Source organism: Anolis carolinensis, chromosome 5 (genome assembly GCF_035594765.1).
Source record: "Anolis carolinensis isolate JA03-04 chromosome 5, rAnoCar3.1.pri, whole genome shotgun sequence".
Classification (NCBI taxonomy): domain Eukaryota; kingdom Metazoa; phylum Chordata; class Lepidosauria; order Squamata; family Dactyloidae; genus Anolis; species Anolis carolinensis.
In genome coordinates this window covers 155,995,639-156,067,727 of record NC_085845.1, presented here as the reverse complement: position 1 = coordinate 156,067,727, position 72,089 = coordinate 155,995,639, and the positions used below count along the sequence as shown (strand labels likewise).

The 72,089-nt window shown below is 39.0% G+C and overlaps 1 protein-coding gene across 3 annotated transcripts; it reads left to right on the top strand.

Annotated features, from left to right (window-relative positions):
• Nucleotides 1-20,352: 20,352 nt before the first annotated feature.
• e2f7 (E2F transcription factor 7) lies at nucleotides 20,353-54,107 on the top strand. 3 transcript variants are annotated; one of them, XM_062982651.1, is made up of 13 exons: nucleotides 20,353-20,556; nucleotides 23,157-23,249; nucleotides 30,163-30,441; nucleotides 32,553-32,721; nucleotides 37,741-38,028; nucleotides 38,595-38,753; nucleotides 39,456-39,593; nucleotides 41,722-41,916; nucleotides 43,230-43,296; nucleotides 45,301-45,409; nucleotides 45,899-46,169; nucleotides 47,797-48,227; nucleotides 50,417-54,107. In XM_062982651.1, the coding sequence occupies exons 1-13, from the start codon at nucleotides 20,500-20,502 to the stop codon at nucleotides 50,591-50,593; spliced, it is 2,433 nt and encodes an 810-aa protein (XP_062838721.1). In that variant the 5' UTR covers nucleotides 20,353-20,499; the 3' UTR covers nucleotides 50,594-54,107. The 3 variants fall into 3 exon arrangements, with proteins under 3 accessions (XP_062838721.1, XP_062838719.1, XP_062838720.1); XM_062982649.1 differs by having other exon boundaries at nucleotides 44,917-45,409; XM_062982650.1 differs by having other exon boundaries at nucleotides 20,354-20,556; nucleotides 44,917-45,409; nucleotides 47,797-48,212.
• Nucleotides 54,108-72,089: the final 17,982 nt, after the last annotated feature.

Here is a 72,089-nt window from a genome sequence, read left to right as displayed (position 1 = left end):
CCCCAAAATCTCCCCTTCCAGCACCCTAAACACTGTTCTGCACTGCCTCTCATTGCACTTCAAACTCAAAGTGCATTCAGATATACATCAATATGTAGATACTCATATATGCTCTGAGAAAACCTGCTGCACCTGCTAAACTGCATTTGAGTCAATCAAATGTACAGAAAATATTCTGAAAGCATCACTGCTACAATCCTGTTGTTCTTCAGTTTGCACTCATTTGACATATCGAGGCTCCGATTGGTGTATTTGCCATTGAGGTGAAAGTATAACTGTATTCATACTGAAACAGTTTGACATACAAAGAACCACAAGATATTATTGTGTTCAACATTTCTCATTTCTTATACATCTATGGTAGCATCACTATATTTTTCAGAAACAACAATAAGGGCTGTTTTCCCAGTGAAAATGACCTGAAGGGCACAAAGGACAGAATGGTCAATATAGTGTAGCTTTTTATAATGGCATTGTTTGAAAAACTCCACATTTCCTAGTTTCTATATCCAACTGCCAGTCTTATTAAATTCCAGTCAAATTCCAGGATCATGATGAAGTAGTGTACTGCATACATATAAGTTACAAAAATGTACTATCTTGAGAATTCTAGTTGGATATACCCTATGAATAAACTTCTCTCTGAGAAGAAAGATGGAATTAACATAGTGAATGAAACATCTAACTCATTATCCTGCCTCCCACAATGGCTCACCAGATGCTGTAGAGTAAGATTTTTTAAAAAAATACTGCAGTAGGCAGATCATCTTTGAATATTTCATCTACTTGCCATATGACACTCAGTACTTAGTGTGCATTTGAATTTCCAAAGCGCTATAGAATTCTTATAGCTGATCTGTCTATGTAAGTTTGAAACTTAGCAATCTCCTGCCTCGCAGACTGTTATCCCTCTGCTGATTAGAATTATCAAGATAGAAAGAAAGGAAAAGAAAGGAATGAGCAGTAGATTTGAGTGAATGTTCTGAAGAGGAACATTTTTTCTTCAAACAATTGAAACTATGAGATCTTTGGAATAATTGATTCCCTCAGTCCTGCCACGCTCAAGAGACATGTCTGATGGGACTAGAAAGAGATATTTTTGGTGATTGCTCCTAAATTCTGGTACTCTCCTCCAGGAGAGGATAGAATAGTCCTTTCCTGGCTCTTCTGAAAGACTTGTGAAAACAGGCTGATTTTTAAGTAATTATCCACCTAGAAGGGGAGAGAGTCTCTGGAAGTAATCAAGAGTTTCCAGTTCCTCTTGTCTGATTTTAACTGCGTGTTCCCAGATTTGCATCCAAATTTTATCCTGAAGTTTTTCAGCTTTCCCTCTCACTTCTTACTTCTTTGCGCTCTTTCTCTCCCAATGACAAGGTATCACAAGTAGACTTATTTAACATTCAGAAATTGACTTTCACCAATTTTCTTTGAGATTTTGTTATTTTTTATCCAGAAGTTCAAAGTGCTAAGGTGCTTCTGCAGGATTGCATTAGTTAAACATATTGGGCTGCGGGAATAGCACAATGGGTTAAACTGCCAGCTACAGAAGATCTTGCTAACTAGAAGGTAGCAGTTCAAGCCATAGGCAGGGTGAGCTCCTGCCATCAGCCTATCTTCTGCCTAGCTAATTAAAAGCAGCAGTGTGAGTCTATAAATAAGTACCGCTTTAGTAGGGAGGCATCCCTGAAAAACATGTCGGCGGTCTGATCAAGAAGGCATTCACTAATGACAAGCTCCTCGGCATGAAAGAATGGACCAACAGCACCTCCCCATGGCCAAGTCAAGCATAGCCTCCAGATGCCGGAGATGGGAAAAGCGGGAAACCCTCCTCTATGTATGTACTGTTCTGTCTTTGTCAAATGTATAATGGCATTGAATGTTTGCTATATATGTACCTGTAATCCGCTCTGTGTCCCCTCGGAGAGATACAGTAGAATATAAATAAAGTATATTATTGGAATCATTTTATTTTTGGTGAAAAGTTCCTCTTTTCTTCACTTGATATTTGTTGAATACTGGAAACAATAACTGTATTTACTGGTGGCAGCTATCTTAGCTAGTTCTGTATAATATGTTAATGTGGGATTTGTGTATTAGTGTTTAAATGAAATTTGTGTCTGGCATGTGTTGCATACAGGTTGCATCATCCAGAGTATGCTATAGTCTGTAAAGAGTTAATGACTGAGAAGCTGTGTTGACCTTGATGAGTGGTTGGAACCTTGGGAATATCCAGACTCAAGTGTGTTTGTACATTACTGATTGTGTCAGTTGAGATCTTGCTCTGTTCTAGTTTGTGTCTGCCTAGAGTGAAAGCCAAGCCTGTATTCATCTGCAATTCTGTTTGTCTTGTAAGTAAAACTTTGTATATATTTTTTAACATCGTTTCTGACGTCTCTTCGTTCTGCGCTCCATTGACAACATACAACTGCTGCTACGCTGCGAATTACTCTGACATAATACAAAGGGAAAGCCAAGTAGACATACAGTAGAGTCTCACTTATCCAACATTCACTTATCCAACATTCTGGATTATCCAACGCAGTCTGCCTTTTAGTAGTCAATGTTTTTGTAGTCAATGTTTTCAATACATTGAGATGTTTTGGTGCTAAATTCGTAAATACAGTAATTACTATATAACGTTACTGTGTATTTTACTGCTTTTTCTGTCCATTTGTTGTAAAATATGATCTTTTGGTGCTTAATTTCTAAAATCATTATGTAATTTGACATTTAATAGGCTTTTCCTTAACCCCTCCTTATTGTCCAACATTTTCGCTTATCCAACGTTCTGCTGGCCTGTTTATGTTGGATAATTAAGACTCTACTGTATATTTAATTTTAGAAAATATTGGATTCATTTATAATGAACTGAGACATAGGAATGAATGATCTATGATAACATGACATTTTCTATGGAGGTATTTCCTGGGAAGATCCCAGGATATACTTCAGGATGAAGAAAATGTCAAGTTGATCTTTAAAATAACATCAGTTTCTACAGGAACAAAACTGCTATTCCCACAGCCCAATATGGATTTTCATATACCCTTTTTTCAACTGCAGAAACTAGGGTTGGTAAATCTCTGAGCCCAGCCCCAAGGATACATTTACATTGTCAAATTACTGCAGTTTTACACCACTTTAACTGCTATAGCTTGATGCTATGTAAGGTACGAGCACTGTTGGTAGGGAAGTCTGAAGACCTGTATATGTATACATATATGCATATATACTATATATGTGTATGTATAAACACACACACGTGCGCACACACAGGAAAGACTAAAAACCTCATGTTTTTATACAAAAAATGAAAAAAGAAAGGTCATACAGAAAAATTTTACAAAATAAGAGAAAAATAGAAAATACACCTTGACTTCTGGCTCTCTTTAGCATAAAAGGTTAAAGATACCTTCTTTAGATAAGGTTATACTTCAGAACTTTTACTGATCAACATACTTGATTTATCAAATAAAGATCTCTTCTTTAGATAAGATTTCAATTTATGCTTCTAGTGCTCAAACTACTTAATTTATTTAACAAAGATCAAAACCTGCAGTCAACATATTGTACTATTTCTCAGTAAAATAATCATTAATGTTTCCCAATCCTTCAAAAAAGACACCAATATTTTTCTGCCAAATCCAAAAATTTCTATAACCATTTTTATACATTATAATCATATTCTTCCAATTCTGTACATCCAGTAATATTGTACCTTAGTAACTTTCCATATTTTTCTCCATTTTGTCTTCCAACAGTTCAAGTAAATGCAGATCAAATACAATTTGAAATTGCATTTCAGGGGGGTTTTTTTGTATCATACTATGTATTTGGCCTCAGAATATTTTGGCCACATAGGACAAAAAGATCTCACATATTGTTCACATTTCCAGCATATATTACATACATCTTTACATATTTTTGACAATTTTCTGGTATCAAGTACCAACAGTGTATCATTTTCTAAAAACATTTTTTCAGATCATAACACAGGTAAACTTCATTCCTTTAGCCAATAATTTCTCCTATTGTTCTGGGTGTTATATCCAAAGTTTTGTGCCCATTTTATCATGTAGTCATTTATTTGTTCTTCCTTCATATCTATTTTTATATAAAAGCCCATAAGTTTTAGCAACCAAAGTTTCATCATCTATACACAATGGTATCTCAAATTCTGATCTGTTCACTTCAAAATCATGTACATTTATTGCCATTTTATACCTTTCAAGTATTTATCTATATGAATACCACTGTCAAGTATTTGTCTATATGAATACCACTGAAACTGGTAGCCTTCTGCCAATACTTCCTCATTTGACTCAATTTGATATTGTTCTTCATATCAAATGTATCTTTCTTATGCATTTTAAATCATAATCTTTGTTTCTATCTATTCCATATTCTTAGTAAGACATGACTCAAGGCACTTCCAGACAGCGTCAAAATGAGGGTTAAATAAGTGGGTTAAATAAATGGGTCCAGACACAGACCTGTCTGTCCTGGGAAATGGTCCCCCACCGTCCTGACACCTTCCTTTGTAGTGGATTTCAGAAGTCCACAAGATGGATGGAGGACATCTGGTGGAAGTTTTTTAAAGATACTCTCCGAAATGCGCTGGACCTTATATGCGCACATGCAGATATCTAAATGTAAACACAAGCAGATTTCTTATTCTCTCTCCTCACCCAACTGTACATTCAAGCTCTGTTTATTATAAAGATTAGACCAAAGGAATGGTTGCAGAGAGTTCCAACTGCTTTCCAACTGTGCTTAGATTGAGCCACCTGTGTGTCCGTGGCTCCATTTTTTGACAGCCCAATCAGTGTTTTGGGCTTTTAAAATGTGTACGTGTGCTGGAGCATTTCACCCTAGGGTTTAGGAAGGAAGTTACATGTTCTCCATGACTGCAGGGATATACAGTCATGCAAATATACACATTTTTTGCCGGAATCGGGTTTTAAGCACACCTTTTAAAGACATGCTTTTCAGCTGTTAACCCACACACACACACACACTTTCCCAAAACCCCATTTAGCCACCCCACCCCTTTTATCCCAGTTAATTCCAGGTTAGTAGGCATGTGTAGAAGGGCCCTAAGAAATGACTAAAATCCATGTTTACTTTAATTTTATCATACCGTAAGTAACTATCCTATCCAAACCTCAGATCATGGCCTTCCAAATCAAACTATCACTTTTTCACGAACACTATCCACTCCTTCATCCAAATCACAGAGGAAGCAGCAAAATAAAAATTGGGGACTTGCAACCATTCCCTTTGTTTTGCATCCTATAATATTATATTTTATTCTCGATTTCTTCCCTTGCCATATACATTTTGGCAGATCTCTTTGCCATAGTTTAAAGAACACATCATAACACAAGAATTATCTGATACACAAACACATTTCTCAGCAAAACATTCTTCTTTTTTTTCAAAGATATTCTCCCCTCGGTGATGAATTAAGGTTCCATCATCTTTGAAAATCACTTTTCATGTCATTTCATGTCTTTACATAGCTGTTTTTCAACAACATGCAATTTACATCTTACAGAATAATACACAAATATTTCACTTTTTTCTAAATCATAAAATCTAATATCGCCATTAATTTTATCTTCTCGTGATCTCATTTTTTGGAAACGTCTTTGCATATTAATCTTAAACCCAACCAACTCTCTGAATTTATGTAATTCATCAAGCAAAGGGTGAATAGCCTTTTGTATTCCCTAGACCCCTTTGCTAGTCAGCTGAAAACTAAAGACAGAATATAGCAGCAAATAGTTTTATGACACTAGACATCAGCATCTCTGTAAATTAAACCTTAGCATTGTTCAAAATTATGTTTTACAATAGATTTATTTTTTCCAATTCAAGCTTACAAACCCCCTGAAATATTTCCATGGGCTCCTAGTTAATAACCTCTACTTTAATGGATTTCTAAATCAAAGATAATATTGGAATGATACGCTCTGTCCAGTCACCTCCACATAGTTTAGCAGGATTATTTTAGATCAACTGAAATATATAAATTTATGTAATTAATCAGGAACAGGCCAACACAGAATGCATTACTAAGCCATGAACCTATGCTTGGAAGCAGTATTACAAATCTATTTCGGTACTTTTGTTAAGGCCTTGGAGCAAAAATATGTCTCCATGCACCATCATAGCTCTCTACATTTGACACAGAAGTTAAAAACCATGCAAGATATGATGGACCCTTGCAGTCAATGGTCATGTGGGAGAAGACCAGCCGCTGTGGTGCTCCAGCCACAGAAGATACTGTACTATGATTTATTATGTCAAGTGCCCCATGAATCTAGAATGAACAGCTGCACTTTGGTATCTATCATTCCAGTGGAATGAAGAACATTTTTGTACCAGGCTAGAAATCAGACTGAAAGGGATACGGATAATTAATTTTTTTCAGGACAATACAAGCAAAACCAGATGAACCTCAATATCCACACAGATTGAGGTCACATGCCCCATTGGAACCCCGGCTGTCTGTTAGGCCTTTGAATTTGCTTCATGAGCCGTTTGTTCAAGCCTTGTCTTTAACAGATGGGACTGTTCCCCAGTCTGCAGAACTGATTACCTACCCTTTTGAAAAAGATAACAAAAAAATCCCACCTTATCTATTTTAAGCAGCATGTCATTCCAGCAAACTGCAAGCTGTGTGAGCAACCTCTGACAGCCCATATTCCAAGGATTTCACACAATTATCAGAGGTCACAGAGCTCTGATAATTATTTTCACTTTTCACCTGCTTTACCAAAGCAGCTGTAAGAGATTAATTTCAAGCTATGAGAGAATTCCCCAAGGTCCTGACGGCATTGGATTGCACACGCTGCAGCTCGCTCCATCAGACTAGAGGAATCACGGCTGCAGCATAATTATGCAGTTTATGTCTACAATGCCAATGGTAGTATTAGCACCCTGGAGGCTAAATCCCAGATCAGGATTCCAAACATGAACTCTCTTTTTTTTAACCTACCTGAAAAACAAAATAAAACACACAGCCATAAAACAATCTTACAATACTCGTGCTATTTATAGAATTTTTACAGCAGATATTGCAAGGTTTCATTAAAGAGTAACACTTTACAACTTTTAAAATGCATCTAGCTAGCTGTCCTTATGACAACTATTAGTTTCCAACAGGTTTAAATCTGTACAAGGTTAAGATATATATGCACAATTATAACCAAGCAACAGTTTTATTCTTGATTTCCTTGACATATTAGTTGTCCCTTACTAGTTGTCCCTCTTAATGTAAGTCTTCATATTCTAAGGCAATTTATCTCAAAAAAGAGTTCTGGTACAGGAGGCAATCAGACAGAAAATCCAGTCTCGTGAGAGTACAAAAGCAAAGTTTATTTTCACATAGCTATGAGAAGGCAAAACAGCCGTACACACCCCAAAAGGTTTGTACTTGCAAATGGCTGCTGCGAAGCATGGCGTAGTAAACAAAGAATATATATTTTGGTTTATCTAAACTTGACCAATTACTGAGGGTCTTCTTCACCTCCACACCTCTTTGGCACAAAGTGGTGTCTGTGATCTCACTTGTTTACTCGAATTAGCTTCTGTCCTTGGAACTTTCTAGAGAAAGCTACCAGCTCGAAGAGAAAGGGAGGGGCACAGATCCTTTGTTACTTTGGCTCATACAAAGAGCTTATTGTCTATATAAAAGCTAATATGGCATATACAGAGGCAAAACTATATATGCAAAAGTCTACTATTTTCTGGCTTATGGTCCCTTCAATATCACCATTATATTTATCTCATACAGGAAAACCACAAGTTCTCTGAAACATTCAACTAGTTGTATGCATTGTTGCATTTTCTTCTGCCTGATCCCGAAAACTTGGAGAAGGTTTAGATTTAGATTACATATCAGAAATGCTGTAAATGATCTAAATACCAAGATCTGACAAGGCTCTTGGTTTTGTTAATACGACCTGCTCTTATGACCAACATTTAATAGTCAGGTACAAGAATTCAAGTTAAGAGTCATGAATGGGGGATAAGTTACTAATTTTCAAAGAATGATAAGAAGAAAAGTGATATACAGTGTTCCCTCACTTATTGCGGGTGTTACGTTCCAGGACCACCCGCGATAAGTGAAAATCCATGAAGTAGGGACACTATATTTGTGTTGTTTACAATCTCGCTGGCAAGTAGCATCTCTGTCCCCTCCTCGCCTCTCAAGCACGTACATATGCACTCCCGCTGCTGTCGCTGGTGCCGCTGCCTTGTGAGGCGAAAACAAAGCTACTTCAGCCTCCTTTTCTCTCCCTTCGGCTTCTCCTTCCTTCCTTCCTTAGGCTTCTCCTTATGAAGGAAATAGAAAGAGGGAGGGAGGGAAGAAAGAGGCAGCGGAACATGGCACCGCCTCCTTCTCCTCCCACTGCCATTTGGGCTCCTTCTCTGCCCCACTGCCCGCACCCAACTGAGATCACCGCCACTGTAAATCATAATTTTTTATGATTTATAATATTATTTTAGTGTTTATTTAAAAAACTGCAAAACAGCAAGTCTGTAAAAAGCGAACGATGAAGTAGTGAGTGAACACTATAGTTTGGTACAGTAATAAACAACATCAATTTCTACAAAAAAAGTCACCAAGCCCCAAAGCTTTACTACCATTCCTACTCACTGCTATCTCACAACACATAAGATTACAAAAACAGGGAAGGTAGGCCTAGTAAATACAGATGAGCAAACAAAGAGGATTTGAAGGGGGGGAAGTGGGGGGGGGGACTAACTTTACTTTTTGTGTGCAGTGTCCTTAATATTTTTATATTTACAAGATGTGTGCCTTAGGTGTTTTGTTTTTTAACCAGAAGCCTGTATCATCCTCAAAAGGATTTACTTGCTTTTGAATAATGACTCACTATAATAAACAACTTCTGGGAGCCTTGGAACCATAAAACGAACTGCATTTTATAAGTAACTATCCAATTCTGAAAAGTATACATTTATACCATGAAGCTCTGCCTATATTTGGCTTATGCCTGATTCAACTACCTAGTGAATGTAGCTAGACTCGGGCTGGATCAACACTGCCATATAATGCCATTTGGAACTACAATATGTGGTCAATGTAGAGACACATGTAACTGCATTATATGGGTCTACACCACATTAACATTGACAACATAAGAATTAATTTTAACAAAGCAGTATATTAAATTAGCAGCCTTCACTGGTCATTTTGCAATCATTTCCAAGGGAATAATACAAACATTCAAAGTATGTGGTTTTGATACTGATGTATGATCTGCAAATGAACTTCTTCACAGCCGAAAGAAAAAAAGAAAGAAAGCCAAGGGAGTGTTGACAGGAGCTGTGAATCTGCACATCTCAAGTCCTCTTTGATGTCCCCATGTCTCCCTTATGAAAACTCCTCAATCATAATGGTAAATGCTCTTAAAATATGAATGGGGGGGGGGGGGGAGCATAACATAAAATAGTACACATCCGGTTTAGGATTGCTAGATCAGCTTCTCCCCCCCCCCCCCCCCCCCATTCTTGGAAATTTTTTGGCCCCTTCTACACTGCCATATAATCCAGATGCTTTGAACTGGATTATATGAGTCTACACTACCATATAATCCAGTTCAAAGCAGATAATCTGGATTTTATATGGCAGTATAGAAGAGGCCTAGGATAAACCTGAGATATTGTGGTGGAGATGGGATCTTGCTGTGTCACAAAGGTAAGCCTTAATGTAACTGTTGCAGAGATCTGTCTATGTGTGTGTGAGAGAGAGCGAGAGTACTAATCTGTAGCTCCTAATTTGTAGTGTGCCTTCAATTTGATTTTTGGTGACTGTAAGGCAAACCTATAATGGTGCTTTCTTAACAATATTTGTCCAAAGGCATTTTGTCATTCCCTTTATTTGAGGCTGAGAAAGTGTGACTTCCCAAAGGTCAATCAGGGTTTTCCATAGCTGTGGAGATTCAAACCCTAGTTTCTCAAACCACTACTACACCATGCTGGTCCCAATCTGCTTGTAATCAAAGGACAATTCTATAAATATTTCCAAATATTATAATGCATATTATATTGAGATGCATTTTGAACCAAGGATGAGACCCGTCAATATTTATGCAAAACACTATTGGATTTGTTTCAGCTGCCCACTGAATGGGTGAGACAGTATCCAAATAAAATTTGTGGTCTCTAACTGAGGCTGTTACGTGTTTAGACCTCTGCTGTTCCAACCCAGAGTTGTTTGTCCTCCCCCTTAATCATTCAAGCGATCTACGGACTATTTGATTAGAACTACAGTCAATCTGTTAAAACACACAAACACAAGTATGTCAAATCAGTGTCACATTGCAGTTATTTAATGACTGATGGATGAAAGCTGTAGTTTAATATGTCGTTAGCCAAGGCAAAGTTCTCATTGCTGGGGTAAATATATCACAATTTTATACTGTCAGTAGTAGAAAGAATGAGCTTCACCAAGGACTAGTCTGAGCCTATTCTGCTATTTGGACAAGAGAGGATCTTTGTTTGTTTGTATATTTGTTTATGCAGTTAACAGAAGCAATACAGAGTGCATTCATTGGAGCTAAGCAAAGTGAGTATTACAGCTTGGTCCATAGGGCATGTAGTGCTGGAAATAAATCTCAAAAACAGTGCATTCGTTTCCAACTACAATGAACACTGTGATCCCCTGCAGTTCCATTTTTAGTTGTGATTTCCTAATCAAAGGATGCATCTACGCAATAGAATTAATGCAGTTTGGTCTCACTTTAACTGCCATGGCTGAATGCTATGGAATCATGGGACTTGTAGTTTGGTGAGGCATCAGCACTTTGGCAAGGAAGGCTAAAGACTTTCGAGGTTCATCTGCTTTTGCTTGTATTGTCCTTGAAAAAATAACCTTCCAGATCGCGCAGCATTAAGCCATGGCAGTTAAAGTGGTGTCAAACTGCATTCATTTTACAATATTGATGCATCCTCAATGCGTGGAAACATATCGAGATTTAGGATGAACAAATCCTGTGTTCTCAGGGAGTGAGGCGCTAGGGGACTTTTTATTATAATAGACCAGAAGTGCCAGACGTGAATGCATCTGCACCTTCCATCTCATGTTCCCTAGCAACTAAAATACAAAGACATACATACCGTCTCTGATATTGGAGATGCCGTCCTGACTAGCAACCACTGATGACCCTCCTTGCCATTAAGTTATCCAATTAAAACCACCTAAATTGGAAGCTATGGCTACATCTTGTGGCAGTGAATTCTGTAGATTATGCACTGTGTGAAAAAGTGCTTGCTTTTATCTTAGACAAATGGGCTTACAGAATACAGATTTGGCATGCCTAGTTACATAAAGAGCATCACCTAAAACACATCCAATAAAATCCACAATAGATGGATTAGTTTCATATTATTTTGTACTAATCTTTTATTCATATCCCACCTTTCTCCTGATAATGGGACTCAAGTCAGCTATGAATGTATTTGAAACAATACAAAAGTGCCAGTTCTATTTGTCAAAAAAGACTAAAGTCCTTGTGAAACTATAACTCCCACAATTCCATAACATTATGGCATTTTTTTCCTGACAAATACTTTTGGAGTTTCTGGTTCTGATATTTTTACAATTTCATATATAAGTGGGTAGGTAGGGCTATAAGCATTGCGCAAATATAATATTGATTTTATGTGATGTTATTTCATAGAATCATAAAGTTGGAAGAGATCACAAAAACCATCAAATCCGACCCCCTTTCATTTGCTTCCTTTTTGGTTTTATTTAATTTATACTAGCGTGGGTACCTGGCGGTACCCAGTTATTTGAAAAAGGCATTTGACGGCTGGGTTATTTGTCGGCTAGGTTAAGGACATTCTGGCTAAGGGTGAACTACAGCTCCCGTGTGCCAAGGTCGATAACCCCCAAACCAGGCCTGTATGCACAGTGGGCTATGTTGGGACTGTGTGCCAGGTTTAGTGCAGATCTGACGTCGGCTAGGTTCAGTGCTCTGTAGATAAGGGTGAACTACAACTCTCAATATCAAGGTCAATTCCCACAAACCCTGAAGTATGTTCAGTTGGTCACGACAGTTCTCTGTGCAAAGTTTGGTCCCAGTCCATCATCGTTAGGGTTCGGAGTGCTCGTTGATCGCAGGTGAACTATAAATCCCAGTATCTGCAACTAACAAATGTCAAGGCCACCCCAAATCCACCAGTATTCAAATTTGGGGATATTGGGTATGCATGCCAAATTTGGTGCAGGACCATTGTTGTTTGTATTCACGGTGCACTCTGGATGTAGGTGAACTATTGGTGAACTATACATCCCAGTACCTACAACTCCAAAATGTCTGAGCAAATTCCCCTCAAAACCCACCAGCATTCAAATTTGGACATATCGGGTATGCATGCCAAGTTTGGGTTCATAATATGCTCTGGGTGTAAGTGAACTAAACTCCTTAAAATCCCTCCAAGGACCACCAGTATTTTTTATTGGTCATAAGGATTCTGTGTGCCAAGTTAGTTCCAACATTGGTGGGGCCCGAAATTCTCTTTGATTGCAGGTGAACTATAAATCCCAGTACCTACAACGGCTAGAAATCAAGGTGAATTCCCCCCAAACCTCACCAGTATTTTTCGTTGGTCATGGAGGTTTTGTGTGCCAAATGTGGTCCAGGTCCATTGTTAGTGCAGGCCACAGTGCTCTGACTTGATGCAGGGTGAACTACAACTTCCATTATGTGGAGTCAATCTCCCAAACTCCTCCATCCAGTATGCTTAGTTGCTGTTCAGCTCTGCTTTGTTTGTTATGCAGAGTTGAAAAGAGTAGGAAAGGGTTAAGGGAGAGGCAGTGGGTGGGGTCATGAAATTTCCACACCAATGGAGAGAGTAAGGAACACTAGGATGCCTGCCTGTGGTGGAGGAAACATGTAAAATATAGGATGAAATTGTCCCTGAAGGAAAGCATTCCTTGGGTGGTGGGCCATAGTGTTTGGGGAGAACATTAGTGGGGTTTGGGCTACATGTTCATGGCGCCTGAAATGTCATTGGAGGGAGTGCTTTTGGTGGCTCCTCAGCACTGTGGATTGTAGCTATTTGTGGAGCAGGAGGCTATCTGTGTAAGTTGACACCTCCACCACATACATACATACAGATTTTCACTTTTATTATGTGTATAGATTGTGTTATTGTTATTTGTTATATTTATAGGGACTTCAGCTAATAAAAGACCATCTTTTAACATCTTCAAATGTGCCTTCTTTAGCTGTTGGTGTATTACAGGTAATATCCTAAAAGTTCTAACATTGGAATTATATTCACTATGGCTTCTGAGAAGTTTGTTATGGATTGATGATGACAAATGGAAGCTCTTACGTATGCCACAATCCAGAGTCACCCGCAGAACAATAACATGCCACTCATGTTTGCAGAACAAAAACACAGGAACTTTACTGATTCCAAGAGATCAAAACAGTAGCATTTACAATGGTCCCTCTGATCACTTACAGAAGTCCACAGTCATAAACAGACCTTTCTCAGTCCACAAATTCGCTTCAGAGAAGAATACAGTCCTGTTTCCTCATACTCTCTTCTCATCAGCAAACAAGCCTCAAAATAGCAAGGCCTCTCTGAGTACACACTGCTCTCTAGCAGTACTGTCAGTACTGAAAAAATTGTCCAAACCGGTTCTGCAGCAGCAGAACGGAAACAGTATCAAAATCAATCCCCAGTTCTTTGCAGGTTCAGCCATTCAGCTTCATGCACTTCATTTTCCAGTTAACACACATAGAGCACAGTGTCTTTGCAAACAATGACAAAGTTTTCTTTCCTTCCAAAATAATGAGACAAAAATGTAATCATGCTTGATAGGAATGGTTTTGAACGAAACAAATTTTCATGCCTACATGTATCTGCTAAAAATTATTAAAATATGTATGTTACACATAAGTCCCTTGTGTATAGGAAAATCCATCATGTATGTATGCCTTCGAATTGCCTTTGGAACAATGGCAACTCCATGGATTTCATAGTGTTTTTCATACTCAATTAGGTGGTTTTTGCCAGTGCTTTCTTCTGAAATATATCCTATGACAGTTGATATTCCTTGGTGGTCTCCTATCCATACACTAACTGTGGTGACTCTGCTTGGCTTCCAAAATCAGAGAGGATCTGGTGCTTTCAGGGCAAATCATGGAACCTATTTGATCTTTGGGGAATACTTGTAATTGTCTGATGTTGTACCCCACTTTGAGCCAAAAGGAGATGTAATAAATTATTACACTATGTAACACATTTTTGTTCCTGAGTTATGTCATTTCCTAATTGGTTCTATCATAAAACATGGGAAAAGTTTATTAAATTGCAAAAACTCTGGCTTTTTGATCTTACCTTATTAATTTCCTCACAGCTTCTGTCGGTGGCGTTTCCACAACAGACCATAAACCTTCTCTTCTCTTCCCTCTGATCACAAGTCCACAGTCATAAACAGTCCTTTCTCAGTCCACAAATCTACTTCAGAGAAGAATACAGTCCTGGTTCTTCACCCTCTTTTCTCAGCAGGAAACAGGCCTCAAAACAGCAAGGCCTCTCTGAGTACACTGCTCTCTCTACACCAGCAGTACTCCGTCAGCACTGAAAAACTTGTCCAAAATGGTTCTGCAGCAGCAGCAGAACAGAAACAGTATCAAATCAATCCCCAGGTCTTTACAGGTTCAGCCAATCGGCTCCATGCACTTCGTTTTCCAGTTAACACACACAGCACAGCGCCTTTTGCAAACCATAACAATAACCCTATATCAGCTACTGGCTACCAGCAGCCACATGCTATTAAACAGTTAGTAGTGACATGCCCCCTTATATTTTCTAAGTAACTAGCTGTGCCCGGCCACGCGTTGCTGTGGCTTAGTCTGGTGGTGTTGGTCAGTCTACATTAGGTTGTATTTATGCTGTGACCTCCACCCTTCTTTATACTCACATTAGCAGTAGTATTTGAAGTCTGTTACCTTCTTCAATTTTTGTGTTGATTGATAATTGCTTGAGATCCCTGTTGTCTTTGGTTTGTTGTTAATCATGATGTCTGATTCTGCTGAGTGCGGTTTACATCTTATTGTGGTACAATAGTCTTTTTTTTGTTTTGTCTGTGTAGGTGTTTATTATTATTGTTGTTGTAGAGGTCATGAAGGCTGGATAAGTTAGATGCTACTGTATTGTTTTTTGGAGGCCCAGTGTAGCACTGACTGGCCTCTCAGCCTCAGTGCCTGGCTGCTTCTTGCCTGTGATGGTGTTGATTCTTATTGTTGTTGTTGTCATTGTTATTATTGTAAATTTTTTTTGGAGGCCAAGTGTGAACGTAGGGATTGGGGAGGTGGATGAGCACTGAATGGCCTTGTAGACTCAGTGCATGGCTGATTCTTGCCTGTGTAGGTGTTTATTATTAGTGGGTGAGTGGATGGATAGATGAGTGGATGGATAGATAGAGTGGGTGCTCTCCTTGTTTCCTTTATTCCTATGCTATTCCCTTTCTCTGCTCCGATCCTGAGCTCGCTGATAAGAACACACTGGTCAGAAAGGAGGGTAAATATAACCGGATCAATGGTCTTTCTTTCCCTTTTGCTCTTGGCCTTCTGGGCAGAGAGGGGGGGCTCTTGTACTTGGCGTTCCTTCGCTTCCCTTCCCTCCCTCCTTCCTTCGTTCTATTCGTCCAAGCCTTTCCTGCCTGCGGAGCCATGGAACTGGGTCAATGGGTTGGATGGCGGGGAAAGGGAGAAGGAAGAGGCCCCTCATTGAAATGCATGGACTCCATGCCATGGGGTGCTGGAATTTGTAGTTTGCATCCAGTCCAACCCCTTTCTTTCTTTTTGTCATGGAGGAAGAACCCACCCAAACCTTTCAGACAGATGGCCATCCGGTTTAGTTGTGTTGTTATAGTCACAATGCGTTGTTGTGAGTTTTTTGGGTCCAGATTGTGGTTTTGTGGTGTGGTTGTGTTGTTACAACTGGGAGGGAAGGCTTTTGCGTTGTGTTGCCAAGTTTCGTATTTCTGGGGCGTTTAGTTGTGTTGTTATAGTCACGATGCGTTGTTGTGAGTTTTCTGGGTCCGGATTGTGTTTTGTGGTGTGGTTGTGTTCTTACAACTGGGAGGAAAGGCTTTTGCATTGTGTTGTCAAATTTTGTATTTCTGGGGCGTTTAGTTGTGTTGTTATAGTCACGATGCGTTGTTGTGAGTTTTGTGGGTTCAGATTGTGGTTTTGAGGTTTGGTTGTATTGTTACAACAGGGAGGCAAGACTTTTGCGTTGTGTTGTCAAGTTTTGTATTTCTGGGGCGTTTAGTTGTGTGCCAAGTTTTGTATTTCTGGGGCATTTAGTTGTGTTGTTATAGTCATGATGTGTTGTTGTGAGTTTTGTGGGTCCGGATTGTGGTTTTGTGGTGTGATTGTGTTGTTGTAACCGGGAGGCAAGGCTTTTGCATTGTGTTGCCAAGTTTCGTATTTCTGGGATGTTTAGTTTTGTTGTTATAGTCACTGCGCCCGCAACTTTATCCTTTTATATATATAGATAATATCACAAAGTGACATAACACATAGAGCTGTTTTATTTTAACTTCAGCAAGACTAACTTACTGAAACTTACATTTCTGTTTTGCTGCTGTCAATGGTTTTGTAAGAATATCTCCTAAATTGTCTTCAGAACAATAAACAACTTTTATGAATCCTTCCTATATCAAATGTTGCACATTTTGATATTTAACAGCAACATACTTCGTTCTATTTTTAGACTTTCGCTTTCAGCCATTGCAATACAAGTTTATGAATCGTCATATACAGTTATTGGTTGTTTACACTGCAGACGTAAATCCATTAACAGTTGTTTTATCCAAATTAACTAATTTGCTGCTTCAGACAATGCTGCAAATTCTGCTTCAGCAGTAGACACTGCAATGGTAGTGGAAGCTGCCAAAATGTGGTAGCTGGCAGGCAAAGCTTAAGGCATGGGAAGGGAATGGAAACAGGGGGAGGGATTTGACCTGGATTGCAGGTGGAAACGGAGGTGTCCTGCACTGTTTCATCTAATCCAAGACCTGCCAAAGAAACAATGGAACAGGAGCAAAGAGAAGCTGTGTCATTGGACTTTATGTGAACAAGAGTGTTTCTGATGACCAAGTGAAAGCTCAATTAGTGCAAAATCCACACACTCAATTGCCAGGATATGTACTTCCTGTGGATAAGAAGAGGCATCTAAGATCTCAACCCAAATGGTTCAGCAGATTTCCCTGGCTAGCCTACTCATTTCATGTACAAGGTGCACTCTGTACTGTGTGGTGTTTGGAGGGCTAGGCAAACTACTGTTAGGTGAACAAACCCAAAGCATGCTCACCAATCCTTCTTCATCCTGGAAAGAAGGGACGAGTGGAGTGCCATAAGCAGGGTTCCGTCCTGGGCTCAGTTCTGTTCAACATCTTTATTAATGACTTAGATGAAGGACTAGAAGGCATGATCATCAAGTTTGCAGACAACACCAAATTGGGAGGGATAGCTAATACGCCAGAAGACAGGAGCAGAATTCAAAATGACCTAACCGATTAGAGAGATGAGCCAAAACCAACAAAATGAAGTTCAATAGGGACAAATGCAAGATACTCCACTTTGGCAGGAAAAAATGAAATGCAAAGATACAGAATGGGGGTCACCTGGCTCGACAGCAGTACGTGTGAAAAAGATCTTGGGAATCCTCATGGACAACAGGTTAAACATGAGCCAACAATGTGATGCGGTGGCAAAAAAAGCCAATGGGATTTTGGCCTGCATAAATAGGAGGCTAATCCAGGGAAGTCATGCTACCCTTCTATTCTGCTTTGGTTAGACCACACCTGGAATACTGGAAAGCGTCCAGAGGAGGGCAACTAAGGGTCTGCAGAACAAGCCCTATGAGAAGTGGCTTAAAGAGCTGGGCATGTCTAGCCTGTCAGAAGAGAAGGTGGCCATGTATAAATATGGGAGGGGAAGTCATAGGGAGGAGGGAGCAAGCTTGTTTTCTACTGCTCTGGAGATTAGAACACGGAACAATGGCTTTAAACTACAGGAAAGGAGATTCCACCTGTACATTAGAAAGAACTTCCTTACTGTGAGAGCTGTTCAGCAGTGGAACTCTCTGTCCCGGAGTGTGGTGGAGGGTCCTTCTTTAAGCAGAAGCTGAATGACCATCTGTCGGGAGTGCTTTGAATGCTATTTTCCTGCTTCTTGGCAGGGGGTTGGACTGGATGGCCCATGAGGTGTCTTTCAACTAAATGATTCTATGAGAAGTTGTGAGTAAAGGTGCTCAACAGAAACTTGGTATGTTGGGTGCTAAACTATTTCTGCGACAGAAAATGCAATATAAGTCTTCAATAGACACCAAAAAAAGCATACCATCAGAACAACTTGAGCTTGGCTGAAAAAGTTCTTACTAATTCACAGTGGAAAATGTCCTGATGTAACCCGTCATTACAATAAAGGAAATAAAAAAGCAGAAGAAAACAGAAAGAACCTTCTACTAATTGTAGAAACTATTGTCCTTTGTGGCCAACAAGAACTGGCTTGGAAGAGGGAGCAATGATTCAGGACCTATTACCTGTGAAGAATCTTTGCATAAGTCTTGAAGACTGTTCGGAACCTCCAAATGGTCCAACAGGCAGTACCTATTGATCTACTCACATTTGCATGTTTTCAAACTGCTAGGTTGGCAGGAGCCTGGTGGCGAAGTGTGTTAAAGCACTGAGCTGCTGAACTTGTAGACTGAAAGGTCCCAGGTTAAAATCCCGGGAGCAGAGGGAGCACCCGCTGTTAGCTCCAGCTCCTGCCAACCTAGCAGTTCAAAAACATGCAAATGTGAGTAGATCAATAGGTACCGCTCCGGCGGGAAGGTAACGGCGCTCCATGCAGTCATGCCGGCCACATGACCTTGGAGGTGTCTACGGACAACGCCGGCTCTTCGGCTTAGAAATGGAGATGAACACCCACCCCCAGAATCAGACACGACTGAACTTAATGTCAGGGGAAACCTTTACCTTTTTTAGGTTGGCAGAAGCTGGGGCTAACAGCGGGCGCTCACTCCGCTTCTCCGGATTTGAACCTTTCAGTCCGCAAGTTCAGCAGCTCAGCGCTTTAACATGTGGGCTCCAGAACTTTATTTATTTATATTCCGCCCTATCTCCTCAGAGGGACTCAGGGCGGATTCCAAACATAAAAGGGAAACATTGAATGCCTCAACATAATATTTATTATTATTTATTTTATTTCAATGATTTATACCCCGCCCTTCTCACCCGAGGGGACTCAGGGCGGCTTACAAGTGGCAATTGATGCCGTTACACTGATAGACAATGAACTAAAACATTAAAACAGTCATAAAATACAATATACAGTAGAGTCTCACTTATCCAAGCCTTGCTTATCCAAGCTTCTGGATAATCCAAGCCATTTTTGTAGTCAATGTTTTCAATATATCGTGATATTTTGGTGCTAAATTCGTAAATACAGTAATTACAACATAACATTACTGCGTATTGAACTACTTTTTCTGTCAAATTTGTTGTATAAAATGATGTTTTCGTGCTTAATTTGTAAAATCATAACCTAATTTGATGTTTAATAGGCTTTTCCTTAATCCCTCCTTATTATCCAAGATATTCGCTTATCCAAGGTTTCCGGCCCGTTTAGCTTGGATAAGTGAGACTCTACTGTACAAAGTTTAAAACAGTGCAAAGTGCTTATACATACACCCATAATAACGAAGATTGAGAACCCAACACAAGATTTAACAACTAAAATTAAACAAAAATGCAGCCTGTTATATCAGCCTTAATACAAAACATCACTCAGGGAACAGAAGCATTTCCCAGTTCTTTGGAGGCAAATAGATTGACTCAAGATGTCTATTGAGTTGGTGGGGAAAGTTTACTTTTTAACCTTGACTATCTTATAAGACTGGCTATCTAGAATACCTATTCCAACAGCAGGCCACTCGAAGGGGAGAAAGGGGAGGAGGGAGAAAGCAGAGTCCCGCCAACTCTGGCCCCAGTTTTAAATTTCCCAGCCCTATATGCCCCCTTCTTCTTCTTCTCAAGCTGCTCCAAATCCCAAGGAACAAAAGCGGCGGGGCTTCCCAGGTGGGAGGGAAGGAGGGAAGGCGGAGAGAGGCGGCGGCAAGGAAACCGCCTTCCTTGCCTCCCCGCCGAGGCGCGGGACTCCGAGGCCGAGCGCGCCGAGTCTAGCGCCAACTTTTTTTCCGCCCCGAGCGCTGCCGGGCGCTGATTGGCGGCCACGCCAAAGGGAGGAGCTGCCAGGAGGCGCCTGATTGGCCGGATTGTAAAAATATGTTGCAGGGCGCCAGAATAGAAGGTCGAGCGCCTAGCTGTGGAATCTCCCGACAGACAGCAGAGGCGCGTCGTTGAGGATTTATATATATATATTTGTGAGGTGAAAGGATCGCTTTTGGTCTTTATGGAGTGATCCCTCAATGCCGCTCAGGTGCATTACGCGCGGGGCTGGGGCCAAGAAGAGAACCGCCAGAAGGGTAAGAAGTTCTCCCACTTGGGGGGCGGGAAAAGCAGGACTACGCCAGGAATGGGCCAACTTGGGCCTTCCAGGTGTTTTGGACTTCAACTCCCACCATTCCTCACAGCCTCAGGCCCCTTCCTTTTTCCCCTCAGCCGCTTAAGCGGCTGAGGGGAAAAAGGAAAGGGCCTGAGGCTGTGAGGAATGGTGGGAGTTGAAGTCCAAAACACCTGGAAGGCCCAAGTTGGCCCATGCATGATCTACACTGTGGACATAATATAATAATACATAATATAATAATACACATACAGAGAGAGAGGGCGGGAATGTCTTTGGGGCTGGGCAGGGTCACTCTCCCGCGCTTAGGGTTCAATGGTCGCTCTCCTCCGCCCTTTTCCCCCTTTTCCTTCTCTCTCTTTCTCACGTTCAGATCCCCATTCAAAGCTGGGATCCCTTCTCCAGGTCCTTTGCGCCAAAAGTAACTGATCCCCATAGATCCCCCCCCCCCCTTCTCTCCCACACCTGCCCTTTTCCTCGAAGCCCCTGGGACCCTGTTTGTATTCCAGGTAATCAAAGCCCTTCTTTGGCACTTAAAAAAAATCTGGCGCCGCTGTGATCCTTTCAATCACATTTTAAAATATTTATGTCTTACTATTTAGATCTTTTTATTTTTGTTTCCTTGTCTATAGGTGGTACCTTGTCACTGCTATTGTAATTTGAAAGAGCTAGTTGATAAAATAAGTTTTAATGTTTATATTTATGACTTACTATTTAGATCTTTTTATTTTTGTTTCCTTGTCTATAGGTGGTACCTTGTCACTGCTATTGTAATTTGAAAGAGCTAGTTGATAGAATAAGCTTTAATGTTTATATTGGAAAGTGTATACTGTACTTTTAAAAGTTGTATATTATTTAGATGGCTAGTACAATAAACAATTCATCAGTCCATTGGAGGGTTATAGCATTTATGTACTTATCACAAGCAGTCCTGCAAATGACAATTAAAAAAAAGATCAGAAGCTTCAAAATGATTTATAAAGATCTCTGAAATGGCTTACATTATATTCTAAAATAGGCTTGTATTAATTTGGGGAAAGTTAGATGATAAGATGACATGAGGATTGGCCCTGAAAATTATTATTATTATTATTATTATTATTATTATTATTATTATTATTATATTTTTATTCCAGGTTCTAAAAGCCTGGAATATGACCCTTTGTCATCATATTTTTAAATCTGTATTTTTATTGAATATTTTGCTATCTTGTGTGCAGGTGATGATAGTACATTGGATGGGTTGCTGTGAGATTTCCGGGCTGTATGGCCATGTTCCAGAAGCATTCTCTCCTGGCGTTTCACCCAGATCTATGGCAGAAGTTATGAGGTCTATTGGAAACTAGGCAAGTGGGGTTTATGTATCTGCAGGAGGTCCATGGTGGGAGAAAGAACTGTTGTCTGTTGGATGCAAGTGTGAATGTTGCAATTGATCGCCTTGATTAACATTAATGGCCTTGCCAGCTTCAAAGCCTGGCTGATTCCTGTCTGGGAGAATCCTTTGTTGGGTGGTGTTAGCTGACCCTGATTGTTTCTTATCTGGAATTCCCACTTCCAGCTAACACCTCCCAACAAATAATTCCCCCAGGCAGGAAATGGCCAGGCTTTGAAGCTGCAACGTTTTCAATACTAATCAAGGTGATTAATTGCAACATTCACACTTGCCTCCAACAGACAAGAGTTCTTTTTCCCACCCTGCAATGTCCACAGATATATAAACCACACTGGCCTAGTTTCCAGCAGACTTCACAACCTCTGAGGATGCCTGCCATAGATGTGTGCAAAACGTCAGGAGAGAATGCTTCTGGAACATGACCATATAGCCCAGAAAACTCACAACAACCCAGTGATTCCGGCTATGAAAGCCTTCAACAACACATCTTTAACATGGCTTACATTATATTCTAAAATTTGCTTATATTCATTTGAAGGAGGCAGAGAAGATAAGGTAAAATGGGAGGCCTGGAAAATAACAACAACAACAACAATAATAATAATAAGTACTAGTAGTAGTAGTAGTGTGGAGAAATGGACACTTTGTATTCCAAGCTCTGAAAACCTTTGGGCACTGTTTTATGATCTGAAGCTTTTACATTATATTAAAAATGTGAAAGATAATTTGCATTATACAGTAGAGTCTCACTTATCCAACATAAACGGGCCGGCAGAATGTTGGATAAGTGAATATGTTGGATATTAAGGAGAGATTAAGAAAAAGCCCATTAAACATCAAAATAGGTTATGATTTTACAAATTAAGCACCAAAACATCATGTTATACAACAAATTTGACAGAAAAAGTAGTTCATTACACATTAATGTTATGTAGTAATTATTGTATTTACGAATTTAGCACCAAAATATCACGATATATTGAAAACATTGACTACAAAAATGCGTTGGATAATCCAGAACGTTGGATAAGTGAGACTCTACTGTATTTTAAAATATATTTTGTATTATTTCGGAGGAGGCAGAGAAAATAAAATGGGAGGGTGTCTAAAAATCATCATTAGTGCAGAAAAAATTGTTACTATCTTGTTCACTTTTTGTATTTTGACAGATGGAGGTGAATTGCTTGACACTAAAAGACCTGATCAGTCCAAAACATACTAGGATAGATTTTATAAACGAAGACAGAGAAAGTGCGCAGAAGGTAAGGAGACAGAATAGCATGTCTAAACTCATGAGTTCTGCAAATTAAAATATCAATTATGCTTACATTTCAAATTAAGCTTACATTTCAAATTAAGGTAGAACCAATACATTCAAAAATGGTAACATATCGTGATAAATGTGAAACCCGCCCTGTTTATTGTATGTATGATTGCTATTCTATGCAATTTGTTCTTCCTGGCTCCAAGATAAACAAAACTTATTGTCCAACCATATTGTTCCCCACTGTTTTGTCTGTTGAGCACTTTACTAAACTGACTTGCTAAATTCTCTGCCTAGGCCCACGACTTCCTTTTGGCTCTAATTTCATGGACAACCAATTGCCCCATCCCTTTCCTTATAAGGTAGTAGGGAATCATTTACTCATGGCTGATTAATGTACGTTTTTTGCAAGATGCTTGCCATATGGGAATGGGATTATAGACACGCCTGACAATGAATCCTAATTGGCTAAGAGTTCTCTGTGCTTGTGAATGGGAGCAGATGACACAGTACTTGTTACTAGTACTCTGGCTGCACAAAAGACCATCTGAGTGTCAGGAAGCATGTCATGAATCTGAAGATCTATTCCTGATTAAACAGAAAGCAAAGGAATCTTGTGTGGTGTAATCTTAAACGTTCATTGCGAAGGCCAAATGTACATGTTAAATAGAAATAATAGCACTGTTAGACAGGATGCTTATATTTCCCCTCTACCTCTCCATTGAACCTACTGTTTACTAAATGGACAGCTTAGAATGTCAATATATAAATAAACTTTTGCTTTTGCATTTTTAGAGGTACAGACTCTAAACCAAGAAAACAATATATGGGATAGAATAGAAGGCTTACACATGATCTTCTATCCAGGAAAATATTAGCCCAATGATATTTGGATATATAAAACTAAAGTTTTAATAAATGCAAATAACATTTTGACATTTAGGCCCCTACTACACTGCCATATCATCCAGATTATCAAAGCAGATGGTTCATGTTATCTGCTTTGAACTGAATTATATAAATCTGCACTGCCAGATAATCCAGTTGAAAGCATATAATCTGGATTTTATCTGGCAGTGTAGAAGGGGCATTAGTAATGTCTTGCACAGTATATCTGTTGGTTGTACAGGAGAGCAGTTACATGAAATGAATGAAACCTGCTAATATTGTCTTGACTTAAAAGACTATCCAGCCCCTTAAGTAGATTTTCTAGTGAAGAAAAATAATTTCCAGACACTGACAAAGTGAAATTTATGTGTGCCAAAGGGAAGGCAACAAATCAAAAAATCAATGTGTATCAGTATACAGATGATGAATTGGCCTCTGTATCCACAGATTCAACCATGCATGGCTTTAAAAAGTGCCCCCCTCCACACACAAAAAGCAAATTCAAAAAGTAAATGTTGATTTTGCTATTTAATATATACAAGGGACACCAGTATGTATAATGAGACTTAAGCAGCGATGCGTTTCACTATCCACTGTAGATCCTGGAACCAAAGTTCACCCAATACCAAAGGGATGCTATATACAATATGTAGGAGTTACAATGCCTTCCAGTTTTCTACATTTTTATTGTAGGTATAGATAAAAGCAGAGAAGCTTTGTACATATTTGCTTACTACTGCAATACCAAATTGCTCACTGCTGCAAATATCAGTCCATTCAGGTTGCACAAGCACATTCAACTCTCTTGATGTCCCTCCTTATCTATATTAGATCTCTCACGCTATCCAAACAAACAGGTAGTGCAAGTCTGACTGTTGAGTGACGAGTAAAGCTAGATGGGCTTTAGTGTGAGTAACTGCACACAGTTTCTGAGTAGTAAAGTTTCTCTGTTCTGAAATTGAAATGAGAAGCATTGCAGTGATTCAGCAGTTTGCATTGACATGCTTGTGTCAGGAGTAGCTCGCTGTAGAATGAAATGAAGGTGGCTCACAAACAGATATGACTCATTGGAGATGAGCGGGACAAAAGAAAGGCCACTTGTGTATTATCCAAAAGCCCTTTTTATATCTCACAAAAATAGATCATGCTGAGTTCTGTAGGAGTCTTCAGGTGTAGTTCAGAGATGCCTAGTGTGCATGATAAGTTGGATATAAAAAAGCCAAAGTTTGTGAGTCTATTAAACCCTTGCTAGAAATACTCAGCAACCGATTACATAATACATGAATCATTGTGGTGTAGCAGGCAGAGCAAGCTCACTTTACAAAATTTCTTCAGTTTTTTGCTATCACTTCTGCAATAAATGTATTTAAATGAAAGTTTTAAAGTAAAAATGTTGAGTTTTGTTGAAGAATGATAAGATACTGAATCCTGGTAAATTGTAAATCAGTTCTGGCGTCTCTGATTGGTTACTTTCTCTAGGGTAGCATTATACTTATGGACTAGAAAACAGTTCTTTTCATGTACTAGGTTAATTAACAATTTGTATTAAAATAGTTGAGATTTGAATTAAGACCTCTTCCACACAGCTAAATAAAATCCCACATTTTCTGCTTTGAACTGGAATATATGGCATTGTGGACTCAGATAATCCAGTTCCAAGCAGGTATTGTGGGATTTTCCACCCTCATATTCTGGGTTATATGGTGTTGGAAATAGCAACCTCCCAAGCCTTTCACTATTTATTTATTTATTTATGTATATATTTGCTAACCTGTATTCTATGTGTATGTTGATTTGCCAGTTTAACTACCTATTTGGTGTGGGAACAGTTATAGACATATGCATGTTCAGACTCAGGACTCCATTTTGTAGGCAGTCTGATTCACACCTCAGTGGAGGTGGAAGTCTCCTTTACATCTCAGTGGAGGTGGATGTTTGCATCACACTTCAGTGGAGGTGGATGCATGTTGCTGTTTGAACTTCAGTTGAGAAGTATGACTTATGGACTTCAATGAGTACAACTATACCTAAAGACTGGACTATTGATTAAGAATGATACCATGTGTACTCAACACAGAGAGAACTACATCCTGTCTATAACTGAACTTTAAATAATAAATTATTTTTATTTCATTATTTTTCAAGGAAGACTTTTTTTATCTCTAAGTGCATATTTTAAACTAAGGTTTCAAGGGAGTATATATCTTTTAGGCAATTACAATTACAACTGCAATTTCAACTTCAAAGAAACAACCATCCTCTTCTAACCAAATATATGATTACTAGCTGTGCCCGGCCACGCGTTGCTGTGACTTAGTCTGGTGGTGTTGGTCAGTCTACATTAGGTTGTATTTATGCTGTGACCTCCACCTTCTTTATACTCACATTAGTAGTAGTATTTGAAGTCTGTTACCTTGTTCAATTTTTGTGTTGATTGATAATTGCTTGAGATCCCTGTTGTCTTTGGTTTGTTGTTAATTGTAATGTCTGATTCTGCTGAGTGCGGTTTATATTTTTATTGTGGTACAATAGTCTTTCTTTTGTTTTGCCTGTGTAGGTGTTTATTATTATTGTTGTTCTAGTGGTCATGAAGGTTGGATAAGTTGGATGCTACTGTATTGTTTTATGGAGGCCCAGTGTAGCACTGACTGGCCTCTCAGCCTCAGTGCCTGGCTGCTTCTTGCCTGTGATGGTGTTGATTCTTGTTGTTGTTGTCATTGTTATTATTGTAATTGTTTTTTTTTGGAGGCCAAGTGTGAATGTAGGGATTGGGGAAGTGTTGGCGTTGTTGTGAGTTTTGTGGGTCCGGATTGTGGTTTTGTGGTGTGGTTGTGTTGTTACAATCGGGAGGGAATGCTTTTGTGTTGTGTTGCCAAGTTTTGTATTTCTGGGGCGTTTAGTTGTGTTGTTATAGTCACGATGCGTTGTTGTGAGTTTTATGGGTCCAGATTGTGGTTTTGTGGTGTGGTTGTGTTATTACAACCGGGAGGCAAGGCTTTTGCACTGTGTTGTCAAGTTTTATATTTCTGGGGCGTTTAGTTGTGTGCCAAGTTTCGTATTTCTGGGGCGTTTAGTTGTGTTGTTATAGTCACGATGCGTTGCTGTGAGTTTTATGGGTCCGGATTGAGGTTTTGTGGTGTGGTTGTGTTGTTACAACCTGGAGGGAAGGCTTTTGCGTTGTGTTGTTAAGTTTTATATTTCTGGGGCGTTTAGTTGTGTGCCAAGTTTCGTATTTCTGGGGCATTTAGTTGTGTTGTTATAGTCACGATGCGTTGTTGTGAGTTTTATGGGTCCGGATTGTGGTTTTGTGGTGTGGTTGTGTTGTTACAACCTGGAGGGAAGGCTTTTGCATTGTGTTGCCAAGTTTCGTATTTCTGGGGCGTTTAGTTGTGTTGTTATAGTCACAATGCGTTGTTGTGAGTTTTGTGGGTCCTGTGTGGTTTTGTGGTGTGGTTGTGTTGTTACAACTGGGAGGCAAGGCTTTTGCATTGTGTTGCCAAGTTTTGTATTTCTGGGGCGTTTAGTTGTGTTGTTATCGCATGATGCGTTGTTGTGAGTTTTGTGGGTCTGGATTGTGGTTTTGTGGTGTGGTTGTGTTGTTGTAACCTGGAGGCAAGCCTTTTGTATTGTGTTGCCAAATTTCGTATTTCTGGGATGTTTAGTTTTGTTGTTATAGTCACTGCGCAAACAACTTTATCATTTTATATATATAGATAGTGGCATGTCTTTTTTCCTTGGCGTTTCAAAGACATGGTTCTTCAGTTTAACAGTTGAGTTACCTGTGTGCCAGTACATGAGTGCTTATGAATATTACTTGTTCAAAGGGGTGACTTCTAACAAGGTCATGCTTTTCTTGACTAGTGGTTTTCAAAAGGTGGTCTCCAGATGTTCATGGAGTTTCATATTTGCCAAAAGGGTATGACATCATTTTTCCTTTTCAATAAGGTTATGATTCTTTTCAAAGAGGTATATGCCTAGAGACTGGGTGCAGTTATTTCTAGAAGGGCCCTTAGATCTATTGAATTGCTTGTATTCTTGTTATGTCATCCAGAAAGACAGTGCAGCTTAAAAACTGCTTTTGTTTTAAAAAAAAAGGCAATTATTCACTTAAACATGATTTCTTGGGTAGTGCCACTGTTCCGCGATGAGTAAAGAGCAGCTGTTCTGCTATGGCAGTGGTTCTAAACCTGTGGGTCCCAGATGTTTTGGCTTTCAACTCCCAGAAATCCTAAAAGCTGGTAAACTGGCTGGGATTTTTGGGAGTTGTAGGCCAAAACACCTGGAGATCCACAGGTTGAGAACGAACCACTGTGCTATGGGTAAAAAACAACTGTCAGGATACAGTTCTAAAAATGACAATTCCTTATTCAAATAATTTGTTTACACTGAGTATATGAACACAGTAAACAAGACTAGATCCGCCGGATCGTCCTCCCTAAATTTTGGCCATCAAACATTGAACATGGTTTTGCTCTACTCACTTGTATACAAGTTTATAGCTTACTAGTTTTTCTGCCTTTTAATCCTATGGGAAAAATTAAATCTCTAATATAATAAACACTTGAGAATCACATAATAGATACATATGTACATAAACATGGTGGTCTCGCAACTCCAGGCAATCTTGGAAGAAACGGATTAACAAGACCCATCACAGTCTGGTTTTAGGCCAGGACATGGAACTGCAACAGCCTTGGTCTCCTTAGTGGATGATCTATTCAGAGAACTTGACGGGGGAGTGTGTCCCTGTTGGTTCTCTTGGCTCTCTCAGCGGCCTTCAGTACCATAGATTATGCTATCCTTCTGAGATGCCCCGTGGGAATGGGGCTTTGCAGTGGCTCCAGTCCTTCCCGGAGGGTCGGTCTCAGAAGGTGTGTGTTTGGGGACACCTACTCGGCCCTGCAACCATTGACTTGCGTCCCCCATGTTGTTTAACATGGGCATGAAGCCGCTGGGGGAGATCATCCAGAGTTTTGGAGTTTGATGCCATCTATATGCAGATGACTCCTTTCCACCTAATGCTAAGGGAGGCTGTTTGGGTCCTGAACCGGTGCTTGGCGGCAGTGATGGTCTGGATGAGGGCGAACAAATTGAAATTTAATCCGGACAAGATGGAGGTACTCCTGGTCAGTTATAAGACCGAACAGGGTATAGGGTTTCATCCTGTGCTGGACGGGGTTAGACTCCCCCTGAAGTCACAGGTTCACAGCTTGCGAGTAATCCTGAAATCATCGCTGAACCTGGAACCCCAGGTTTCAGCGGTGGTCAGGGGAGCTTTGCACAATTAAAATTTGTGTGCAAGTTACACCTGTACCTTGGGAAATCAGACTTGGCCACGGTGGTCCATGCTCTTGTTACATCTCAGATAGATTACTGCAACACACTCTACATGGCCTTTGAAGACTGCCTGGAAGCTTCAAATAGTCCAACGGGCAGCAGCCAGATTCCTCACTGGAGGAATATTTACTGTAATATTTACAGAACGACGCACCTTTGTCACCATTGATCATGTATAAAAGTAGGATATGTCTAAGTGAAATACATATCAAGGTGAAGGATGGGTTTAGTAAATAAATAAATACTAATAATAAATTTTAGGTGGAATGGGATAGAGTGGTGTTATAAAACTGGGAGAAGTATATTGTGTGAATTCTCTAACAAATTATATGCTGTCTGGAATCTAGGATCATAGACAGAATATGCAGGTTGTTCTGAGTACAGCTCTTTATGCCATACATTCATCCCAAAAATATGATTAAAATTAAGTGGCACAATGTCTAAACTTGACCTCCTTTGTGTCTCAAAAGTTCAAGTCCACCTGTATGTCCCTCATCCTGCAGTTTAGTTACATCCCAGGTTTTAGTCTATCATCCCATGGAATAAAATGCAATCCATGATGTACTACCATAATCAGGCCTTAGTTTCTTGGATGATGCTAGAATTTGAAGTGATGGTGAACCACAGCAGCATTAATTGGTTGCCTCTCTACCTCTCTACTGATTGATGTCTTTTCTTTCCAATAGGAAAATATATTTGATCGACTCCGAATGACTCCAAAGACTCCCATGAAAATTGAACCAATTGATTTGTCAAAACAGAAAAGCATTTCCCCTGAGGCAAGTCCAGTTACACCTGTAAAGCTCACTGACAGGCCCCTGGCAGATCCATGGACTCCCACAGCTAACCTGAAGATGCTGATTAGTGCGGCTAGTCCTGACATGCGGGATCGGGAAAAGAAAAAAGAACTCTTCAGGCCAATTCAGAACAATGAATTTAGTGATGCTTTTCCTGATTCCTTGCAGGTAAGAGGTTTTGTCACAGTGGGTTTGTTTATGGCTATAATTAGGCACAAATCTATATCTGCATAAACGTAATATTAAAAAGTGTCTGTATAGTCCAGGAGTCTTCAAACTTTTTAAGCAGATGGCCAGTTCATGGTCCCCTAGACTGTTGTGGGGACGGACTATAGTTTGAAAAAAATACATGAACAAATTTCTCTGCACGCTGCACATATCTTATTTGTAGTGCAAAAAAAAATGAAAGAAGAATACAATATGTATTTAAAATGAATAAGAATTTTAACTAACATAAACTTACCAGTATTTCAGTTAGAAGTGTGGGCCTGCTTTTTGCTGATGAGATAGTCAAGTTAATTAGGATTATTGTTGCATTCCTTCAAATCATTTCAGATTTAGGGCAACCTTAAGTAAAGTTTAAGGTGGGTAAATGATCTTGGAATGCCACATCCGGCCCGTAGGCCTTAGTTTGAGGATGCTGGGTTTAGTCATGTAAGACATTGGTTGTTTTCTTGTATGTGTTGATTGTGACTCTTTTCACTTACCCCAGTTTTACGTTATGTGAATTGAAGACCCACATCATATCCCTTTAACCAGTATACCACTGAATATGTGGCCTTCAGATTGCCTGTGGAATTAGCTTTTCTTCTAGTGGATGATGGTTCATCCTCACAAGGTAGCTGAGCTACAACAGTAGGAAAATGAGCAACGTATGGAGTCACTGATTAAACTGGCTCCCTTTTGAGACATGTGAACGTTACTTGTAGATCGGTTTTGATCATAGTATGTATGCAGGATGGACCTAACCCTTGATGAACAGCTAGTTGAGTTCATAACTAAATGCTTAATGCAGCAGTATAATCTATGTAAATTAGGACAAAATGCCATTGGTGGTGCTGAAGCTAAAACACCATATTCTCTGAATGAAAATTTTGATGTGGTAGCGGAGCTTTTCATTTTGGTGACACAATTTTAGGCATGCATCATTTTACAATACAATAAGTTAAACCAACCCATTATAAGAGATATGGATGCATACATAAATTTTAACAACAAAATGTATGGAGACACAGCATTTCTCCTGGAACCCTTTCATTTATATTTTTAAAAGAATCTGATTAATAGAGTTTTTTGTTACATTTGTGCAACACACTGCATCTGACATACTATTGTGTTGGGACACACAATTTAGAAAGCACGGTTTTGATGTCAAAACTAGTTGAACCATATTCATGCTGTATAAAATATGGTGAGAAACAATTTCTTGAACTTAGAACTTTAGAAAGCTAACTAAAAATACCTTACATCCCTTGGCACCATTTCACTGAAGAAGACATGGCCACCCCCACTGATACTTTGGCTTTAGGGCAGTTGGGAAAAAAAATACAGACAGCGAAATATGAAGATAATTTGCTTGCAAAGGTCACTGCAGTATCCAAGTGACATGTTCTAGTTATCTATAGTGTGGAATGAAGAATGGTCCTTAGAGGATATTTCTCTTAACAAGAATTACCAGTATGTTATTGTTCTAAGAAATCCTGCATTATATCATTAATGCATTGTCTTCCTCCAATTATTTTTTAAGGATTAATGTCTTTTATGGATTAGTAAGAAAACATTTCCCTTTTCATTTGGAAATAACACTGGTAGCATTTTTCAAACATAACAATTATTTTAGTGGCATCTTTGCAGAAAAGGAAATCTGTCAGGTACTAGAACAAACATTCTGTTTCAGGTACATATAATTTCTGGCCCTTGGTGTCCAAGGATTGGGAAATATCTTCCATTGCAAATCTACAAATGCTGTAGATATGGAATGATTTTATTCCCTGAAATTTCCATGGAGTTAGAAAATAAATACACCTGAAATCACTCACTGCCTGAACCAAAAGTTGGCATGATATTGACAGAGATGAAGAATTTGTAGCCATCCAAATTTGTTGACTACAGGTTTCATCATTCCTCACTATAATACAGGCTGACTGGGATAGATGGAGGTTGGAGTATCTTGCATAAACTCCGACATTTCATTGGTGGAAGTCCAAGTCTAATGTATCATAAACACATGTGGCCAATTACAAAGGTGTTACTTGAATATTTTCTGCATCTGTTTCTAGTGTGATGCTGTAGATGATGGAATGACTGACGACTATGAAAAGCAGAGACCCAGCAGAAAACAGAAAAGCTTAGGGTTGTTGTGCCAAAAGTTTTTAGCTCGCTACCCTAGTTATCCTTTATCAGCAGAAAAGACAACAATATCTTTGGATGAAGTAGCTTCTAGTCTTGGTAAGTATGACAGAAGATACTACTGAGCACAAAAATGAATGTTTCTAACGGGTTATGCAATAGCTATAAGGCATGATTTACTAGTCTGTACTCCTTACAGACCTCACTTAAATTCTTCCTGTCCATTTTCTATCTGTTTGAGTGGGGCAGCATGAGGCAAAGGTGCTGATAGATTATTTTTCTGTTACCTCTTTTCAAGAATTAATCTGGAAAATATTTACATGAAAAAAAACACAGTTGATAGGGGTTAGGGATGGATTACCTTGGTGGGTTCTGTTCCTTGTCAGTTAGAGATGTGTTCATTCATAAATCTGTTCTCGTCTATTTCTGCATAACATTTCACTTTGGATATGATGGTTTTTGATCATTTCTGCATGGAATGCACCATTGATGAAATAGACATTTTTAATGCATTTATTCATAAACTGCATTATAGTACCTTTCTTTTGGGCTGAAGCCTGTATAATAAAAGATTGTGTAAGTATAATCTTCCAATCTTCCTATGAGTATGTAAAATGTGACATACTTCAGGTTAGTTCTCTTAAAAATACAGATGGAGTAAAAATTTTAGATATCCGTAAAAGAAACCTAAGTGGTCCTAAATAACTGACTGCTAACAAAATTCACATTATACACAGAGCAGTAATTGGAAGTGGATTGTTATTCTTTTAGAAAAGATATCAACAAAAAGTTATAGTTACTTTACTTTTTGACATGAAATCTCAATGATGTACAAGGAAACTGAAAATATTCCCCATTGGCATTATTTATTAACGATCTCAACAAAGAAGATACTTTGTACATAAAGTACTGTCTTCATTACTGGAAGCGCACATGTGGCACTAAATCAGATATATTATTTAAGTGGGTTTTAGATTTGGAATCTTACCGGTTACAGCAACTACTGTATGACATATATATATAAATACTGTTCATAGGTAGATTTGTTTATTTAGATCATTTATACCTCAATCTTCAGCCATAAAGGCTGTCAGAGCTGCTTGAAAATTGTTAATATGAGAGTGTCTTATCCTCAAGTTTATAATCTAAATAAGACAATGAACAGGAAATGGCAGTGAAGGAATAGGAATAGTAGAATAATAGATTTGGAAGATACTACATGGGCCATCTAATGCAGGAAAAGCACAATCAAAGTACCCCTGGCAGATGGCAATCTAGCCTCTGTTTAAAAGAATACTGCCAGTTCTTTTTTCGCACAGCATTCAGGTCAGTGGCAGCTGCAGCATGTGTCCAGACTGGAGGATCAGTCAGACACAAATAGCATAAACACGATTACTTGGTAGGAAGGTTTGTTATAATGAAGTGTTATATCGAAATCAGAAATTATGGGGAGAAAACATAGTTTACATGCAGCATACTCCAGTTTCAATCACTGGAAGTTGTAACTAGTACAATAAGGGAGCAGGTAATGGGGGAAACCTCTGCTAGGAACCTTGGAGCAACACTGGATCTACACTGTCACATAATGTAATTTGGTTGTTTTCCTCATTGGAGCTACTGCCAATTCATTGAATGATGGGTAACCTTGTGGTAACGGGGTTTCTCTCTTTACTGAAGCTGGTTTGCAGGCTGCTTGCTGCTGAGTCTGTACTCTGAGTCTTGTCAGCTTGGTAGGACATGTCAAATCTTGCCCTGCTGTTGGCACTGCCTTTAGGAGTCCAAGGTCACCTCTGCTCCACAGGCAGGCAGCAGAGTAGAAGATGTATATTAATATGTATAAAGTTATTTTTCACTTTGCCATCCATAGAGAAGGCTTTCTTAAAATAGGCTTTTTAACACAGTGTTGTTAGGGTAGATTTGTATAGTCCCTTTCCATTTAATGAAAAATGTAATGAAAAGTGACAGTATCAAGAAACCATGTGTAGAGCAGTAAGTCATTTACACTAAATGCTCCCAACCCCAGATCTGCTGCTAAGGCAAGAGTATCAACATGACTTCCAGCCTAGACTTTAGTGAATTTTAAATAGCTTTGTACATTAACATTAATGCTGCCATCAAGTCAGTGGGTGGTAGCATAAAATATATAAATAAATAAAGTATATTATAAGAAGAATGCTTTCTTTTGGATGTAAATCTTCACATGGAAAATAAAAATTGGTAGGTCAAAGCACAAACTGGGTACCTTATCTGCAGGTGAACTCCTAGCCTTTCTGCCACACATATCAAGGGCATACTTAAAGAAAGATGTATCTCAGAGTAGTAACCTCGCCATGTGTCCAGAAGGCAGCCAATCCCACATTCTCCATACTGGGAGACTACCTTGGAGTCCACAATTCTTATTATAATTCCTAAGTGCTTTTATTGCTGGGTAATGACTGCTTTAGTATAAAGCATGATATACTTTCTTGCCACATCAGCATATTACTAGACTACAGAGTCAGCTCTAAATTCTTTCTGACGACTTCAGTGCAGTTTAGCAGTATGCTTTGGTTTACAGGGATAATTTATGGACATTTCCACACAGATTTAGGGATCATTACAGACATTTTAAATGCTGTTACAATAAGTCTCACAGAAGCCCATGCTGTTTTCAGCTAAGCACTGTTATACATTATTTACCAGAGGAGGGGGGGGAGGAAAAGGGACAGAGACCCTTTGGCTGCATGAACATTGATTCAGTTTTACAGAAGACAGCAATTGGTGCTCTAATACAATATGGTTATTGCTTACATAGTATTTGCACAGGTGACATTGATTTACTTTCTGATTGCATCGTTATTGTGGTTGCTGTTCTGCTACACTGTGCAAAAACCTAGGCTAACACACACACACACACACACACACATATGCACCTGCATGAACTTCTAAGAAATCATGTGTGTCCAAATGCTAAAACATGTAAGCACTGGTTATCCATATAGTTCTTTTTCATGTTGAAAGCAAAAGTGGGACCAAGTAGCTAAGAATCAATTCTGTTGGCATGGTTACCACGACTTGAACCAAACACTGAGGAACCTCCAGAAAAAAGGGAAACTGCAAAAATTTAGATGATTGTGCACATTCACTTTAAATGTACATACATCACTTCAGCAAAAGAAGCCAAATAAACTATTGTCCACACTGTACATAAGAGAAGAGTTTACTCCTGCAAATGAATGGTTTGTTGCTGTGGATACACCCTTGCTGAAGTTTGAGTGGCTTACTCTTCAGACAGTTGTATAGCAAAAGTGGAGCTGTTTTTGTGGGGCGAGGTACCCCAGTAAATTCCAACAAGCTATTGAGAGCTGCACATTGCTGCCTCTACTGACATTTACTTTAAAACTGCAACAATACCCTTCAAAACATGGTGGCATAGTAGCAGTGAAAAGTTATTTTTTCCTTAATAAACCAGATAGCTTACCACTTGGGAGGGCAACAAAGAAGTATAGGAGGGACCATGCTATCTATAAGCCAATAATTGCCCATTTCTATTATACAAGATTATAGCAATCTTAGGCCAGCTGTGGAGGCACAATGTTCTGCAGCGGCAGAAATGATCCTTTAAGTCAGCAGTTCCCAAACTGTGTTCTGTGAAACCTTAGGGCTCTGCAAAAGTATCGTAGGGGTTCCACGAAAAATCTTTAAAATCTTTCTTCAAAAGCTAGTACAGAATATGAAGATCTTATTGAAATTCATTGTACAGCTCCTTTAAAAGCAAAATTTGACTTTGTGTCAGTGAATGACTTTTCAGTAAGACTGATAGACATAATCTGTCAGTAGCCAGAAAAGCTATCTCAGCTCTGTTCCCCTTCATGTCCACCTGTCGATATGAATCAAGCTTTTCAGCTTATGCTTACATCAAAAACAAATTTAGGAATAAAATAGATGCCACCCCAGATTTATAATCAGCTGTTGGACATAAAGTCCAATTTCAAAACTATGTTGAGTATAAAAGTCAAACAATTTAATGTATCACTAGGTGTGAATCCAATATATTCATGTACCAAAAGAAAGGTTTCTGGTCATATCCAATATTTTATTGTATCAAAATTAAGAATATACATAAATGTTTACTCTTTATTTACTTCATTATACAAAGAAATTAAAGGAACAGGAGTAGATGAATACAGAAAGAACTTTGTGGTTTCACAATGCCTAAGGACAGAGTTAGGATTCTGCAGGAAAATCACAGTGGTAGGGTTCCACACAGGGAGGGTTCTATGACTGAAAATGTTTGGGTACCTTTTAAGTGCCATGTGCCAGGGTCTGATATCATTAGGGCCCATTGTTTACACAATATTCTTTCCAATGGTTCCAGGAGGAACGCTAACCCATCAACCAATGTGCTAGAACTATGCAAAGCATTTTCACTGCAAGCTAATAAAGAATTATTTCAAAAAGGTACACAAGCAAGGAAAGAATACATTGCAAACTTAAGCAAGCATTATACCACACAATCAAAAATCAGAAAACGCAAGGGGAATCTGCTGGCCATCTTTAGCAACAAATGGTCTTGACTGACAGAAAGTAGAACTTTAGATAATCTAGCGGCAACATATCGATTTCCTTGGTCACCTAAGTTATTTGGCCAAGGTGTTTATGGGATGCCAATGTGTTAGGAATTTAAAAGTGTCTAGGAGCTAGAATTATATATAATTTCCTCTCCTGATTGACACAGTGCACACTAAGGTGTGTGGGTGGAGTAGATTCTTGATGCACAAACTGTTTGGTTTGAGCCTGATAACTCATCTTAAACATTGTGATCAAATATGTCACATAGGAATGCTTCTTACAATTCTGCTCTGGAAAGTGGTCTCTAAGGGACCAATTTTCTGTTGTAATATGACATTATTTTTCTCCTCTATGAAGTAAATCAATTTCAGCCAAGTCAGAAATGTTAGCACTTCGACATGTGTTGTTTTATGTTTCTGGTATGAATAATAGCCGGTAGATGTTAGAGCTGTTAGGTATAATTGTTTTCACTGTTTTGGACATTTGAACCTGCATTACTTGCATTCTTCCAAGACAAATGATGTTATGGTTTAATTCTGTTTGTTTTATTTTTGTCTCTACATCCAGGAGTTGAACGCAGACGAATTTATGACATAGTGAATGTCTTGGAATCTCTTGAACTCGTTAGTCGGGTAGCTAAGAATCAGTATAGTTGGCACGGTCGCCATACCTTGAGTCAGACTCTGAAAAATCTCCAGGAACTAGGAGTGCTGCAAAAATATGAAGAACTTATGGCTTATTTCCAACAGAAAGAGCTAGACCTCGAGTATAGATTTGGAGAGCATAAAAAGGAGACCCTTTTCAATTTCCAAGACCGACAGTTGCTTGACTTTTCAGAGACAGATTGTCCGTCTGGTAAGTTAGCTAAAAGTATTTGCAAAGTAAAGGTTCTTGCTGTCATTAGTGTAAGATATTTTTAATTACTGTATAAGCAAAATTATTGTATCAAAAATGTTCTTTTCCAAGACAAGTCTTCTCTTTCCTTTAACTATATCATAATCATCTTTTGAGTCTGTCTTCTCATCTACATGCCAATTCCACCCACATTTCTCTTGCTTCTTCTTGCTGACTTCCATTTTACAGATTTCTAGAACATAAGCCTGATTGTCTGGTTTCACTCTTCTTTCCTCTGGTACTCTGCATTGATAAAACCTGACCAGAATGTATAACTTTTCAATGCAGTTCTTAAAGATATATTACTGTCCTTTCCTGAAGATGATTAAAGTCGAACTGTCCATCTGTCGCAGGCAATTATTTTCTGCTCATTAGAAGAAGTCCTGCTTTCCAACAACAAAATGTGGGTTTGGGGGGGGGGGGGGGGGTTGCTTCTTTTTTTAAATCTTGCACGCAAAACCTTTATAATGCTTTCTTGGCAGTGATAGAAATAACATGCTGAGACTTGGGTTGTGTTTGTAATACAGCGTCTGCAAACAGCAGAAAGGACAAGTCATTGAGGATTATGAGCCAAAAATTTGTCATGCTGTTCCTCGTCTCCAAAACCAAGATAGTCACTCTTGACATAGCAGCAAAAATATTGATAGAAGAAAGCCAGGATACAGCCGATCACAGCAAGTTTAAAAGTAAGGATTATTTCTCTGTGGGGTGAATAATCATTTAGAAGCTGAGGAGTATAATTGTCATAGAAAAAGGACCAGATTGCATATTTGCTGTTTTAGAGCCTTCAAGGAAGTGTCTTCCCTGAAAATGATTATCAGGTCATATAGGAGCTGAGCAGAAACCACAGGTCGCACTGGAATTATCATAGGAAAGTGTGTGTATGTGCTCCTGAATACTTCTTGTCCATTGTGCCTTGAAGATAAATGATAATGAGTGCAATTTATCATTTTACCATTTACTCTATCTCCTATAATGCTGACTTCAATGATATCACACAAACCTCCAAATGAAATGTATTGTCATATGTTGGGTTATTAATATATTTCAAAGAGACTGCAACAGTCATTGATTAAAATTAATGTTTCCAAGCTCCAGTCATTATTTGACTAACTTATATAGTAGCAAACTGCATTGAAAGGGTATAATGTTAAATACTGGTTTTAATATAGTACTCTATATTAGCACTTCAAAGATAAATCCATTTATACCTACCAGGGAGTCCAGTTACTAATCAGAGTAAGAGTTTGGTCCACACCCACCACAATAAAAGAAGCATTTTTATACATACTCCCTATATTTTTCAAGGGTTTGGTAGTGCTTCTTTTGTCTGATTAGTTAGCATTTTGTTATAGTGTAATTATTTATATAAACAACTTCCTTTTCAGCAAAGGTACGAAGGTTGTATGATATTGCCAATGTCTTGACAAGCCTTGGGCTCATAAAGAAAGTGCATGTAACAGAAGAGAGAGGACGCAAGCCAGCTTTTAAGTGGATTGGGCCTGTGGAATTCAGTGGAGACAATGGTAATTTTCTTTATATGTCTCTTCCTATGAGTATCTTACTGCCATACCTGATTCTTACTACCTATATAGACTTAAACAGTTTTCTGTATCAGGTGCAGGTGCACTTTGTTAGATGATGCGTAATTATTTGTCAATGCAGTCAAGCGACCATTTAGTTCAGTGGGATTTTAGCACAGCCATTGAGTTTCCATTTACACAGTGGGATAGTAAGGATATACAATCAGTTTGTCCAGTGTCTGTATTCAAAGAAGTGTACTGTAGTATAAACAGAACAACTACGTAACTATGCAAGTGTAATGTGTTGTCAAAGGCTTTCATGGCCAGATTCACTGGGTTGCTGTGAATTTTCCGGGTTATATGGCCATGTTCCAGAAGCATTTTCTCCTGACGTTTCGCCCGTATCTATGGCAGGCATTCTCAGAAGATGTGAGGTCTGTTGGAAACTATTCAAGGGAGGTTTATATATCTGTGGAAGGTCCAGGGTAGGAGAGAGAACTCTTGTCTGTTGGAGGCAAGTGTGAATGTTGCAATTAATCACCTTGATTATAATTAATTAGCCTTTCAGTTTCAAGATCTTGCTGTTTACTGCCTGGGGGATCTTTTGTTGGGAGGTGTTAGCTGGCCCTGATTGAGTCATGTCTAGAATTCCTCTGTTTTCTGAATGGTGTTCTTTATTCACTGTTCCGATTTTAGAGTTTTTTAATACTGGTAGCCAGTATGTTCATGGTTTCCTCCTTTCTATTGAAATTGTACACATGCTTGTGGACTTCTATGGCTTCTCTGTATAGTCTGACATGGTAGTTGTTAAAGTGGTCCAGCATTTCTGTGTTCTCAAATACAGTAGAGTCTCGCTTATCCAACATAAACGGGCCTGCAGAACGTTGGATAAGCAAAAATGTTGGATAATAAGGAGGGATTAAGGAAAAACCTATTAAACGTCAAATTACGTTATGATTTTACAAATTAAGCACCAAAACATCACCTTTTACAACAAATCGACAGAAAAAGCAGCTCAATACATGGTAACGTTATGTAGTAATTACTGTATTTGCGAATTTAGTACCAAAACATTGCAATGTATTGAAAACACTGACTACAAAAAGATTGACTACTAAAAGCAGTATTGAATAATACAGAACGTTGGAAAACCTGGCTCTTCACACAGGTCTTTGAATAAGTACCGCCCACTATATGCTAAACCCTTGTACTAGCGGTTACTTCTGACCAGTTGTACCTGTTGGTTAACTCCTCGACATAGCCACAGGGTTCACCCCAGTTTAAGGTTCTCCCCATGATCTCATAGCACCTTAACGTCCTTCATGTCTACAAGTTTCACTCAGTGCACTTTGCCCAGTCCATTGTATGATTTTATTGCTGTGTTTATCATGTGTTTTATAATGACTTTGATTTTATTTTATGCCTTTTAATCTCATTTGTGTGTTTTTGGTATTTGATACTCTGTATGCTGGTTTTATATTTGTGAGCCGCCCTGAGTCCCTCTGGGGAGATGGTGGCGGGGTATAAAAATAAAATTATTATTATTATTTATAAGCGAGACTCTACTGTAATATGCTGTGTCCAGGTTGGTTCATCAAGTGCTCTGCTATGGCTGGCTTCTCTGGTTGGATTAGTCTTCAGTGCCTTTCATATTCTTTGATTCGTGTTTGGACACTCACATTTACATTATGTAAGTGTAAATTTACACTTCACAACATGCTTTAGATTAGAACGTTAGCCACACTGTTTAGCAACACAGTCTTAACACACAAGTTGACATTACGTACATGACATTCTGATGTAAAACAAAGATATACTTTAGCATTCTATGTGTTGGCCAGATATCTGGGAATTGGACAGATAGTGGTGCGAAAATTGTTAGAGTGAGATGTAATTTATTTTCCAATGTAGGATATTAATTTCTGGACAGGAGATAGCATCTATTTTAGGCTGATCCACTGATTTTGTGGCACGGTAAACTGTACAATGACTAAATTTTCTCCAGAGCTTGGAAATAATCCAAGGGAGTGAGAGTGGAACTACAGCAGCTTGTGCTAAGAGAAACTTCTGGGATTTAGAATCCCCCAAAAGAAGCTTTGGCAACTAACTTAACAAAAATGCATTTATTTAGGTGACATAAAGATAGACCTTTCGGCCTGTGCTGCTTTATCAGAAGTGAAAGGGACACCACGCCTCCCACACCAGGCTTGCGCTGTTAGAAAAGAGCGGATGTCCCGTCATGCCTCCTTCAACACTGTGCAGCCTTCCAAAGTGGTCAAGAGGGAGGTCAGCTCTGAGCCCAACAGCCCACGCAGGGGGAGACAAGGTAATGACCACAGGGCTTGTACTCTACCAAAAATATTCTGGTTTACATCTGTAGATTTGTGCATTTATTTCTTGTTAAATCCATTCCTCCCCCCCCCCCCCCCCCCCCAAAAAAAAAACTTGATCCAGGGTGTGTTTCTTTTGTTAGAATTTGGCAGACAGCGTAATGCTCTCTAAATGGAAGGGGAAAATATTATTTTATGGTTGCTGGTAAGATGGAACTGACTGGAACAATCCCATTTATAGCACTTTCACACTTTTAGCACTGTAAAGTTTTTATAAAGTGATTTGAAGGTCTTACAAGAATTCTGTAACAATGGATCCAAGGGGCACAGCGTGTAACACAGTGTAGGCCTGGTATGTTAAGTGCGGCACAATCTGTGCACAGTTATTTTGGTACAAGTTCGTCAAGAATAGAAATGAACTATAAAATGCAGAGGATTCACTTTGAATAGGCTGCAGTTTTTCCAGGAATTTACATATTCACTCATCATGCAAGCCAAGGAGTATCCTTTCCCTTCAGTTAACAAAACAAATCCCAGCCCTTCTGCTGGCCCTGGACCTAGGAAAAGAGGTGGGTTGCCATACCACTATACCTAGTACATACCACCTGGGCACCTTTAAAGCTTTTCATCCTGAGTTAGCTTCAGAAGCTCAGTTGTGTTGTGTTATCACCAAAGATGGTCCTTTTTCCTACTCTTAAACTCAGCAGAGAGTTGTTAAGATTTTGTTTTGAAGCACTGAGCAAAAGGGGTTGAAGTGCCAACATATAGCAGATTGTTTTCACAGCCCCATATTTCTAAAGGCTTGGGACACCTCCAAAGCTCACTGATCCATGGCAGAGCATCCTCACAAACATACAGGTTGGCTAACAACCCAAATAAGCCAAATGTGTGAATCCCTACATTCTATATGGACTTTTCTGTAAGCCATATTTAAAAGGCAGGATGCTTAGTGCTGAGAGAATGATGATGTGAAGTAAGGGGGAAGGACAAAGCAAGAAACTGTAGGTGTCAAATAATAGATGTAATACAAAGACAAGTTTCTGACCTAGAAATAGGAGTTGTGAAAGGGAACAGAAGGAGTGATCATGACACAATATAGAAAATCAGTCATTATTGAGGTGATGCTTCTGAGTTCCTTGTGACAATGGCTATCAAAAAGATTGCAGGGTATTGTCTCCTTGACTTTTCACATCTCTTGGCCGTTTTTAGACTGTATAGTAAAGATGCAACTGAATGTTTGTGCATCTACTCCTCACAGAATGTAAAGATAGCGATCAATCAAATGTTCCACTTTTTCTTTGTTCTCCAGATGATTACTGTTCTAAAATGATAAATGTTACATCTGTTTGCTGTCAGAAGATAGAAAATGACAAAAGGTAAATTGAGAGTTCATCTGTAATCCACAAAAACTATGTTCTCAATGAATTTACCACAAATAACTCTTGTGCATTTTATGTATTTTAAGAGAGAAGACAGATTTTAGTTGGCATATGAAGTGCATATGAATCATCCAGAGAGAGTACATGACTCACAAAGAATTTTGTGGCTATACTTGTGTGGCTGCTCCTAGATTTGGCCTTGTAGCACATAGGCACTAATCACAACACAAAGAATTGAAAGGACCCCCTAGTGTGTTGCTTTATTTCCTTTCCTATGCAAAGATACATTCTGCTAAATGACATCAATCACTATAATTTTCTCAAGAGTGCATAAACCACTTAAGTGTCTAAGAGACATCTCTTCAGAATGTATCTACCAGTCCTTGGATACCTTGGAAGAGTATGGTTACTGAACAACAAATCTAAAGCTGCCTTGAGTTCCAGTTCCAAAAAAAGGAAAAATAAATCTGATAAATATTAAAAATGGGCATTTTGAATGAGATTTCTGTTACTACCGGTATTATTATTATGTTTGTTTGTTTATACCCGCTTTTTCTCTCCACAAGGAGACTCAAAGCAGCTTACATTAAAAAAACATTTCAACACAATTTAAAATCTAAAAATATATAAACATTAAAACAGAATTAAATATAAATGGTATTAAAGAATTCACAGTTAAAATCCATAAAAACATAATCAAAGCTCTATTGTCCATTTTACACTGGTAGTTTGCCAGTCCTGATGTTGACAAATTGCTCCCAAAAATGTGATTAAATATGGGTGCGTGTCTGGAACTCTCTTAAACATAAGCAGGGCTAAGGTAACAATTGATAATCTGATGTGAATTCTTCTATTCATTTCGTGAGTGAATGTGATTACCGAAGCTACCATTGATTTTCCATAGATGTTAAAATCTATGTGATGTTATGTTTAGCCCTTCCATAAAGGTTTTTGCTCAAATCTCACTGTATTTATACTGCAATGTCCCACAGAATTCCATCTTGTCATTGGGTTTTTAAAAATCTGGATGAATTCATCATAGGAGTGAAATACCATCAATAGGATTAAGAACTCTAGTTCTGTTTCTCACTACCTTCTGATTCAGAAAAAGCTGTACAAAAGCTAAACTGGATATGGACCAAAAAAAAAAACCCTGAAATTTAATCCCAACAAGATGAGGCACCTGGGCATAAATGGTTTTATGTCCAAGAGCTGTTGGACATCTTATCTAGATAGCGTCTTATTCCTCTTGAGGGAGGAGATGCATAATTTAGCTCTAGCTTTGTTAATGAAGACCTAGGGGTCTTAAAGAGCTTCTTTTCCCACCATGGTTGGTGAGTGGCCCATGTATTGTTTATATTGTGATAGGATTATTTGGTGTGTTGTTTGTGGCCACATTACAGAGAACCTGGAAGCTTCACGTACTATAAAATGTGGCTAGAATGTTAACACAAAATAACATATTTACTCTTCATCATCCTAATAGTTCTTGACTAAGGGAAGCTTATAAATATTCAGACAAATAATAAAAATATACCCAAATCTAGATGTTTGGGTTGGTTAGGCTAAGAAGAGTATGGCATGGTTTTAGTCTAATTGTTTCTTTCATCTTTGTAGTAAAAGCTATGAAGCTACAAGGAACCTGGGCATCATTTCTCCTTTCTCTGTCCTTCCTGTTCCCGGAGACTCAGACTATTGTCTTAAGGCATTTCCCACCCTGCCTTTAAATGCCATCTCCGATGTGTCACAGCTGTCTTTGTCCAATGGGACGCATGATCAAGCTCTGCCACACTCTGCTCTGTCAGCTTCCAAAAAGGACACCAAAAAATCCACTGTGCTTCCCAATCAACCTTTTGTTTACTTGCCATCACTTTATATGCTGTGTGGCAGTCTTCATGACAGTTTCACAAGGGAGAGTCTTCAAGAAAAGGGAAATGGAGATTGTAACGACCAAGATTCAGCTTGTCTATCAAAAGCTTTTGTGCCTCCTCCTGTTAACAGTCGGAAGAGAAGTTCCCCGAAGTGTGTGCCTTCCACTGCAAGTGAACCTATCACTAAAAGACAAGACCTGGAGGAAAATGAAGGTCCCATTTCATTGGTGATAGAAAAGGTAAGGCAATTTTTGATTTAGGTGTGAACCACGTTCACTGTTTTACTGCCGGTAATGTTATAAATTTTGGGAGTTGAAGGAAAATTTGAGGAGAATGTTTTGTCTGCCCAATAGCTAAACCCTTGCTTACATCAAAATAACAGTGGCCATTTTTCACCATAAGATAAAATGATAGCATTCAATATTTTGGTTTCTGATATTATTCAGAAACAAATTTTGGTTCTTGCTCATTTTTGCCACTTCCACTAGGCAGCACTGAAAAAATATCTGTAAGACTTTTTTGTGGTTTTGCTCTGGAGAAGTTGTTGAGAGATGAAAAGACTCCTAATAGGGAAACTGTTTCATGAGTAATTTATCCCATTATCAGCTGTACTTTTTACCTTTAAGGCTAGATAGGAATAGATCATGGTACAATTTCTATCTTCCCACAGGGTTACATCTCTAAGAAAAGGAGAATGATTTGTGTTTCTCTTTTTGTTCTTTTCTTAGAAGACTATTAAGCCCGTGGACACAGAATCTTCCCCAGATCGTAACTGCAGTCCAATTGACCAACTAAGAGGCTTTCAGCTTGAATCGAGGACTTTGGCTGCTATGGAAGCTGCCACAAGAGATACAGCTAAAGCCTTGGGAACATGGGAGCAAGATAAGCCATACAGAAGTAAAGAGCTGAAAGAAAACACAAAAGAAAATGAACAAACCTCTCAAGAAAATGACAAACAGCCCTCTCTGCCACAGTATTTCTATGTACAGCCTGCAGCTGGTAAAGACTGCTCTGAAAATACACTGTTTTAACATCTAGCTAGAATATATTTTCAAACAATGGCTGATATCAAACTAGATTAGACCCGTTTGATTAACTGTTGAATGACAAGTCAGAAAATAGATAAATGTAATGGATTCAATGGTGGTTCTTCAGTCAGGACTAAAAGAAGATTTAGGCTAATGTCGTACCATAATAGATTCTTCGGTTGACATTTCAGTCTCATAGGGTTTTCATGATAAAATGATTTACAAGTGTCTTCTGGGCAGCAGTACTAAGAATTGCTAATGCAATGTAGAAGAAATTCTCTTGCCACTTCTGCTGCTAATACCACATTTCTTCAATTCTAAGATGCACTTTTTCTTATATAAACATCTGTTAAAAGGGGGTTTGTCTTAGAATTGCAGGTGCATCTTATGTATTTTTGTTGGTGGTGGTACTGAAATTAGGGTTCATCTTATAATCGATGGCATCTAACTATCAATGAAATACAGGTAATGTGATCTCTTTGGTCATCATAGGTCAAAGTCAAACTAATGACACATAATAACCACAAGACATATTGGACAAAGCTCTTTGGCTAATTTCTACACATGTATTCTTTGGAGTAAGTCTCATGGGAGTCACTTAGGTATACTTCTAAGTAGGTGAAATGTTAACCTTACACTTCTAACTTTAAGGATTAAGGCCAAACTTGGTAAGCAGGAGCCCCCGATGGCACAGCGGGTTAAACTGAGCTGCTGAACTTGCTAACCAAAAGGTCGGTGGTTTGAATCTGGGAAGCGAGGTGTTAACCCTGGCTTTTGCCAACCTAACAGTTCAAAAACATGCAAATGTGAGTAGATCAATAGGTATTGCTCAAGCAGAAAGGTAACTGCTCCATGCAATCATACCAGCCACATGACCTTGGAGGTATCTATGGACAATGGTGGCTCTTCAGCTTAGAAATGGAGATGAGAACCAACCCCCAGAGTCGGGCACGACTGGACTTAATGTCAGGGGAAAACCTTTACCTTTACCTAGGTAAGCAGGGAGATATGTGGTTGAAGCTTTTGATGGGTGAAGTGGTCTTAAATTTTCTCTGGTTCTACACCTCTCATGTAAATCTTCCTTACCAGGAAACCAGTCCTCTAAAGCTGCTCTTTCCCTGCTTGGGACAAACATATTTGTTCCACTTTTTGCATTCCATTATATGTCAGGAGAAAATGACAAAATCACAGTGCTGACACCATCAACTCTTTGAAGGGGAATGTTCCATCTCCCATGTATTTTCTTTTAAGTCTGAGTCAACATGAAGAAAAGGAGTGTCATAATTCACTATTGAATGATTTGATTTGCGTTCTTAACGTATTTGCAACTTAATGCCTTTTAAAAACAATGTGTTCAAATTCTCTGAATTCTATTGCATGATAATATTAGATATCACTCATAATGTCACGATAACTATAAACATGTCTATCTCCTGACTCCAGCTCGCAGTTTGAAATGATATGGAAAAAAGCAAAACACAATTAATGGACAATTAATCTCAGCTTCTCTCTGGTATCTGATTCCTCACGCTCCCATCTAGAGAAAAAGAAATGGGTATCTTCCTAATAGTAATATCTGCTTCTGTTCTTCTCTCCAGGAATAAATGGTTTTAATTTCCTGCTCCCTGCCAGCCAAGCTCCTGGTCCTGTCAGCCTATCTTCAAGCCATTTGCCTTCACTTAATGTTCCCTGTATGATGGTTCCATCTACGGCTCTGGCACCATTCCCTCTTATCTATTCTCCAGCAGCAACAGCAAGCCAAATTTCTTCAGCTCCTTCTGGCTCCTTCCCAAGTGTTGCATGCATGAATTTCAGCATGCCTGGCCTGACATCTACAACACCTGTTTTCATTGGGACCCCAGCAGTTGTTACTCAAAATTCATCACCGCTACCGGCACGGGAATTGCACCAGCAGGTTCATTCAGCTGCACACCTGAGCCCTGTGCCAGGATCTGTTAAAGCAGATTCAGCCATTTGCATGGGTCAACCAGTCACCCTTCTGAAATTGCAGCAGGTGAGAAACCCAAAGGTTAGTCCGACACAAGACTCATATGAGTGGCAATGCTTAAAACCGTGTCTCCTTAACCCCCAAATGGCCTGCTAGGTCTAAAATTCTGTTTTACTTCTACCGGGTCTAAGTCCTGTGTCTTTCATCCTTCACTATTCGGAATGCTGGCTAGGCTTGGTAGGAACTGAAGTCCAGGAAAAGAACCAGGCATTTCCTGCCCAGTTTTAAGAGGAAATACAACATAATGACTGGAATTTACCATTACTGTTCCAACTGTTTAACCTTGGACTACTCATTCTTCAAAATCCCTGTATATTCAATAGTGTGGGGAATATATAGGGGTTGAAAAAGTCCCCCAACCCTGCCTTACCAGGAGGCAGCTATTGTAAACAATGGGGATCTCTTCTCCTGTTGATGGAGATGCAGTTTCCTCCTGGCTCCTGAGAGTAATCTTCAATCTAAAGACAAATTGTATCAGGGACCCTTCAGGCTGTCACAGATCCCCATTGCTTTTAATGGCTTGCAACTCAGGGACCCTGGCCTGGGCCAGAAGAATTTTAGGCACTGTCAGATTGAAATGTTCTCAATGTCAAATTCTCACAGCCATACCCTGCTGAAACAACCTATGAAGTATCTTCCCCTACAGAACCGGGAACCGGTTGTGCAAGCATGTGTTACATGTCAACAGCAGCTTTATAAACAGTATTGAATCTACTCTGGATAATAATCTGAACTTTTAAAGAAGTTATTGAAAGTGCTCGACTCTGGCCCTCAAAATAGGCTTAGCTGCATCTTGGACAGCGCTTTTAAATATATTAAAAGTGGGATTGTCTGCTACACCAAATGCTCTCTGACTTCTTGAATAGTTAGAATGGAGACAAACCCCAATCAGAGTGGTCCCTATTGTATTAATCCTTTTTCTTTTTATTGTTTCATTTATAAGTGGGTGTTAACTGTTCCTTTTAATTGTATCTTAATGAAGACAATTCCTGCATTTGACACTTTTCAAAAAGCAGAAAAGTGGGAGAGTGGATTACAATAAATAAATGCAGCATAAAGTTCCTTCCCAAACTAATCAATGCTGTTAACTATTAACTATTTTAATGTACAAACTAGCATCCAGGCCAGGCGTATTCATAACTGGCTTGGAAGTCTAGATCAGGTCTTCTTAAACTTTTTCCACTTGCGACCTCTTTCTACCTAGAAAATTTTTACATGACCCTGGGTGTATAGGCATATAAAATAGATATACAATCAAACCTTTAGGTCTATGGACCACCAGTGGTTCCCAAAAACTAAAATATGGTCCACGGCCTCACTTTTACTACTCCTTTGCAACAAAAGCAACTGGTCTCACAAAACCCTCATATAGTGCTGAGGCAACAAGGATGTTGGGAGGTGAGAGGTTGACTACCCATGAAAGGTACAACGAGCCTCCTGACTGCTGCTTCTCCCTGCCCCTGAGCAGAGCCATTCCATGTGGTACCTGGAAGCGGGTGCACCTTGATGTCTTTGTTTTTAGGCCTGTTCCTGGGGTTATTTGGGTTCAGAAAATTGCATTGGATAGACTACATCAGCTCTAGATTCTTAAATGCGGTTTTCTGTGGGCAAGCAGATGGAGACAACTGAAAGGCATATGTTCTGTATAAGAAACTAGAGCTAATGTGGTCTATCCAATGCAGTTTTATGAATCAGCATCCCAAATAACCAAACCAAATCGAAAGTTGACCAAAAACTGATTCGTAATCCTTTTGGTACTAATGTTGGAGAGTGATCCCTGGTTAAAAAAAAGAAAGAAAAGAAAACTGTTGAGAACCACTGATTTAGTGTTCATAGCAAGCATTTGGAAAGCTTGCTAAACAAACTGATTTTCCTTTTTGTGGAGTAAGTCTGATGCATGTTCTGCGGAGTCCACTGTGAACACTGCATGTTATTGCTAACAGGTTTATGTAAAGGAGTGGCGTTCAGAAACCTTTTACTGTTGCCAATTTTTTGTGACCCCAACACTTCACTAAGAGGAACTAATTTGCAGCCTGGATCCATAGTTTAAGAAGCAGTGCACTAGAGAAACTCCCAATTCCATCAGTAATGGTATTGTTGCATTTTCCCCCTATGCATTTCAAAATTGCTTTCATTTGCTTTCAGGAGAGAGAGAAAAGGGCAATCTCCCGCACATCTGAATTGGTTTCTCTTTTTATATTTATAAATAGCCTTCCTCAACACCACTGACTCCTAAGAATATGCGCCCTGGACCCAAAGAGGCCTTTTTCAAGACACCCGGCAGCCTTGAAGATCCTACTGCGTGGCGAAAAAACGAAGGCAGCCAGAGCAGAGCAGTCAGTTCTGTTCAAAGAAGATTAGAAATCTCCAGCAGCAGTTCTGACTAATCCGGATCACAGTTGAGGTGCAGTCAGTTTAGAACAGAGCTTTAGAGTTGTTACAGAAATAATCAGTTATTACATTAAAAGGGGAAAGAGAAAACATGTTAAACTCTCACTCCAAGGGCATACTTGCCCACTGTGCATTGCCTGCTAAATTTCCCTCTCCCAACGACTTTCCCTAGTTGTGTAAATATTAATTCCAATTAGAACTCAAATTGTGCATATGAGAGCATCAGATCCTATTGGATAAATTTTAAGAAATTAACAGGATGTGTGTATGGGTTTAGCAGTGTCTGTTTCAAATACAAAAAGGGGAAGCTGGCTAGCACTTATATAGAGATAGGACACTCTTCACAAAAACTATTTATCCTGTATCTGTATGTGAGGTCAGCCAAGAGGACCTCAAAATGAAATAACATAGCAGCTACTGCTACTGTAGTAAAAAAATCATTTGCAACTTTGGAACAACAGAATTTTTGCAAATTACTTGAATGTAAATGGATATACAGTTTTCCCTGCACTTGTTAAGCAAAAGTCTAATAACTTACAACGTACGGATGAATGTACACACATGAAATACTTTAAGACCAAAATAACTGTGAAGTTTTTACATTTTTACAATTGGGTTTGTATTAATGAATGTTGCAGTTCCTCTACTATGACATGTCCTCTCTTTTTTTTCTGCACAAAATAGACAAATTAACTATCGCTGGTAGAAAAGCTTGTTCCCAAAACTGTAGAGCAGCCCTCCATAACCTGATATCCTCAAGGTGTGTAAAATGGAAACTTTCTCAAGACCCCAAATCACAATGGAGGGTACCAGGTTCAGACTGCTGTACAGACTAGTAGGTTATTTCAAGAAATATGTTTGTATGGTAACAATTCATTATCTGGCTTAGATATTGCCTACAGTACCATACATTTTACAACTTGGTGAGAGTCCACTTTAGAGCATTACACATTACACTCATCTGTAATTATGCCACAGTCCCTGCAAAGACCATTCTTCTAAGAACTCACATCTGAGAAAGCCTGTAGTCACATCTGTGTGACTTATACAATTAAAATGCCCACTTTTCATTAAAAAACAATATTTATATTGTTTTATTGTGTGCACAATATTTATAACATGTTACGATCAGACAAAGGAGGACAAGAATTGGGAAAGTTCTCCCCTATCATAGAAACTGCAAAATGGTGGAATAATCAGTCAAAGCAGTAAGATTATTCTTTATACTTGATAGAGAAGGAATGTGGGATAAAGGTTAATTCAAAGTTTCCAAACTTTGGCTGTTGATACTTGAGCACAGTTATTTTCCAAATGAACTAAGTAGTATAGAGTTTTTGAGTTTACATCACCAATTCAATGGCACATTTTTAAAGAAAATCCATCATCATGTTACCTCTAACTTTGTAATCAAGTGAATAGACAGTCATACTGTCTCTTTCTTTTAAAAAATCTAGGGATAATTTTGTACTGAGGACGTCTGTTTCCTGAGGCCAGACACCCTTCCTAATCTGTCATTTCACAGGCATAGGAATAATGTTTTAGTGTATGTTTAAGTTGAATTTTAAATAATGAAATATGTTACCTAAAGGAAATTAAGTATGGATAATTCTAGTAGAGCTGCAGAGTAAATGGGAAATGCAGTATCCTCATGTTAGGTCAGACCATTGACTGCCTTACAAGGAGGGTGAAAAGACTTAAGTTTCTTAAATCACAGCAATAAAAAAATCATAGGAATTCAAAACATGTAGAAAGAAGACCCAATTACTGTTATAATCAACCATTTCTGTTAGTCTGTTGCAGCAAAATGAAGAGCTTCTTGCGGTAACTTCAAACCTAACGCATTTGTAACCCCATATGATTTCATGAAACTAGTCTACTTCAGTCTGATATGGTGAACTGGGTCCGCTTGAAGCCTATGGCATAATAAATGTATTAGTCTTTTAGGTGGCAGAGAACTATTGTTAACAGTTAATCATTAATTTTTGAAGAAGTTCTTAACACTACAGTGTGTGCGTGTTTTCTGACTTTCAACTGATGTGTTGTTCCATACATACACATTCAATTTTTTCTGAGTGAAATTAATTCTTCCTTTAACAATGCAATCATTGCCAACACAATTGGAGAAAGTCAGTTATGTACAAGAATCCCAACTTGTTCTCAGCCATCCCAAAGCAGTGCCACTTTTAGCTTAAAACATTGTTTCTCTTAAGAGAAAGGTAAGACATACCAACTCCTCATCAACTCTCTCCATGTGTATTCCATGTGGCAATAAAGGAGTGGTATGAGAAGATGAAGGTTGATGTAAAACACTTCCACAAATATAAAAACAGCATGCCCCTTCTCGTCCCCTTGGATACCCTCCAGCATAGTTGTTTTCATGTGCATTACTTCCTTGAGCACATGGATTTGGTCACACAGAACTGGAAGGAAAAAATGAAAGTCTAAATGAGTCTTTCCAGTGATGCAACTCCTTTTGATGAGCACGTTTGCTTCCAGCTTCACAAACGTATTTGAGAGTATAGAAACCTAAGTGTGTGACATGAATTTCTTGTGAAGTGTATGTAGCCAATGAAAAAATGAGCCCCGTGTTAGGTATCATTTGCTTGGAAGAGAGGGAGTTTGTCCCAATTGTGGTTGACCATTTTAGGAGAAATGGCACTGAAGGTTCGAAGGGGGCATGATAGGCTTAGATTGTAGAGCTGAGTTGACAAACAGCACAACCTCTATGGGTCTGGCCATTATCATTTTGTGAAGATAAAAAAGGGTTTTAGATGGACATGAACTGAAAAATCAGATGTGGGTTAGCTCAAGAGAGGTGAGATCTATGGCTCCAGATATTGTTGTATTTGGATTCCAGACATGGCCAATCGCCAGCACATCTCACAAGTCTGTCAATAATCATTGGAAAGGCATTCAGATCGAAGCAGGAGTGGAGCGGCATGAAGTCAATGATGGTGACCCAAGGTCCAGTCAGTAGTGTTCTCCAGTTCTATCCTGCCATATCTAATCATAAAAGCTCTATGAGAAAACTGTGAGAGGCAGGAAGATTGTTTGCACTGATGTAGGTGCACATGTGTTCAATTGTGCAGGGTTTCAGGCCTTCTAAAATTTTCATGTTCCGATACAATTTTTTCTTTTTTGTTGGGGAGGGGAAGTGTGTGTACATAACTTATATACTTGAATCTACCTACAACGTTTACATTCCTCCATTCCTTTTGTAAAAGGTGCTATTTCTGTATTTAATTTTGTTTTTTTTTGTAATGTAAAGCTGCTTCACATTTTTAACATTGCACTGCTAAATTACTTTGGTATTAACTTTGGAACTATTTGTGGTTCCTCTTGCTGGTTAGAAATTACTTTCTTCCTGTCTGTAGTTCTTTTTCGCTACATTCTACATATAAAACTATTGTGAGCACACACTATTGTTGTGGGAGAAGTATGCATATTTTTATACTTTCCATTAGAGAACTAATCTTTGTAAGCTAATAAAAAGTGAAGCAAAAAAGCAAAGGGAGTTGTTCCTTTTTGCCCAATTGATTGTTTTTGAAAGAAACTATGGACATGTTGCAGTATCATATCTATCTTTCAGGAATTTGGTGTTAGGGAAAACTACCCTAAAATATAGCAGAGCAGCCAAAAGTCAAACGATACTAAAAGTTGAGCATTCAGCTAATTAGCGAGCAAAGCGTGAGGTGCCGTGTGATTTGACTGTAAAGAATACAGAGCTTAGGCAGGCAAAGATGTGGAGTCCTGTCTTTAAAAAATTACAAAAGGTTTATTTACAATCATAAATAACAACTGCATTTCTTAATAGTTAAGAACTGGGTCTGAGCTACTCTAACACCCATCTCTTCTAAGGTTTTAAAAGGGGGGGAAATCATCCAAGTACTACATCTCTCTGACACAGAGACATCTCAAAGCACACAGCACATGCTCTCCATACTATGATGTAAGAGACAGAAGTCCAAGTAAAGGCTTGCAGTAGAAAATAACCATTTTACAAAACCAATCAGAATGAGAACAGAAACAGAGGAGAGAAGAAATAGATACATTCCCAACTGTCATACAGGAGACATCGGGGAAAGGAACCCCTTCTTAGCCTATACTAAACTAAATTGTTCCTTATTGTGGACTTGAGATTTGGGTGGTGTGGGGTTGAACTCCAACAGTGGGGTCAAAGGAGTGAAACCATCCCATTACTGTGATCTGATGTGAACAGCCGGTAGACTGTTAAGAATTGTGGGAGTTTTGAGTCCAAAACACCTGGAGGGCCGAAGTATGCCCCTGCCAGCCATATAGGCTACATACTAGGCTTTCCTCTACTGCACTTCATCCTGAAGTCCTGCAAGGACAAGTTTTCATAATGTGTCTCAACTAAGCGATTTTAATAATAAAAAATCTTAAGATTAAGCAATGATCTTAATCGCACTAAGACAAATAACAAGCAAACGGCACATATAAATTGAGAAAAACGCTCTTTCCAAGCAATGTTAATTATTTCCTAATTTAGCTTGCAGCAGTTTTAAATTCAGTCATGCTGGCAGATTTAACACCTGAGGAGCAAATTTTGTTATGCAAAAGTGCAACAACGTTTTTGAAACTAAGTGAACATTTTTAGGCTAAAAGAATCGAACATGGGAGCAAATAATATTTTGGCACTTGATCAAATGACAAGAGCTGAGTTTGCTCCAAAAATTCAGTTCTTCCCTGGGTTGTGCCACTCCCCTTTCAAAGGATTTGCTTTCACTGACCACAGGGTGGCAGTAGTGCTTGTGTGACAAACTAGGGAAAATGTTCTTAAAAAGTGCTGAGCAAATACCCTTGTAATAATAATTTTTTTCCTGGGTTTTTGACACCTATTGATTGTCAGGCGGATCAAAGTCTCAGATTATTTGCATTCATTTTCATGCAGAATGGGATGATAATATTCTTCTAAAAGTTGATAAGTAGTTCTAGAATACTGAGTTCAGTTTTCCTGCTTGACGGTGGAAACTCACTGGGTGACATTGGGTGAGTCACACTTTCTCAGTCTCAGATAATGACAAACTGAATAGATTCCCCAAAAAAACCATGATAGGTTCATCTTCGGCTCAACAAGTCAGAAATTACTTGAAAGCACAAAACAAGAGAAGAGCTGTAGGATAATTGAAGGTTAAAATTAGCAGAACAAAAATATTCATATGTTAATCCTAACCTCAAGGAACTGATTGACAACACCATGTAGATCAGAGGAGTGGACTCTTTTAGTCATCCAGATCATTTGGACTTCCAGTTCCCAGAAGTGTCAGCCAGCATGGTCAATGGCAAAGAACTGGAAGATCGCAATCCAGATATATTCTATCCTTTTTTTATCCCTTTCAATTACTTTTCAATTTCTTTTGAATTTCTAAAAATAAAAGATCCCGTATGATCTACTTACTCTAGCTTTATTGCAATTAACTATGCTTTAAACCACGTTTTTTGCATTCATAATTTTTTCCAGGGAAACATCCCTTTAAGCATTGCACAGCATGAGTCACTGATAACAACAGCCTGCTTGCAACAATTTGAGATTAGCCATCATGAAAGCATTTTCCTTTATTTGAGTCATCTTCCACAAAATGGACGCCAGATGTAGTCTTCTGTAATTGAAGGTTGCTGTGCTTTTAATCCACCCAAACAAAGCTTGGTTTGTAAAATGAAATTTTCACAAAGAAAAGCATCTTGTGGACGTTAGGCTCTTGCAGAAATAACATTCCCTACTACAGTGGGTCTTTGGTATTCATTGGGTTTGGTTTCAGGACCCCTCATGGATACCAACACCAGTGGATATTCAAATCCTATTCTATATAATGGTGCCGTGAAATGGTTCCCCTTATATAAAATGGCAAGATAAAGATTTGCTTTTAGAAATTTTAATTTTATTTTCAAGCTGTGGATGGTTGAATCTATGACTATTGCATTTGTGGATACCTTGGGCCAATGGCAATAGACTTCATTACTGAGAAGTGTTTCCCTTTCAATGAATTACAGCTACCAGAGAGTGCTAAACACACCTGCCAAATACTCTGACATTTATTTATTTATTTATTTATTTATTTACAGCATTTATATTCCGCCCTTCTCACCCCGAAGGGGACTCAGGGCGGATCACATTACACATATAGGCAAACATTCAATGCCTTTTAACATAGAACAAAGACAAACAAACATAGGCTCTGAGCGGGCCTCGAACTCATGACCTCCTGGTCAGAGTGATTCATTGCAGTTAATTGCAGCTGGCTTGCTCTCCCGCCTGCACCACAGCCCGGGCCCATTCACCCCATTCTCCCGTTTTGCCTTTCACCCCAGTTCTTGTGGGGTGGGGGGAATGAAAGTCTATATGTTCCTTGGCCCCAAAATCCAGAACCATCAAACCAAATGTTTTGGAAAATTATAGCACAAGTGGAAGATAGACATGTGGGTGAGTTTTAGTGATAATTTCAAATATCATACATTGTCTATGCAATTGGAGAGAGAAAACAAGGGTAGGCTAGACACAGGCTGAAATTTATTAATGTTTCAGTATAACATAAATATGCACGAAAAGTTACGTTATGCTCACCTTACCCAACCCACATACTGAACATAGCACAAGAAACTTGTCTCTGCTTAAGTCCTTAAGAGGATACTAGTCACAGAGAATTTATGATACAATCATATATAATTGATCTACTAAGGAATCCTGTGGTCCAGAGGATATGAAGCATGGCTGGTCTTAGCGGCAGCATCTTGCCCTCCATTTAGATCAGTGGTTTCCTACCTTTGGCCTCCAGGTGTTTTGAACTTCAGCTCCCACAATTCCTAACAGCTGGTAAGCTTGCCGGTATTTCTGGGAGTTGAAATCCAAAACAATTGGAGGACCAAAGATTAGGAAACAAAGATTAGGATGTTAGGATAACTAACATAGAGTGGTTTAGTGCCATCATTGTTAAGTCATCGCCAAGAAAGGTTTATGCAATAACTTCGAGATTTATTCAGAGGACGAATGCCATGACTTTCGCCTAAAAGTAAGAAGATATGGACTTCCCCTAAGTGGGGATCCCATGATTGAATTCAATCCCTGGTTTCCCAGGCCCCCTCCACACAGCTGAATAAAATCCCACATTATGTTTTGAACTGGAATATATGGCAATGTGGACTCAGATAACCCAGTTCAAAGCAGATATTGTGGGATTGTCTGCCTTGATATTTCTGGCTGTCAGTAAACTTTTATGTGAATCTAAGCACTGTAGAAGCTGGTCACTTTTTTAAGACTGCATGCTGTCCAATAATAGCAACACTTCATTTATGAAGCCAATGGTCCAGGAAAATTAGCTAGTCTCTGGACCCATCTTCACAACAAGACCAAACTTGCATTTCAAAAACTCAGCCAATTCAAACCAAGCAACCCACTGTGCAAAAGATAAGATTTTGACACACATTGAGCAATAAAAAGGTGTGATAAATGTATTTGTGGATCCTAGCATGGTGTTAACCTATCACATATTTTAGAAAGTATTGTTCAGTGCTATGAGAACTAGAGGTTTGTCATGAGAAAGTGAAGACTACTTAGTAATCCAGTCCGGTCCTCTGACAACACCAAATTGCTTCTCCTAATGCATTTTTCAGAAAATCCTTTATGCAATCAGTAGCGAACAAAATATATTCATGCCTTCCCATGCTTGGAAGCATTTGTGCTAATTCCAGTGAAACAAGCAGAAGATGGGAGAATATTTCTCATCTCTTTCTCTTTTCTTTCACAAATTTACCCTTTTATTGGCCCATTGATTCTATTTAATAACATTCTATTACAACTGAAACCATGAGTCATGTCAACAATAATCCATAAATCAATTTGCAAACTGATGAAAACGTCAGAGTCATCTTGGTTTCTAATGTTCCACATATTTCAGGTCATCGGAGCAGTGTGCAAAACAATAATAGCTCCAATTAGGTACCTGTTGAATCACCAGTTACCCATTTTACCTAAAACATGCTGAATGCTGGGAAATGTAAGAAGCTTCTTAGTTTTGCAGAGAATAAGCCTACCTTTACTAATGTTTCCATCCCTTCATGCAAGTAGTTTAAAGATGGTGCTGCAAGGTGGGATTTATAAGTCTTCACCTATTACTGAACAATTTGAAATAGTCATTTGCTGACATAAATATTTTAATTACTTGAAGCTAGTCCCTAGGAAGGCTAAGGTCAGGAATGGGAGGGACTGGGTTTTGAACAGAAATTACCCATTTCATACTTTCGGAAACTTGCTACATGTACAGTAGAGTCTCACTTATCCAACACTCACTTATCCAACGTTTTGAATTATCCAATGCATTTTTGTAGTTCATGTTTTCAATACATCGTGATATTTTGGTGCTAAATTCGTAAATACAGTGATTACTATGTAGCATTACTGCATATTGAACTACTTTTTCTGTCAAATTTGTTGTATAACATGATGTTTTGGTGCTTAATTTGTAAAATCATAACCTAATTTGATGTTTAATAGGCTTTTCCTTAATTCCTCCTTATTATCCAACATATTCACTTATCCAACGTTCTGCCGGCCCGTTTATGTTGGATAAGTGAGACTCTACTGTATTTGCACATTTGCAACACATTTCATGAAACTAAGCCTACATTTTAAAAATGTGGGTGGCTAAAATGTGTAATTGAAAAATGTGCACAAATAAACTTTCTTCACTAAAGAAAACATGTTCAAAATGTGGTATATTTAAAATATCTACACATTTTCATGAGGCAGAAAAAATAAAGTCAGTCTAACTGATATAAACCAAGACTAGGGTGGCGATTCAGGTGGGATTCAGAAAAATACAACCAACTTTTTTTTCCACATGCCTGTCTATGATGAATCCAGTCTTCTACTTCCTTTCCCGAAATGTCTCTGAACAAAAAAGACCCTACATTGTTCACATATGTCACTTTCTTCCACATATAAGATTAAATCATAGCCTACTAATAGTTCAGTTAGACTCGTATAAGTCAGTGCAACACATTTTGAACTACATTGGAATAGAACGGGACTCTTCTAATTAATGTTTGCTCTTAACCAGTAGTGTCTCATGTATGCCTAGGATCACTGTAACCTATTCCCACTTTAATATAGAAAATTGTTGCTTCTTTAGGATGATTTTCCTATGATTATACAATTTGATCAAAGTTTGATGTTGTGCCTAAGTCCAGGAATAGCTTGAATTATATTTATCCCAGTTCCCAACTTTTGTCATATTTAAGGATCATTTTGTTCTACAAGTTCATAACGAACGTATAGGAGCCTCTGGTGACACAGTAGGTTAAACCCTTGTGCCAGCAGGACTGCTGACTGACAGATCAGCGGTTCACATCCAGGGAGAGTGGGTGAGCTTCCTCTGTCAGCTCCAGCTCCCCATGTGGGGACATGAGAGACGCCTCCCACAAGGATGGTAAAACATCAAACATCCGAGCATCCCCTGGGTAATGTCCTTGCAGACGGCCAATTCTTTCACACCAGAAGCGACTTGCAGTTTTTCAAGTTGCCCCTGACACACACAAAAAAACAACAAATATAGAAAGTGCATTGAAATGCCCCAATTCTTCAAGGCTGAAGTACCTGCGGATGGGGCTTCTGCATGTACCCTTTTCTAAGACTGCATGTACTATATTAGCAGGGGATAATTGGGGTTATAGTGAAAAAGTATCTTTTCCAAGCTCATCTCCAGTCTACAAAATCGTATGCCTCTCCCCTTAAATTGTTTGTTAAATTGCTCACAATTCTTTTTTGTTGTTTTAACTCCAAACAAATTCACACTGCCACACATATTGACAAAAGAAATAGTTTTTCATTAACTGATCCACAGCCATGCATGTGTCAAAGTCTAGTTCAAATGTCTTTCTCCAAACAAGAATGCTTTTTTAGGTTCTGCCTTACTAGCAAAAATCAAGCAGACTTCATCCTGGCATTTGTCTTATCTTTCACAAAAAAGGTAAACGAATGTGAACATTATAGCCTTGCCATACCTCAAACTTCTTATAGCATAAATGCTATCTCTGCCATAGTAAAATATTCCAACAAGCTCCAGTGTCTCTGATAGTGAATGTACCAGCAGCAAGAACAAGCCACAAATGATTACTTCTCCTTCCATTTCCCAAAAAAACATGCCATTTTTCGTGTAGGACTCAAAATACAATATGCCTTTAAAAACAGGCTCTCTTCTGGGGTTTTTCCTGACATATATTCCATGAGACTATCTGCGCCAAAGATAGTGAAATAAATAGGCTCAGCATGGAGTAACCCATTGTGCTTAGAATCTGGAGCAATCCTAAGATAATGTGTTCAGGCTTCCAAATGCATACAAATTTATCATATTTTCCCCAGAGCAATTTGAGTTTGGGTTACATGGAGAATATACAGAGGGTTTGGAATGTATGCATGCTAGAAGTTGGGCCAACTTTATGTCTTCTTTGCTTAAAACTGCAATTATTTATCAGCTCCAGTGATGTAATTTTAGTTGTTTAACAACTGAATGCATCATAATCAAGTTGTTACAGCTCGAAGCCTTTCCTTTAAAATTACTCACACCTTGTAATTGTACAAACCAATCCAGGCCTGCAAATATTTGGGCATGTCAATTAGAAATGCAAAAATTAAACCTCTATTTAGGAGTTCGAATACTCAAAGCGACTGGAAGTGTGGAGGGAAACAGCAACAAGCATTGCCCCCCACATTATGGTCCACACTAATATAGCCAACTCAAGACCTGAGGAAAAGCAACAAATTGCTGTCCTCACCCACCCAAATTTAAGTGGACAATACGCAAAGTGAGCCACTGTTAGTTTGGTACATGAGTCAGAAGAGTCCCATAAGTACCTCTCATGTTCCTGATGTATTGTTTTATACTTCTAGTTCCAATTTATTGCAATTGTATCATAGGGTTCACATGGGAAGATTTATTTGGAGGGAGCTGATATAGTGTGAATTACCCCAGATCATGCAGTGATAGCGGAGCATGATTCAAACCCTCATTCACCTGCGCTCCTAATCTAGTACTCAAACCATTTTACCACGATATGTCTAAACTACAGTAATAGGAAATAACTAATAATGTGCTGTCCTTTTATGACAAACAAAATCTGCTCACTTTGCCAATGGATAGGTCTGGTCCTGTCCAATGTCCTCCACTGGTCAGAGGCAAGTGTCTATCTTGAGCAGATTCACAGAGACTCACCTTGCAATTTAGAACATGACATTTCAAGATAGCAGTGGAGAGGACAGAGTTATTGTATTTGTTCCATCCGTCACCTACAAAAATGCTAAAAAAACATAATTGCACTAGAGTGTTATGCTTGCTCGCTCGTTATTTTGCTGGTATTGTCCGTGTGGTGTAATGGTTCGAGTGTTGACAAAGAACTGGAGACCAGGATTCGAATCCCTACATAGTCATAGAAAACTACGTAGTGACTTTCAGCAAGTCACACACTCTCAGGCTCATAGAAAGGCCATGGAAATCCCCCTCTAATCTTGGAAGCTAATCATTAGACTTAATTACTACTGATTAACAAGTGCCATATTTCAGAGGAAGGCAACAGCAAACCATGTCTGATTATTTCTTGGCTAAGAAACTACTATGAAAGTCATGGAGTTGCCATAAATTAACAGGAGGCTTGAAGGTACACACACATACAAATACAGTATTAGTAATGTTCTGCAAGCATGTTGCTCTCAGATCCTTATCACACTATGCTATTATGCCAGGTTATTTCCTTTAAAAAAATCCCTGTGTGCACTGTAATAGCATATTTCTCAAGGAATTTTTATATAGCTGTATTAATGTTGCTACAGCATGATATTATTGTGGTACATTATTATTATTGGGCCAGGCTTTAGGACAGCAGGTTAAACAACCAGCTGCAGCAAATCTTGTCAATCAAAAAGTTGACAGTTCGAAGCCCGGGTCAGGGTGAGCTCCTGGCCTTTGGCCCAGTTTCTGCATACCTAGCGGTTCAAAAGCAAAATGTGAGTAGATAAATAGGTACCGCTTAAAAGTGGGGAGATATTTTAAGACACCCATAAGGAAATGCCAGAAAAATGCCGGTGATTCGATCAAAGGAGGAAGTTCACAAATGATCATTCTCACAATGAAGTGGAATGGGACATCCATGTTCAAACTGGCTATTGTATCAAAGTAGGAACCAGGATCCATAATGGATTATCTTCACCACAAATAATAAGACATTCCCAATAACTATACAACAGCGGTTCTCAACCTTCCTAATGCCGTAATCCCTTAATACACTTCCTCATGTTGTGGTGACCCCCAACCATAAGATTATTTTTGTTGCTACTTCATAACTGTAATTTTGCTATTGTTATTGATCGTAATGTAAATATCTGATATGCAGAATGTATTTTCATTAACAACCAAATTTGGCACAAATACCTGATATGCCCAAATTTGTTTACTGGTGAGGTTGAGGGGGACTGATTTTGTCATTTGAGAGTTGTAGTTTCCTGAGATTTATCATTCACCTACAATCAAAGAGCATTCTAAACTCCGCCAATGATGGAGTTGAACCAAACTTGGCACACAGAACTCACACAACCAACAGAAAATACTGGAAGGGTTTGGTGGCCATTGACCTTGAATTTTGGAGTAGTAGTTCACCTACATCCAAAGAGCACTGTGGACTCAAACAATGATGGATCTGGACCAAAATTGGCACGAATACTCAATATGCCCAGATGTGAACACTCGTGGAGTTAAGGGGAAATAGACTTTGACATTTGGGAGTTGTAGTTGCTGGGATTTATAGTTCACTTGCAATCAAAAGAGCCCCTTGAACCCCACCAATGATACAATTGGGCCAAACTTCCCATACAGAACCTCCATGACCAACAGAAAATACTGGAGGAATTTGGGAGGAATCAACAATGATTTAGAGGAGATGTAGTTCACCTACCTCCAGAGAGCACTGTGAATTAATATGTTTTCTGATGGTCTGTGGTGATCCCTCTGACACCCCCTCGCGCCCCTTCCCGCGGTCCTGACCACCAGGTTGAGAAACGCTGCTATACAACATAACAACACTGGGAGAACATGTGCCTCGACATATGCTAAGGATGAGACAAAAATGGGACCGAATCACTGCTATGACAATATAGTGCTGTGATGTGATAAAGACCTTGTTGTGAAATGTAATGGGTAAAGACAGGTTGCTAAAAAAAGAAGTAATGCCATCATTCCAGCATTTAAAAATAATATGCAAAGCCCTGTTCAATACAGAGTGTCTTAAGTTATGTAGGCCCTTCAAATAGAAAGCTGATTTCTTCAGGCATTTTTGAATAAACTTAGTATATTTAAATTTAAAAGAATGTCAGATAACCTACAAAATCTAGAGTTCCATTTTCAAAAAGCTTGCCAGCAATTCTACATATTGTATGGATTATGGCCCACCCATAATACTTCTGAAAATGCAGACTGTTATTAATTGAAAACTGGAGATCCATGCAGCTGCTATGGCATACTGTGCAATTTCTTAAACAAACACCCAGAAAATCCATCAAGGATATAAAGCTGGCACAGTCTGCTCTAACCCACCTTTCTCATTATCTCACTTGTCCTCTGAGACTGTAAGTTGGATCCAGCAATTTTCAGTTGGCAGTGAGCCCCCCTGCACATATTTGAGGTGGGGAAAGAGCTGGTTTATATACAGTTAGTATTTATCTGGTCCCAGCCTGTTGCCAAGATCAGCACTTCAAAGCAAGGGAGGAAATTAACAGCGGTTTAGATGTAAAATCTGAACGGCAAGGCCAGAATTCTAGGCGGAGGATAGAGTAAAGGATAATGCTCTACCAAATAGGATAGGGTAAAGGGTAACACTCTGTGCCTTCTACCTTCCCCACTTACATTCTGCCAGCTGAGTCTTTCCTATCCATGGCCATAGATAGGGAGATAGCCAGCCAGTGTTAGATAGTAGTGTTGTGCTTTGTGTGGAGTTGCTGTTCATTTTGTGTAGTTCCATTCATGTCATCTCATTTTCGTATTTGTTCCCGCTAACAAAACTGGGGCACTTATACCAACAGAATTTTCATCTGGCTTACGAAAAAAGGAAAATTTTCTGACCATTGGCTGCAATGGGAGGGCTTCTGAGGCTCACACACACACCCCTCGGTTTTTGGGCTAGAGGGGTGAAAATCACCACACACAGAGGGCATTTCGACCCCTTTTAGCCCACCAACTTTTAAAACATTTGGGTCTTCCCCAAAGTACTACTGTTATTAATAATATTATTATTATTAACACCCATTGGTACACATCAGCTGTCATTGGGAGGCACTCCTCTCTCAGACTCAGCTTAGGGTCCCAGGATAACTATTGTTATCAATATTAATATTAAGACCCATTGGTACACTTCAGCTGTAATGGGAAAGTAGCCCTCTGTCAGTACCTGCTTATTGTTACAGGGCCGAAAGAAAAGGAAAACAAAAGTAAGCACAATGTAAGCATAATGACTGTGCAGCTTTCATTTTCGTGTCGCCTCTTGTTTCCTACTAAAATGTTGTCATTCGTTTTGTGTAAACAAACGGTTGAAATGAAACAATAACATGAAGGAAACAAAGGGGAAAAAATTCTCACATCTCTATTGAGTAGCATTCCTCCAGCTCTTTGGTCCTCCAAGTGTTTTGGATCTCAGCTCCCACAATTCCTAACAGCTGGTAATCTAGTTGGGATTTCTGGGAGTTGAAGTCCAAATCAACTGGAGGACCAAAGGTTGGGAACTACTGCTCCAGCTGGACAAATGAGGATGATATCGCCCTATTGGACCTCCTGGAGGTCCAGAAAGATATCTGCTTCTTTGTACATGCAACCGCAGGAACACAACCTCCTAAATGGTTGTGATGCAAGATGGCAAATAGGGTTTGGGTAACTGCAGTTGGAAGTACTGCATGCCTCTATTAGCAGTGTCTGAAAAAAAGGCATATGTAGTCATAATTTAATAGACAAATAAATGGATCCCAGAACAATTCAAGGTTGGAGTTTCTATAGAAACTCAGATGACTAAGCGGAGACTTTAGACATATCATGAGAAGACATGGCTTGCTAGAAAAGGCAATTTTTTGTAAGGTAGAAGAAAGCTGAAAGCTGGGGCCACGGTGATGCAATGGATTAAACCCTTGTGCTGCTGAACTGCTGACCTGAAGGTTGGTAGTTCAAATCTGTGGGATGGGGTGAGCTCCCACTGTTAGCCCTAGCTCCTGCCAACCTAGCAATTTGGAAACATGCTAATGTGAGTAGATAAATAGATACTGCTTTGGTGGGAAAAGGCAGAAAGATGCTCCAAACAGTCATGCCGGCCACATGACCAGGAGGTGACAATGCAAGCTCCTTGGCTTGGAAATGAAGAAGAGCACCTCCCCCAGAGCCAGAGATGAGCATCGCCTCTGGAGCCAGAAATGAAAGGAGAAGCCTTTGCCTTTTTCTGTGTATGTATGTGTATTTCATTGTAACAAGGCATTGAATGTTTCCTGTGTTTTTTGATATAGTGTAATCCACTCTGAGTCCCCTTGGGAAGTAGGGCAAATATTATTATTATTATTATTATTATTATTATTATTATTATTATTATTATTATCATCTATATATATAAAAGAGTGATGGCATCACGGCAATTCACAAAACAACAAAAGTACAGGCCCCCCAACCTCAAAATTTGACAACACAACCCATCATCCACGCCTCAAGGTTGATACAACAAAAAGAAAAGAAAAATAAAGTCCTAATTAGAGGGAGAGCAATAATTTTTTTTATCCAATTGCTGCCAGTTTAGAGGGCTAATCTCTGCCCACTTGGTTGCCTAGCAACCAAGGGACAGCCAGGTTTCAGTTAGGGGACAGGTAGATTTAGGCCTCACTTAGACTTCTTCCACAGATTATCTAATTTGCACTGGATTATATGGCAGTGTAGACTCAAGGCCCTTCAACACAGCTATCTAACCCATTTATAATCTTATATTATCTGCTTTGCACTGGATTATCTTGACTCCACACTGCCATATAATCCACTTCAGTGTGCTTTTTATACAGCTGTGAAGAAGGAGCCTGATATAATCCAGTTCTGAGCAGATAATATAAGATTGGAAATATACAGTAGAGTCTCACTTATCCAACGTAAACAGGCCAGCAGGATAAGTGAATATGTTGGATAATTAGAAGGGATTCAGGAAAAGCCAATTAAACATCAAATTAGGTAATCGTTATACAAAACATCATATACAACAAATTTGACAGAAAAAGTAGTTCCATGCGCAGTAATGCTATGTAGTATTTACAGTAGAGTCTCACTTATCCAACACTCGCTTATCCAACGTTCTGGATTATCCAACGCATTTTTGTAGTCAATGCTTTCAATATATCGTGATATTTTGGTGCTAAATTCATAAATACAGTAATTACTATATAGCATTACTGTGTACTGAACTACTTTTTCTGACAAATTTGTTGTCTAACATGATGTTTTGGTGCTTCATTTGTAAAATCATAACTTAATTTGATGTTTAATAGGGTTATCCTTAATTCCTCATTATCCAACATATTCGCTTATCCAACGTTCTGCCAGCCTGTTTATGTTGGATAAGTGAGACTCTACTGTACTGTATTTACAAATTTACCACTAAAATATCACAATGAATTTAAAACACTGACTACAAAAACATTGATTATGAAAAGGCAGACTGCATTGGATAATCCAGAACATTGTATACGTGAATGTTGGATAAGTGAGATTCTTCTTTAATATGAAATAATTACTGGGATAGAATAATGCAGAACAATATAATCTCTAAAACCAGGACAGTAAATAAACAGGGGAATTTCACACAGGAAACAATCAGGGCCAGCTAACACCTCCCAACAAAGTATTCCCATCATCAAAGTCTGGCAAATCCTGTTTTCTCAGGGCCACAGACAGTAGAAGCACATAAAATATCGCAAACAACACCACTCTGAAAACAAGGGAATTCCAGACAGGAAACAATCAGGGCCAGCTAACACCTCCCAACAAAAAATTCACTCAGGGAGGAAACAGCCAGGCTTTAAAGCTGCAAGGCCATTACATCCTAATCATTTTTCCTAATTGCAGCATTCTTACTTGCCTCCAACAAACAAAAAAACCAATCAGAAATATTGTATATTCACAACCTTTAGGAAATAATATGCCCTGATGGCGCAGCGTGTTAAAGCGCTGAGCTGCTGAACTTCTGGACCGAAAGGCCACAGGTTTGAGTTGGGGGAGCGGAGAGAGCCCCCACTGTTAGCCCCAGCTTCTGCCAACCCAGAAGTTCGAAAACATGCAAATGTGAGTGCATCAATAGGTACTGCTCCGGCGGGAAGGTAACGCCGCTCCATGTAGTCATTCCACATGACCTTGGAGGAGTCTACAGACAACGCCGGCTCTTCGGCTTAGAAATGGAGATGAGCACCAACCTCCAGAGTCAGACACGACTGGACTTAATGTCTGGGGAAAACCTTTACCCTTGACCTTAACTACCACCAATTCCTCAATACTTTATTTCCCATACCACCAGACTTCGCCACAGCAACGCGTGGCCGGGCACAGCTAGTTATTATTATTACAGGTGATTAGACTCAGTCATGGTAGCTACAGCTCTGAGTCTGCAAGACTTTAGCAAGGCTGTTGATAGTATGACTTAGGGGTTTCTCATTCATAGGTTCAGTATAAGTCAAAGTTTTCATCTCAGTCATCAGCAACTCTTTTGTATAGCTACTAGCTTGTAAGTATCCACTCAAGTATAACCCAACCCAAAAGTACTTTGCACTATAGTAAAACTGCGCAAAGCAATAAATTGTTGCATGAAAAATCCATCCCATCAGCTGCCACGAGGACTGCAGCAATGCGCAGGGTAAACAGAGAAGGCTGTCTAGATGACAGATGACCCTGCTAATAATATCTGTTAATAGAAAGGTCCAGGGGTCTTGAACCTGTAAGACCTGGCTCTGCTACATCAGTGATTTAGAAGAGAGAAATGTAAAATAACATTTAAAAAGAGTTGAGATGCATGTACCAACAAAAAGACAAACTTCAAGCTCAGTTTGCTTATTTTCACAGAGCCCTTTAAGTAAGTCACAGAAACATTTTAGTACTATTATCTATCACAGTGTATGTAAACCATTGCTGAAAGTTACTTCAATCCATAGAGCATTTTATGTGGTACTCCATTTGCTGAGAAGCATATCGTTTCCTTCTACATTCTTCAGAAAATCATTGAAGGGAGAAAATCGATGTTTCACATTTTAAACAGATGTAGCAGTTTTTGTGCATCTTCCAAAACACTGCCAAGTTATTAATCTGTATCTCAACTAGTGTGATGTGCTGATTTGAGTATTGGACTCTGGCAGATCAGGGTTCAAATATTTGCCCAGCCATTGAAAACTGATGTGTGACCTTGAGCTAGTCACTCTCAGCTTCAGAAGAAGGCAAAGGCAAACCTCCTCTGAAGAAATCTTGCCAAGAAAACCCTGTGCTAGGTTCACCTTTGGATCACCATAAGTCAGAAATGACTTGAAGGCACACAGCAATTCTAGTGTTACTTCGGGGCAGTGTTTCTGAAACTGTGCTCCTCCGGGTGAACTTCAACACCGAGAAATCCATCAGCTTATCAACTGTTAAGAATTGTGGGAGCTGAAGTCTAAAATATCTGGAGGAGCTCAATTTGAGAAACATTGCTTTAGGATGTCAGGTTGGCATCTCTCTCATTCTCTTCTGTCTGATGCACATATGTGCCTTGTCTTTACAATAACAGTGAAGGTCAAAGTGAGAGAATGTTACATTCTCAAGATAACCCCATGAGCTGTATGGCCTGATTAGGGACTTCATTCCAACTCTCTCTAGTCATAGTCCAGCTTTCAGTCAGTACATTATATTGGATCTTTTGGCAGAACCTTAAGGACCTACCCATCTCCAGTCCCTACTCACCCATATACAAACTTGGTACCCATAGATCAGTGGTTCCAAAACTTTTTTTAACCAGGGCCCACTTTGACCAGAGTTCACTTGACCAGGGACCACTCTCCAACACTAGTACCAAAAGGGTTACGAATCAGTTTTAGTCAACTTTAGATTGGGTTTAGTTATTTTGGGTGCTGATTCAGAAAATTGCATTAGATAGACCACATCAGCTCTAGTTTCTGATACAGAACATCAATCCAGTAGTCGCCATCTGCTCTCCCATATTTAATCACTGAGATAGATGTGGTCTATCAAATACAATGGTCAGCTCTGCAGAAAGGAGTGGAAATAAAATAAATAAATAAAGAGGAAGGAGGTTCATGGACTGGATTTTCGTTCTCGCACTACTGGGCTGCGGCCCACAGGTTGAGAACCACTGCCATAGATGCTCAGAGATTTTCAGTATGTTGGAAAGAATTGTGCACAAACTTACACCAGGCTTGCTTTTGGCCCCACCAATATATTTTTCTCTAATTTTCTTTATTACAGATGTGGAGTTATTGCAAACTGACTGTTGCTCATTCAGCTAAGTGACCATGCGAAGCTCTGTTCAATAGCTCTCAAGAAGATTTCTTACAAAGGGCTTGTGCTAGAAGAGTCTACTAGCAGCATATTAAGACAGATTAAACCATGTGGAAAACTCAAGGCCAAAGCAGCTCAACTGACTTTTACATCAATTCTTGCCAATATTGTCACAGATGCAGCGCCAGATAAGTGCATGCACATTTGAAACTTATTTTGTTCTAATAGTTGTTCCACAATATAAATGGGATTTTGCTGCTAGCCAGAAAAAATAAATGCTGAAGGGTGAATGAATCATCCTGTATAAAAATGATGTTCACCAAATCATGCTGAGCATGTAAAAAATCCTCTTTCCTCTTGTGGGTGTTTTAAAATCCAGTAATTTATTGCTTTAATTAATTGCTGCAATTACCAAGAAAATTAGGACAAAATTTGACTAAGCTACAGATTGATTGATAAAATAGCAAAGAGATAAAAAGGTCAGAGTCTCTGTTCTGTCAAGTATTAATAGCAGACACTCCCGCCATTTTATCACTCTTATAGGCTGACCTCTTCACCACCATAAAATAAAATGTCAGTAAGTTAATGTACTTCTTCCAAGCATTTTCCAGACATTCATCAGCTGTACCAACTTATTGGCAAGACAAGTATTATCATCCTATTGCACACTGAAACAACTCGACCAAGATGACAAGCCCTGTGTTTAAAAGACCTTAAGAGTGGTACACACATTGACATGCACACACTGTACACCCACTGATAGACATCACTGAAAACATTGAGTGGAATCCAATTGAGGCATTACATTGGGCTAACTCCTGGTTACGCCAGTGGTTGCACTGCTTAGACACAAACACACAGACTCTTCCACCACAGCTAAACAGCACATGGACAAAGTTCTACACCTTCCACACAACAACTAGGTTTTCCCTGGAACTGTCTACAAAACAGTTAGGAAGCTCCCAGCCACACCACTTCCACATTCTTATGCATTAAGTATGCCAATGAAGCTTCAAACTTCAATATCATTAAACTGCATGTTGACCAGGATCCATTTCCCATTGGTGATGCACTTGTTGGCTACCATTTCCTTTTGCTAGTCATGTCTACTAATAACAATGGCCCGATTCATGCAAGCTTTTCATAGAATAGGTTTATATGGAAACTTGACATTCATTTATTTTGTGTGTGTACCTTCAAGTTGCCCGATGACTTATGGCAGCCTCATAAATTTCATAGGGTTTTCTTAGTTGAGGAATACTGAGAGATGATTCACCAGTTCTTTATTCAGTAAGTCGATATAGAATTCAATCTGGTAATTAGTCTAAATTAAGATCTTAAATTCTGCGAGGAGAACATTCTGATGTCCTGTGCTTTTTATTGACTATTGGTAAGCAAACAGTGCAAGTTCTTCCAACTCAAAGCTGATATAGGTTCTGGAACATGGCCATACAGCCCGGAAAATTCACAACAACCCACTGATATAGGCAGTGAAAGAAAAACACACAAAAATACAACAAGGTTATTTATTTTATGACAGAACACCCATACTCTTTCTTTAAAAGGTTCTAACTCCACAGCCCTAAAAATACAAACTCTTTCAGGACATGTAATCACAAAGTGTATACAATCAAAACAAGCCATTTGTCACAGGCTGGATATTCATCAGCATTATTTTGTTAAATGAACGACCTCAGGCCATGGTGAAGACTGATTTTGCTGTCTTCGTGCCATTGTTAACTGGGGTAATATTCCCACTGCTGTCAGGCAAAACAAATAGGGAATGGTAAGGCAAGTAAACCTCTGCAGTCATTAAAGTCTAGGCCACCAGCATGGAGAACTTCACAACAATTCCTGTGCTCAGATAGTTCTCCCCTGGCAGGAGGCTTTTCTAACAGGCTTTCTCAATTCTTATCCATTCATAAGTTATGAGTGTCAAGCTTAATAA

Coding starts and splice junctions, on each gene's coding strand:
- e2f7 (XM_062982649.1), top strand. CDS start 20,500: ATGCCGCTCAGGTGCATTACGCGCGGGGCTGGGGCCAAGAAGAGAACC. Junction 23,250..30,162: donor ACAGAGAAAGTGCGCAGAAG/GTAAGGAGACAG, acceptor TCTTTCCAATAG/GAAAATATATTTGATCGACT. Junction 38,029..38,594: donor AGAGACAGATTGTCCGTCTG/GTAAGTTAGCTA, acceptor TTTGTAATACAG/CGTCTGCAAACAGCAGAAAG.